This window comes from Bos mutus, chromosome 27 (assembly GCF_027580195.1).
Source record: "Bos mutus isolate GX-2022 chromosome 27, NWIPB_WYAK_1.1, whole genome shotgun sequence".
NCBI lineage: Eukaryota > Metazoa > Chordata > Mammalia > Artiodactyla > Bovidae > Bos > Bos mutus.
This window is the reverse complement of record NC_091643.1, coordinates 25,047,984-25,120,072: the sequence shown is the minus strand read 5'-3', so window position 1 is coordinate 25,120,072 and position 72,089 is coordinate 25,047,984.

Below are 72,089 nucleotides of genomic sequence, written 5' to 3'. Positions count from 1 at the left end.
CTTTGCATCAGGTAGCCAAAGTGTTGGAGTTTCAGCTTCAACATCAGTGCTTCCAATGAACACCCAGGACTGATCTCCTTTAGGATGGACTGGTTGGACCTCCTTGCAATCCAAGGGACTCTCAAGAGTCTTATCCAACACCACAGTTCAAAAGCATCCATTCTTCTGTGCTCAGCTTTCTTTATAGTCCAACTCTCATATCTATCCATGACCACTGGAAAAACCATAGCCTTGACTAGACAGACCTTTGTTGACAAAGTAATGTCTCTGTTTTTTAATATGCTGTCTAGGTTGGTCAAAACTTTCCTTCCAAGGAGGTAAGTGTCTTTTAATTTCATGGCTGCAATCACCATCTGTGGTGATTTTGGAGCCCCCCAAAATAAAAAGACAGCTACTGTTTCCACTGTTTCTCCATCTATTTGCCATGAAGTGATGGGACCAGATGCCATGGTTTAGTTTTTGTTTTGTTTTTTTTTTTTTTTTTACATCTCAGAGAGGGGAAATGAAGGAATCTTAAAACTTACATAGAATAAGGGACTGTTGTGATACTTATTCAGTTGCCTGACAAAAGTTCAAAGTCAACTTGCTCAGGGAAATAATTGATGGCATTTTCCTAACTCTATCATCATACATTCGTTTTGTATTTTATTGTCTCCTTTTTAATGCCAGGGTATAGATAGTCAAACTAATGTTGAGCTTTAAGCCAACTTTTTCACTCTCCTCTTTGATCAAGAGGCTCTTTAGTTCTTCACATTTTGCCATAAGGGTGGTGTCATCTGCATATCTGAGGTTATTGATATTTCTCCCAGCAATCTTGATTCCAGCTCGTGCTTCTTCCAGCCCAGTGTTTCTCATGATGTACTCTGCATATAAGTTAAATAAACAGGGTGACAATATACAGCCTTGATGTACTCCTTTTCCTATTTGGAACCAGTCTGTCGTTCCATGTCCAGTTCTAACTATTGCTTCCTTCCCTGCATACAGGTATCTCAGGAGGCAGGTCAGGTGGTCTGGTATTCCCATCTCTTGAAGAATTTTCCACAGTTTATTGTGATCCACACAATCAAAGCCTTTGGCATAGTCAATAAAGCAGAAATAGATGTTTTCTGGAACTCTCTTGCTTTTTTGATGATCCAGCAGATGTTGGCAATTTGATCTCTGATTCCTCTGCCTTTTCTAAAACCAGCTTGAACATCTGGAAGTTCACGGTTCACGTATTGCTGAAGCCTGGCCTGGAGAATTTTGAGCATTACTTTACTAGTGTGTGAGATGAGTGCAATTGTGCGGTAGTTTGAGCATTCTTTGGCATTGCCTTTCTTTGGGATTGGAATTAAAACTGACCTTTCCAAGTCCTGTGGCCACTGCTGAGTTTTCCAAATTTGTTGACATATTGAGTGTAGCACTTTCATTATAGGGGACTGGAATGTATATTCTTGCCTCCTTGGTAATAGACTAGGTGGCCATAGGTAAGAGGTAACTCTTGAATGATGCTATCAAGCTTGGTTCTTCCCTTCTCCAGTGTGGGGAGGATTTAAATCATGATTTTAACTAATGAAGAGCATAAAAGTTATCTTTTTCATCTTTAACATATTCCAGCTCTAGTTGGAAGAAATTTTTATTTGTTACCCCCACTCAAAAGAAGCTCTGCATAAGGATTATGAGTGAGTTTTAAGAAAACTGTTATTCCTAGATTCTACCAATCCCAAAGAAAGGCAGTGCCAAAGAATGTTCAGACTACTGCACAATTGCATTCATGTCACACACTAGCAAAGTAATGCTCAAAATTCTCCAAGCCGGGCTTCAACAGTACATGAACTGTGAACTTCCTGATGTTTCAGCTGGATTTAGACAAGGCAGAGGAACCAGAGATCAAATTGCCAAAAAGCAAGAGAGTTCCAGAAAAACATCTACTTATGCTTTATTGACTACACCAAAGTGTTTGACTGTATGGGTCACAACAAACTGTGGAAAACTCTTACAGAGATGGGAATATCAAACCACCTTACCTGCCTCCTGAGAAATCTGTATGCAAGTCAAGAAGCAACAGTTAGAACTGGACAGGGAACAACAGACTGGTTCCAAAGTGGGAAAGGAGTATATCAAGGCTGTATATTGTATACCCTGCTTATTTAACTTCTATGCAGAGTACATCATGCAAAATGCCGGGCTGGATGAATCACAAGCTAGAATAAAGATTGCCGGGAGAAATATCAATAACCTCAGATACGCAGATGACACCACCCTTATAGCAGAAAGCAAAGAAGAACTAAAGAGCCTTTTGATGAAACTGAAAGAGGAGAGTGAAAAAGTTTGCTTAAAACTCAACATTCAGAAAACTAAGTTCATGGCATCTGGTCCCATCACTTCATGGCAAATAGATGGGGAAACAATGGAAACAGTGAGAGACTTTGTTATTTTGGGATTATCCAAAATCTCTGCAAATGGTGACTGTGGTCATGAAATTAAAAGACACTTCCTCCTTGGAAGAAAAGCTATGACCAATCTAGAGAGCATATTAGAAGGCAGAGACATTACTTTGCTAACAAAAGTCCCATCAAGTTAAAGCTATGGTTTTTCCTGTAGTCATCTATGAATGTGAGAGTTGGACTATAAAGTTGAGTGACAAAGAACTGATGCTTTTGAACTGTGGTGTTGAAGAAGACTCTTGGGAGTCCCTTGGACTGCAAGGAGATCCAACCAGTCCATCCTAAAGGAAATTAATCCTGAATATTCATTGGGAGGACTGATGCTGAAACTCCAATACTTTGGCCACCTGATGCGAAAAGCTGACATACTGGAAAAGACCCCGATGCTGGGAAAGATTGTATGTAGGCAGGAGAAGAAAGGGATGACAGACGATGAGATGGTTGGATGGCATCACCAACTCGATGGACATGAGTTTGAGCAAGCTCCTGGAGTTGGTGAAGGACAGGGAAGCCTGGTGTGCGGCTGTCCATGGGGTCACAAAGATTTGGACATGACTGAGTGACTGAACTCAACTGAACATATTCTTTTCATGGTTGAATAGAACATTACAACTTTTTGTTAATGGGCTTATTGACAAACTTTTTCTTTAAGCTGACCTTGTCCTGACTGTCCCCTTCTCATGGTGACATTAGTTATTATGTCATTATGACATTAGTTACTATCTATATGCATTAAAAGAATTTGCCTGCCCATTATCTCCACTTACAATGCAGTGTCTCAGTCATTGTTGCTTGATGAGATAGATTCTTTCCATCTTTTCTTTGCGGAGTGGGGGTAGTAGTATTTAGCTGAATGCTTTCTTCATGAGTCTGTTTTTGATCCTCTTGGTGAAAGACTTTCTCCTCCAGGCCACTCTAGCATTTCATTACACTCTCATAATCTTTTTTTTTTAGGGCTTCCCTAATGGGTCAGTTGGTAAAGAATCTGCCTGCCATGCAGGAGACCCCAGTTCAATTCCTGGGTCAGGAAGATCTACTGGAAAGGGATAGGCTACCCACTCCGGTATTCTTGGGCTTCTTTTTTTTAAGCAACCAATATTGGGTAAAATGGTTATATTAAGAAATATGCATTTTTTCCAAACAGTTCCCTTTTTTGAGAGGAAAATTCATATACAGATTTTAAAATGAAATACCTTTTCTTGTATATTTTATGCATTGTCATTGAAAATAATAAAATCACAGAACATCAGAACTATTACAAAAAAAATTCAGAATTTATTGGTACCATAATTCTAGAAGCTATTTCATTCTATTTTGACTTATATTTATTTATATCTCGTTTTATCTCCTCTCTAGGGTTGGAGTATAAGATCCTTGAGAGCAGAAAAAATACTGACACAAATTTGTAACTTCTGTGAAACACCCAGAAGAGTGACTGACACAAAATAATAGGTAAAAGATTTGTTCTCTCTTCTTTTGGTTTTTGAACTTAAAGAGGCAATGTTTAATTTTACTTCTGAAGCACAGTGATGGTTAATACCACACAACTATTAGGATTCTGTTTCGTTGCATCTTGGTATCAGAATGCTTTTGATTCCAAATGAATTAACAAATATGTAATTTTTGTGGTTGTATTGTATAATTTATAATAATATGCAATATGAAGCCAGGGTTATCTGTGGAGGAGATTATCTTTCTGTTTGAAGATCTTTCACTTCTCCATTTCATCATGCTCTTTCTAACATTTCCCCAACTAAATCTTGCTCCTTCTCACCATAGTACCTATCCCGCTGTCCATAGACTACCCAAGGATCCTGCTGGGGATCTGACTTCATCCTGGTAGCCATTCCATCCTCCAGCCAAATCTTTCTACCATTAGCTCAGTAAACATTGATGGTTTTTATGTGCTGAGCTTTATGTTGGTCCTGGTGCTGGTGTTACAGCAGCCAACAGATTACTGTTCCTGCCTTCAAAACCCATTTTAAAAATGACCTTCAAAAAGGAATCACAGATGATCAACTGAAATAGAGAAAAATTGAGAACTGCTATTTTACATTTTAGGAAAGTTTTAATTTCTGTTTTTGTGAATGTTTAGATGGGACATAATGTATTAGTTACCAGAACATGTGTTTGATTTATAAGTTTAAAATCCACAGATATTAAGAGTACTTGCTCATACTACTTATTGATAGAGGTTTTAGTCAAAAATGTCTTCAGGCTTCTCGTTTAGTACATTAGTGGTACTATTATGTGGTTTATGGGAAGTTTTAAGCCCTCCACCCCCGCAGTATTTGTTATCTCCTCTAAATGTATACTGAAAAAGAGCAACCATAAGTAAAATCAGAGCACTTACACACTAAATTTATCCTACCCTCAAATCACTTTTCTATTTCCTTTCCATCCTAACCGCAAATCACTTTTATGCTGTTATATGCATTATATGTAGGAAATTTCTGGCACCAGCATAATCTGATGGTTAATTCAGGTTAAAAATTAAGAACTGCAGTGCCACATGGATGGGGTGGGCGTTGGTGGCACATGGAGGAGCATGCTAGCTGATTCTCAGGGTTGGAAAAAGCTTTCTGTGGATGTAGCATCTAGCCTGAAACTAGAATGCTGTGTAGAAATTTGGTAGCAGAGAAATGTACAAAGAGACTTTCGGGAAGATACGAGAGCAAAAGGTTATTCTAGGATCAAGGGAGAGTATATAAATAGGGGGGAATACAACGTGTGGCAGAAGCATGGGATGGTAAAGGGGTGAGAGGTGGGGCAGGACAGCCATTGGGGCCAGACCATGACAAGCCTTTTGGGAGGTTTGTTCATTGTTCAGAAGGCAGTGGGGGAGCCATGAATACCATTTAAGCAAACACGTGACATGGTGAGGGATGTGCTTTAGAAAGATGTCTAACTGCAGCCTGATAGTATGATTGCCTGTCCTGTTTTTCCAGAATAGATCCAGTGTTTGCTTGTTATCCTGCTGTCAATACGAATAGTGCCCTCTTTCAATTGTAAAATTTGATTTTGATGATAAATTAAATGTTTTTTTCCAAGAGTGGGCAAAGAAGACCATGTAGCAGTAAAGTCTTGGTTGCAGTTGGTTGCAGTATTCTAAGGGCGAGAGATTATGCCTTGCATTGTTAGTGATAGAGAGGGTAGACAGCAGTAAACCCCACTCCAGTACTCCAGGAGTACATCCTGGAAAATCCCATGGATGGAGGAGCCTGGAAGGCTGCAGTCCATGGGGTCACTGAGGGTCGGACACGACTGAGCAACTTCACTTTCATTTTTCACTTTCATGCATTGGACAAGGAAATGGCAACCCACTCCAGTGTTCTTGCCTAGAGAATCCCAGGGACGGGGGAGCCTGGTGGGCTTCCGTCTATGGGGTCGCACAGAGTCGGACACGACTGAAGTGACTTAGCAGCAGCAGCAGTAGTAGTATTTAAGAGAAGAACATGTGGTACTTCTCTGGTGGTCCAGTGGCTAAGACTGCCCACTCCCATTGCAGGGGGCCCAGTGTCAATCCCTGGTCAGGGAGCTAGAGCCCACGTGCTGCAACTAAGAGTTTGCATGCCACAACGAAAAATCCTGCATGCTGCAACTAAGACCCAGCACAGCCATATAAATAAGTAAATAAAAATAGTAAAAGAGGTAGAACCTGCAGAAGGTGGTGGCTCATTGCATGTGGGGAATGGGGAATAGTGACAAGGGCTATAACACCCTAGGTTTCTCCTTTGGCAGCTGGGTAGATGCTGGACCATTTTTGGAGAACATCGTAAGATGAACATGTTTTGGGGATGGAGAATAACAGCTGTATTTTGGAAATTGTGGAATTTAAGATGCCTGCAGAGTGTCTGAGAGATTTGGGAGACATTTTGATCTATGGATCTGAAACTCTCGATAGATTTCTGAGCTGAAGGTAGAAACTTCAGCCAGTCTGTGTAAATACAGCAACTGAAACTACACAAGTGGCCGAGATGACCCCAACTGTATGTAGAGAGAAGAGAAAAGGCCTGGGACAGAGCCCTCAGGAACTTCAACACATGATGGGTAGTAAAAGAGGGGTAGTTCACAGAAGAAACTGTGAGAAGGAGGCAGAGAAATAAGAAATGAGGAGAGTATGATGCCCTGGTACCAAGAAAAGAGGGTGTTTCAGGTGGAGGAAGCTGTCAATGGTGTCAACTGCTGGAGAGACTAGGATAAAGCCTGTAAAAAAACTGCGGGGTGCGGGGCATTTAACGACAAGGTCACCTTGGCAAGAGGGTCTTAGTGAAAGGATGAGGACATATATAGGGAGTGAAAAAGGAGAGTGGGAAGAAACTCTTTCCAGAAATTTTAACACTTAGATAAGTGTCTCTGTTAATTGAAAAGAGATGGTAGTAAATGAATTAATTCCTTCTTTTTAGTTAATATGTCCCATTTCCTAGAAGATAAATCAGTTGATCCACTTAAGATACAGGTTTCCTCGAGACTTCCCTGGTGGTCCAGTAGTCAAGACTCTGCACTTCCACTGCAGGGGGTGGGTGTGATCCTTGGTTGGGGAACTAAAGATCCCACATACCTCATGGCTTGGCCAAAAAAAAAAAAAAAAAAAATGCCCTACAAAAAAATATACAAGTGTCCTTTAAAAAACCTGTAAGAAGGTTAAGGGTAAGAATGTCTGGGTCTATAAATGACTGCCAGAAGGATCTTTAATACCTGTGTAAAGAAAGATTTAAGGTCTCTTTAAATGTCATGACATAGTCAATAGTCTACTTTTCCTATAGGGAAGCCTAGAACTTGCTGTGAATTTTGCTTTTCCTTTTTCTTAGAGCCTGAAAGCAATCAATTACCTGCTGTCATTTGCCCTGCACTATTTTTAGTACCTGCTTTTTCAGAATTATCAGTATACATCAAATGCCCTGAACATTAACTGATAGGAAGCCAGACGGAAGAAACAAAATACCTGGGGTGTGATCTCAGAAGGGGCCTAAGAGCTGGGGCCCTGAGATCAAAAAGACCTGATTCAGCACCAGGCCTCCGTTACCCGGTCTGTGAACTGTGGGTATCAATAGTAACCTCATGTTGTCATAAGGATTAAGTGACGCATGATGTAGATAATAAAGCACTTAGTTGCCTGGTCCACAGTAAACACCCAAATAAAAGTTCATCAATAGACAAATTATTGTTTCACTTTTTTTCTAGTACAGTGTCATTTCAAAAAGGCTTGTGTGTGGAGAAGCTATTTCAAGGTCAGGATTAAAGTCAGTATCAGTGTTGTAAGAATAAAATTGATAGTGCATTTATCTACCGTATTCATTTGCCTGCTATATTGAAAAACTAGGAATAATCTTCTTAGTGTCAGTCAACCCTCTTCTGCTTCTGCCTTCCATTAGCAAAAACTTAGCTGTCTTTTCCTACTTTATGTTGTTAATTTACAATTGCTGCTATCCCTGCTTCCTACAGAGGAATTGTGACCTTTTTGAGTATCACTTAAATATTATTTATATAAGATTTAGCTGAACCTGCCAAAGAGATAGCATGTCACTGAGCACAAGAGTTCCTAATTGTGTGATGCTGTTTGTAGCATCTTCAGCCAGAGTTGTCAGAGGCTGAGGGTATATCCTCTGTATTAACCATGTTGAAAGATTAGCTCATGGTGCTTTGAAGATTCTTAGATACATTTGTTTCAGGACTATTAACTTTATGAATTTGTCAGCCACCAGCAAATGAACAAAGTCACCAGAGCGCAAGAAGAGAGGGAAGCATACTTTTCTCAACTGCTAACCAAAGAGAACAGTGAGAGAAAGTAAACATGCATTAGTATATTTTCAGTGTGCCAAAACATGCACATTTCTGCAGACTGAAATGTATTCCACACCAGGACTGTGGAAGGATCTGACAAAAATGAAAACATTCATGCTTTAAGTAGTACTGGCCTGATTCTAGCACCTCTTGCTAACTTATGAATGACTAGAAACTTAGGTGGAAGGAAGAACGATGACTCAAGGGATTTGGGGATATTGCCAAAGTATGAACAAAGTGATAGATGATAGAATCTGGATAATTCATATAGAAAGTGAAGGCAGGATGGGTTTGAAAAGGTTCCAAGGAAGAGGGGGAGACAGTGGACCTAGAAGGTAAAAGACGTGGTCTTGTGGGGATTAAATGTATCAAGGTCTGACCAGCTGTAGGTCATCAGAGACAAGACTTGAGCCCCTGGTATTGTCCGTTTGTCCCATTTTTGCTTATCTGCAGTCTTGCTGTCATAACTGCTGCTTTTGAGATAATGTGGGCCAGAAGTAAGTTAAATTTATAGTATTTAAAAAATGTAGCCGGATGCTAATTCACCTTTGGGGGAATGAGTCATTTTCCCTTGTATAGAGAAGAGATGCCAATCTGTCTTCATACATTTTCATACTCATTTAACTTGTTTTCTGATGTACTCTGGGATCATTTGGATTCAGAGAATAGTGTACATGAGTCAGTATTCTGCGATAATATTTTCTAATTTAGATGTTTTACTTTTCTGAATGTAGTTTTCAGAATTACCTAAAGAGAGTGGCTCAGAATCTGCTCTACAAAACCTGTGTATTAAAAAAAAAAAAAAATCATTGCATGCACAATTGCACAGTAATTCTTGAAATTTTTAATGGCTGGAGTTTGTGAGCTGTAGACTGAAAAAATGATCGAAGCGCTATTAGAACTAACCTTACTTCTATTAACAGTCATCATAATGGCCCCCAGCCCTGACTACTTCTGTTATTCAACTTCAGTCATCCTGAACCCATCACCAAGCTGTCCACAGATTGGCTTATTCTCTTGAAGTTTCACTGATGAATGTTTTCCCCTGTTTGGTGCCTGCCTTTGGAAAGATAGCTGCAAGCAAGGAACACTCATTAACTCAGTTACACATGGGGGAAGCACTAAAGAAGGCAGACTTCTCTTACTGATGTGAAGTCATTTGGGGATCTATTAAACCTCTAGAGGAGAAAATGATTTTGCAATGCATATTCTTGCCTAGTAGAGTCTGGCATGAACACAGCCCCTGACTTTTAAAGATACTACTTAAAAAAAAAAAAACGCAGTTATCATCTTTAAATGTGGCCCCAACATGATGCCCAGCAGGTGTTGCTGAAAAACACCTCAAGTGTGTCAAAGTCGAGCAGTTTCCCGCGAGCTCTTCAGAGAGAGTGAACTGAACCTTTCCTCCCAGCCGGCAGGAGGGAGAGGGCAGGCAGGAAGAGAGGTGAGAATGTAGATTCTTCATGTAGGTGTGTGGATGAGACAATGATGTTAGTTAATTTGGGCTCTGCTGACTTATTTATCTGTTCCTGGCACTTTTCTCTGTACAAACACAGGAAGCTGCCTCTTTGGTGAGGTTTTTAACAAAACAATTTACTTGAAATAATAATAATAATAATAAAGAGTTTCCCATGCTGCTTGGATTTCAATGCGAGGCCTTCCTCTGCAGCTTAGGTCTTTGTAATTGATTAGAACCACTGGGATGAAAATATCCTACCTCTCTTTGGGAAAGCCAGGTAATTCCCTGTGTGGTTTTACAAGCACATCCAAGCAGTTTGGATGGTTTTACTCCTTCACTTAAAATGTGACCCTGATAAGCTTTCAGAAGGTTAACGTATATATTATATTTACAAAAAAGAAAAGAAATTTTAACACACCAGAGAAAAATAACATTAGTCTTTTAAAACTGTGACCAATATTCTTCCCCAAAGGTGTTATAATTCCTTTAAAACTGATTTATAATTCAAACCTTAAAATGGTTGTCTATTGACTTTTTGTAGCATTCAGATTGTGCTGTTCTGTAGAGTGTGGACCCAGAGAAGGGAACACTCTATGTGGGGAGTGTTCTGCTTAGTGCAGGTAATTTGTGAGTATAAGTGTTAACTAACGTTCTTGACTCCAGAGGGGCTTATGTGTAGGGTTGTATTTTTGAACACTGAGTTTATTTAAATATCCAGAAGGATATTCTTCATTTTTCTGATGACTTGTACCACCCTCTGATAATCTCCAGTGTTAAGAAATCCTTCATTATATTTAAATATAATTATAGACTCACAAAACTCCTCTTTAAGAAGTTATTTCTTGGTGCCCAGGCAGCCCTTTGGGAGCCCACTACAACATTTAAAAACCTAGAATTCTTCAGATGCAACACAGCAGATTTCCTTTAGATTACATTCCAGTGTCAAATAACTTTTACAGCTGAGAACTTTTTCCTGCCAAAACTAAATTCCTCCCCTTAAATTTTAAGCCTATATATCAGAACCCAGAACCAGGCCCTGTTTACCCACCTTATACAAAGCTATCATTCTCTTTTTCTCCTACAAGGATGGGATTGAAAAAAAGCTTTTGGTTTCACACAAGGGGCCAGTTTTTCACCTTGACAAACTCATGAGATAATAGTATTTCCTGACATAGTTCCATGACCAAATTCGAGTCATCTGTTTGGAGATTTTACCACTTTTGACTGGAAGGGGAAAAGAAAGTTATATGGAGCTATTGTTCCAAGGGCATCAAATACCTGGAGAACAAAAACTTTGGGATGATCACTTCACCCAGCAGGCTCTAGAATACTAGCAGATTTCTAGGTGATTAAAATTTCAAAGGACACAGATTTAAATGTAATGGGGCTATAGATGAAAGTGTGCAGGGTTGTTTGGTTAATTCTTTAGGATCTAGCCCAGACTAGCTGCAGCTAAGGTTCAGTAATGGGACAATGCCCTTTATTAGCCTAAAGCTTTTTCTCAATTTACATTTCCAATGCAAATCTACCTATCACAAACATACTAAACTATTGTGGAGGAGTAGAGCAAACAGGAGGGTATAATTGTTGTGTATTAACCCTTGGTTCTGGTATATAGACAGTACCTTGTTGGAGATCAAAAGGTATGTAAGATAGTGTTCTTGCCTTTAAAGAATGAATGCTCTAGAAGGGACAAAGGTAAATACGAAAGTATATTTTTCACAATGTGAGAAAATTAAAGATGTAGGAATAGAAGGAAAACAGCAATTCTTAGGGAAAGACTAGTAAATCCTGTTATAACTATTGAACAAAGTGCTAAGCAGCAGGATTGGGGAGGGAGCATGCAGAATTGAAGAAGGAAAGATATTATTCGTATTAGAGAGCTAACATTTCAAAGCAGCGGGAGCTGAGCAAATAACTCTTAAAGTGAGGTGAATGAGGAGACAGAGCCAGATTTTTATAAAAAATATTCCAAGTCTGTCCTTGAATTTATAATGACCAGTTTTATTGCTTCAAGATTTAGGACTACTGCCATATTGAATAAAATGAGAACAAAAACTTTTCAGTATTTCCAGAAAATTTTCTGGAAGGAGAAAAAGAAGCAATAAGTGAAGATGACAAATAAATGAGTCAAGGTGGTAACAGGATTTTATCCTATTATTTTAAAGTTAAGGCTGGTTTACAGCTTTTGAATTGCCTGGTTGTCTTAAGAATAAATCATTTAATTTACTCCTCAACTAAAGAAGAAATGAAGATCCAAGATCCAAATGTGTATTTTTATAGTATGCCTCTTTGAAACTTTAAATTTTCGTAACCTCAGTGAGATGAAAACAGGTAAACCATGGACACAGAAGGGAAGAACTGTGCCTTCTCATTGGGAGACTTGTTGGAAGTCCTGTCTAATCACTCTGAGGCTGTTTCCTCATCTGTAATATTTATGCAGTTAGTTTTGATAGGGGAAGATATAGTCCAGGGATCCTGGTTGCCGAGGAATAGCTCTGATACAAAGGATAGTATAGGCATATATGCCTGCTACTTCTCCCTTGGGACTCTGTCATATCATGTTTTGGTGGTTTTCTTACTTTCGGTCCTATGTTCTCATCTCTCTGATGGCAAGAGTGAAATGTTAATCGCTTAGTCATGTCCAGCTCTTTGTGACCCCAAGGACTGTAGCCTGCCAGACTCCTCTGCCCATGTAATTTTCCAGGCAAGAATACTGGAGTGGGTAGCCATTTCCTTCTCCAGGGGATCTTCCCTAACCGGGGATAGAACCTGGGTCTCCTGCACTGCAGGCAGTTCTTTACCACCTGAACCACCAGGGAAGCCCCTGATGCAAGGGAAGAACCATAAAGATGAATGCAAGATGAATATTTCTTTCTTCAGCTGTTAGAGAAGACTTGGCTTAAGCCATCCAAATCACGGTTCTTTTGGACTCTACCACATTCTGGTAGATCTCCTGAGGGTCTTACCTCCTCCAGAAGGAGGTGGTCCAAGTTACAGGGGAAGGAAGAGAGGGCCATGAAATCAGCACACACATGTACTCATAAACAAAAACAGATAAACAGTTGTGCTGTCCAAGTAATGTAGGCTAAAGAGGGAGAATAATTGAAGAATGGTAGTCCAGATAGGTCATTTCAGGCAGATGGTCAGCTGGTTGATTTGGTTGGTTGATTTGTGTGTTCACCGAAATCTTACAGTGGTCTCTTCCACATTCAGACACTTCTTAGGGATAAGACAAAGACCCTTCATTCATGGAGCTTACATTTGAGGGATGAGAGAAACAATAAGCAAGTAAAACTAGCTGGATAACCTTATTTATTATTATGGTAAGAATTATGAAGAAAATAAAATATGGTGCTGTGATAGTAAAAGAGGGAGGCTGAGTGAAGTCAGATTGGGTCTTCTTGGGAGGCTTTACCATTCAGTGAATGTAGAATTGTTGACTATAGGGTGCTGGGCATTGGCTCCCATTAATCACTGCCTGTTTTGCACAAAGCCCTTGCCTGCTGACTTCCATTTTTGTGACGCCACCTGAGGGACCATCCTCCTCATCCCCCATCTACAGACTGCTTGTGACTGCTGGGTCCAGAGAGATCACTTCTTCCTTTTTCTCCTCCTCCTCTTTCTCTGCCTCCTTCTTACAAAAAGGCAAATTTAAGGTCAGGATTTCTGTAATGGAGCCATTTTCCTTTGTGCTTTATTAGATTGAGATTTCAAATATTTGCAAAGGAAACACTCATATTTATTTAGAGACATTTTCACCCAACGTTCCTATACCTTTCATATTTGTTTTATTCTTAATTAAGCTTGGTTACTAAGTGAAGTGAGGCCCCTATTTCAACTTGATCATTCAGTGTTTTATATTTCAAGGCCTTGGGTTTATTTCAAGATTTTATTTATAAAGAATTTGTCCATTTTTGGACTTATTTATTGTACTATAAGCAGGCATGAACCTATCTCTTCCACGTGCCTTATAGTTTAATCCGCTACCTCAAAACAGCCAGATTGGACTATTTATCTTTCCTATTTTTTAATGTATTTCAGCAGGCTAAGGAATATTGGTTGAAGATACAGAAACATACATCTTATGAGAAAATGGGTTGGCTTAACGTGTTCTACTTTGAGTTGGGCACACTGCCCAAAACATTCCCATCAATAAAATTATTCCATAACTTACAATGATTAATGAGAAAAAGGTGCCTCTTTACCTCAGCTAAATTCTGCAAATGACAGAATAAATAGAAGAGAAGAAATGAAAGTTGTTCATGTTTTTTTCATGACTCCAATAGTGGTTAGAATAACCAGAAACTGATGGGCCATAGAACGTCCACTTTCTACGTGAAGGTGAAAGATCCTCATGCCATTATCAACTTGAAAACTGCCTGTGGGCATATGAACAGCACTCAAGATAGTCTGATATTCAGGGAGAAGGTGTATTCCAGCTTTTAGCATTTACTCCATGATCCTCACTCATGATTTCTACAGCAGAAATGTCTTACTGTTGCTACTGCTACTGCTAAGTCGCTTCATTTGTGTCCGACTCTGTGGGATGTAAAATTAACACTGCACTTTAAGATTACCTTGAAAAATGTTTTGCTCACTTAATCATAAGAAAACATAGTGTTTCAAATTTAAAAAGAGAAACAGAATAGGACCTAAAAATGTCAGATGCAATAGTAAAGCCAAAAAAATTTTTGTAATGAGAAGAAAATTATTTTGTCTTGCATTGATTGAAATACTCGGTATTTTTCACAATTAGAACAATGCTGTACAGTATTATGAAATTCTCCCTAATCCACCTATTTTTCTTAAAAATTTTTTTCTATTATAGTTTATAGCAAGATATTGAATATAGTTCCTGGTGCTATACAGTACGGAGAAGGCAATGGCACCCTACTCCAGTACTCTTGCCTGGAAAATCCTATGGACGGAGGAGCCTGGTGGGCTGCAGTCCATGAGGTCACTAAGAGTCGGACACGACTGAGCGACTTCACTTTCACTTTTCACTTTCATGCATTGGCGGAGGAAATGGCAACCCACTTCAGTGTTCTTGCCTGGAGAATCCTAGGGACGGGGGAGCCTGGTGGGCTGCTGTCTATGGGGTCGCACAGGGTCAGACACGACTGAAGTGACTTAGCAGCAGCAGCAGCTATACAGTAGGACATTCTTGTTTATTTTATATAGAGTAGCTTGCATCTGCCAATCCCAAACTACTGATTTATCCCTACCCCCCCACCCCAACCCCCCACTTTCCATTTTGGTAACCATAAGTTTGTTCTCTTATGTCTGTGAGTCTGTTTCTGTTTTATAAGTTTGTATCAGGGTTTAAATTCCAAATATAAGTGATAGCATATGGTATTTGTCTTTCTGTCTCTGACTTAGTTCACTTAGTATGATAATCTCTAGGTTCATTCATGTTACTGCAAATGACATTATTTGCTCTTTTTTATGGCCGAGTCATATTCTACATGTACCACTTCTTTATCTGTTCATCTGTTGATAGACATTTAGGTTGCTTCCCTGTCCTAGCTTTGTAAATAGTGAGGCTATAAACACTGGAGTGCATGTATCTTTTCAAATTGGAGTATTCCCTAGATATATGCCCAAGAGTGGGATGCTGGATCTTATGGTAGCTCTATTTTTAGTTGTTAAAAGAATTTCCATACTGCTTTCTGTAGTGACTGAACCAATTTACATCCCCACCAAGAGTATAGGTTCCCTTTTCACCACACCCTCTCTAGCATTTCTTAATTCTAGACTTTTTAATGATGGCCATCTGACTGCTGTGAACTGATGCCTCACTGTAGTTTTGATTTGCATTTTTCTAATAATTTGCGAAGTCGAGCATCTTTTCATGTGCTTATTGGCCATCTGTATGTCTTCTTTGGAGAAATGTCTACTTAGTTCTTCTGCCCAGTTTTTGATTGGGTTTTGTTGTTGTTATTGAGTTGTATCCTAATCTGTATGTTTAAAATAGGTGACACTTCTGTGGTAATTTGAGACTGAGAGAAGAGATGCTATCTGGAGATCATCAGGGGATCAGGCGCTTTCAGATTTAGGATATGAGGCAGCACAGCCCCTAGACCAGGACAGACGGTGCCTGAACAAGAGTGTAGTGGGAGGGACTGGAGTAGTAGTCACCAAACATAGGAAAAGGATGAACAAAACAGATAACTCATCTTTTATTTAATATAGTGGTGCCTGTTTCGTAGTGTCTTTTTTTGAGAAATGGCATTTTCTAATCCCATATGTCAAAGTATGCTGCTGTGTGTCGCTTCTGCCTCCTGAGCTTGTCTAGAACAATCAGGCAGGCGCAAATTTTTATTTTCTTTTTGCCATCTAATCTATTTTTTATTATTCACAGATTGTTTGACCAGACAGTGAGCCTCTGACAGGCAGGTATATGATTACCAAAGATTATGTTGTAGCTACCGTAGCATTGGTTTGCTGCTATGATAATCACTATATTGAAAGGGTACAGATTATGACCAAGGGGTGAGTTGTTGTTGAATGACTTAGAAATGACTCAATCTGAGGTTCTACAAATTTTAATTCATGAACTGCTGGTTTTAAATTTGAATTTTGATTTTTTTTTTCTTGTGGGTGTTTTAAGTGCATTTCTCATACTCATGGACAATAATTAACCCTTGCCAGGCAAAGATGGAAAATTCTGTAAGCCCAAGAGACTGAGCTCTCTCAACTTACTTTAACATCCAGCTGGAGAAAGTCAGGATTCAGTAGAGAAACATCTGGGCTGCTACAGGGATTAGCACTAGAGGGTTTCCTCCTAAGGACTAAAATGCTGCTTGCTCTAAAGATATCTGTTATACCAGGGTTAAGAGTAATAGAAAAATATGGGTAAGGAGTCAATTCTGGGCAGACAGAATCTTACTTATTCTACCGGGACATGAAGTTCTTGGGAATCACTGTGTGAAACATGACAAGTATTTTCTCCATTGTGCCCCATTATAATTATATATGAGGGAAAGAATTGCATATTCCTTCAAGGATATTGGGTTCCAGATAGAGATGTGCCTACCATCTGGCTTCCCTAGTGGCTCAGTGGTAAAGAATTCCCCTGCCAAACAAGACATGGGTTCAATCACTTGGTCAGGAAGATCCCCCTGGAGAAGGAAATGGCAACCCACTCCAGTATTCTTGCCTGGGAAATCCCATGGACAGAGGAGCCTGGCGGGCTCCAATCCACGGCGTCACAAAAGAGTCAGGCGGGACTTAGCAACTAAGCAACAGCAATGACCATCTCACCATTCAGAACATGCTGCTAAGCCCAAATCATTGTCATGAGAATGTAGTAAAAGGTTAACATAAAGGGAAGTTTCCATTTTTTTTCTTTTCCCTCCATTTTCTGGTTTACTGGTATAATAGGGTTGAAGTATTTTAGTCAAAGCTGTTTGACAGAATTTTCTCTGATAGTGGAAATGTCCCATATCCTCACTGTTCAGTATGGTAGCTACTCTGCATGTGTGGCTGTTATGAACTTGAAATATGGCTAATGTTGCTGGTAAATGAATTTGAAGTTTTATTTAATTTTAGCTAATTTAAATTTAAATAGCTGCACGTTGCTAATGGCTACCACATTGACAGGGCAATCTAATAAATGGAATGAAATCATAAATAATGCACTCATTTATCTTTGCTGACCGGAATTCTTAGATGCTACAATTAGAATTATTAAAATGTCACATAGTGTTGTAACTTCACAAAAATGAATTTACTTTGATCTATACTTTTTAAACCAAGGGAGGAACATATATTTTCAGACAGGCTAAGCAGTTCAGTGAATATGCTTTCATAAATCACATTGCTTCCCCTGTTTTGTATAGGAAACTGATCTCTGTATCATGTAAAGGGAAGTATCTGCACTGGAGAAGACATATCATGACACACTAGTGTTTGAACATGAATTGTCTGGATGTTGCCACGTGTCAGCTTTGTTCAGGATTTATTTTGCTTTCTTCAGCAGGCCGGGAGAATGTCACAGTGAAGGGTATATTAGCTTGAGTTTTCAGGTATGGCCACTTTCTTCTGTTACAGTTGTATTTGTGTCATAGGTCAAATAATAGGCCTTTATTGTTATTTCACTTAATATTTATTATTCCATTGGGTTCTGTTATGTGATCTTTTGTGTTCATGTGTCAACTGTATTATGGTAAACCACGCTAGAGCCGTACAAATGAATCCCTTTAGGGAGTTCATGATGGCATTTAACAACACATAGAAACAAATATGTCACCTTTCCAGTACTAAAACTTAGGTAAAGTTTATTGCATTATATGCAAGATTTAAATGCTCCTTAGGCATAATTCACTACTGCCTACAATTCTAGTCTCAATTCTGGTCCCAGATTTTTCTACAGTTGTACTTTCCCTCATTTTCACAAACTGCAATGTCCTCTTGACTCATGGAATGAAAAGAGGGTGAAACTGGGAAAATTGACGGAGTCTAGAAAAGTTAATGGATGGATTGTGAATTTCTGAAATTTTCACTCTCTCTGTTCTATTCTCTTCTTGTTAGTTCCCTCCTACATATGTTTTACTCAGGTATAAAGGTCATTTAATTTCAATACACAGAATATGTAAAACATTGTCAACTAAAGAATTTTCCTCTAATAACACTAATTTTGGAAATGTGTTCACAAAAGTGGAATTGCACTCAAGATGTCTAAGAGTGAGTTGTTCCAACACATTTGACTAAGGTAACTTACTCAACTTTTTCCTTCTCCTTTCCTCATTTTGAACTTAGTACCAGAGTTCTCCTTTTTAGGGTAAGGGAGTTAGAGAAGGTGAGGTTCAGAAAAAAGAGACCGGCACTATAGGAACAGATCACCTTTAATGAGGCGAGAGGGGGTAGCAATCAGATTAGTGAGCTGCTGCCCTAACCCAAGAAAAGAATAAGTATATATAGGCATATATGTGGAAATATGTCTTAAGGGGACCTGTTCTTCTCCAAGGTTGTTTGAATTATATATCTCTTAAACGGCTTGGGCAAGGAATTCTGGAGATCAGCCAGAGTCTGGGACCGGCTGGGAGCTGAGTATAATCAGCCTTAATGTCCATCTTTTTCTTCTGGTGAGAGAGTTCTTTGTTTTGCATAGAATGGTGGGGAGGAGCTGGAGGGGAGTTTTAACTCCTGGCTATTTTGAGCCATGTAACTTTCCTTCATCCGTCTCTTAATTAAATGAAAAATATTAAACATATTTTCCAGAATATTTGGAGAATTTCAGATAAAATTACTTACCTTTCCTAAATACCTGTAGATATTTCAGAACAGTCGCCCTGTGCTGATCATAGAGACCTTCCCAATGTACTTCAAAACTTTCCATTATGACTTCTACAGTGGTGGAAAATCACATAGGTCAACAGGTTTGGGGCTGAGGGCATCCAGGGAGATGCATTGCCATATTTTGAAAGCAGATTGTTTTATGAGAGAGACTAAGAATGTTGGCAGCAATGAAATAAATTCTCCTTGGAAGGCTATTTATTTATTTATTTATTTTTGGCAACAAAAATTCTTTTTTTTTTTTTTTTTTTTAAATTTTTTCCGGCACACCAAACTGGCAGCTGTGATGAGCTGGATGGCATAGCATAGCGAGGTCTCCAGCCCGATGCGGGTCAGAACCGTGTAGGTGTCCTCACTCATCTCCACGTCTTCTTCCTCACACCGGATGCGAAGGATCTGCTTTGTGTCTTTCTCGCTGTAGGGGGAGGTGGAGACGATAAGCAGACGGTCCAGCAGGTCAATGGGGATGCCGTGGGGGCTCTGGTAGCTGGTGCCCCGGATCCATGTACTGAACCACTGCCCCGTGGAGGAAACAGTAACACATGGCTAGGCTCTTGGCAGCCTCTGTCATGATTTTTGGCCACCAGATAGCCTGGTTTCAGGTGTTTCCAAAAGTTCTTCAGGTGAAGATCATCTCATAGCAAAATAATAATCTTACAATTCTGATTCCCTCATATGGGTAAGCAGGGTTAGAGATAAATAAGAGTTCAACTTCCCTTTTCAAGTAGATATGAAGACATTTCAGAAAGCAATCCACCTTTTAGAAAAGATGGCAACAGTTAAAAACCGTCTAACTTCAAGTAAAAGCCAAGTAATAACAAGTTATTCTGAAGTGCTTTGTTCAGAGCACCTATTAAGAGACTGAAGGAAAGACAGAAAGAAAGAAAAAAAAAAAAAAAACTGAGTGAAACTTACAAGGCTTACAACTGAAGCTGCTCCATAGAGCAAAAACCCAACCAATGCATGCTTACAAAACACTTCATTGTGCTCAGTTTGATTCTAGACAGAATGACTTCGGAAGGATTAAAGTGATAGCTAATTTTTTACACAACCACTTCTCAGCCTAATATCTAAATAGTGGAGTCACAAATTCCTGTGCCCAGCTCCTCTTTGGCTAAGTTTTTAAATTCTATAAGCCTTCAGTTCAGTTCAGTTCAGTTCAGTCACTCAGTCATGTCCGACTCTTTGCGACCCCATGAATCGCAGCACTCCAGGCTTCCCTGTCCATTACCATCTCCTGGAGTTCACTCAAACTCAGTGTCCATCGAGTTGGTGATGCCATCCAGCCATCTCATCCTCTGTCATCCCCTTCTCCTCCTGCCCTCAATCCCTCCCAGCATCAGAGTCTTTTCCAATGAGTCAACTCTTTGCATGAGGTGGCCAAAATACTGGAGTTTCAGCTTCAGCATCACTCCTTCCAAAGAACACCCAGGGCTGATCTCCTCTAGAATGGACTGGTTGGATCTCCTTGCTTAGTTTCTTTACATATATAATTAGGATAACCATCATACTTATTTTGGTGTTTGTTGTTATTATTGTTGTTAATAATAATTTTTGTTTTTACCTCCAAGTCATGTTTTGATTTAACTTACTGATCTCCATGTCTGTTGCCATTATCTTAACCCATCTGCCCATCATCTCTTGCTTGGGAAATCTGCCTTAATTTCCTATTGGTCTTCTTTTCCCTTCTTGATTTTCTCCCTTTCCTGTCTTATCACATAGTAACCAAAGTGTATAATAATAACAAAAGAACCAAAGGACAGCTGGATCAGATTGCTACCCTCTCTCTTAAAATCATTCACCATTTTCCTTTGGCTCTAAAAATAAAATCTAAACTCCTTTCCGTGACTTGGAAGGATTTAAAAGATTTTGTTCCTCTTCTATTTCCACTTCTCTGGGCTTTTACACTGCCCATGCCTCCTGCTTGGGATGGTTTTTCCCAGTTGGTGGTATGAGTGGCTCTTTGTCATCCCTTCTGTCCATCTCAAGTGATCCCTCTACTGATAGCCCTTCTTTCCTCCCTTGTCTCAGTCTTTCCCTCTCTATTATTAATCTAATCATCGTATTTATTTTCTTAGTCATAATATAAAGTCATCTTTTTAAGATTTATTATTTTCTTGGTTATTTTTTTCCCTCCATAGGAAGATATGCTTTGTTGAGGTAAGGAATCTTGGATAGGTTATTCACCATCGTGTCACCAGGGCCCAGTAATCATGTGATGTGTAGTTGTCATGTGCAATAACAGCTACTTTCTTTTAAAAATTGTTTTATTGAAGTCTAGTTGATTCACAGTCTTGTGTTCATTTTTGCTGTACAGCAAAGTGATTCACTTATACATACACATTTTTTAAAATATTCTTTTCCATTATGGTTTACTACAGGGTATTGAATGTAACTCCCTGTGCTATACAGTAGGACCTTTTGTTTATCCATTCTATACATAAGAGTTTGCATCTGCTGTGCTCCACCTGCCAATGCAGGAGACTTGGGTTCGATCCCTGAGTGGGAAGATCCCTTGGAGAAGGAAATGGCTATCCACTGCAGTATTCTTACCTGGAGAATTTCATGGACAGAGGAGCTGGTGGATTACAGTCCATGGGGTCACAAAGAGTAGGACATGACTGAAAACTAACCAACAGCAAGAAAAACAATCCCAAACTGTCACTCCATTGCTCTCCCACCTCTCCTCCCCCATACAGCTGCCTCTTTTGAGAGCTGTGATAGGTACCCTTGCAAGTACTCTATACACACACAGTTCTCACAGCCTGTGAGACAGGTGTTATTTTTAGCCAAGTATACAGATGAGAGTTTAAATATTTCTGCCCTAAGTCGTTCAGCTAAAAGTGGTTGACTTGAGGAAGGAAGACTAACTGCAGAGTCTAACTCTATAATCATTTTTCTTAATCTTGATGAATATTTGAATAAATGAATATGCATATATGTGCCTAGGATCTAGCACGTGTTAAAAATAAAGCTGTCATTAATATTCTTATTATTTATAAGGGAACAATTTTATTTACTTATTGGTTGTTTTCTCACTGTTAGAGCGGTTAGTATGTTGAACGTGTGACTGACTAGTCTGCGAAACTTCTCCAGAGTTAGCTGTCTGTCTGTAATAATTTTGTGGCAGACATGCCTTGAGTCAAATCAGCTGATTTGGCTTAAGGCTATCTCAAACAGCCTTGTGGAATAAGAATCTTCATTTTAAATTTGAAGATCTAATGCTACTCGATGTTCCACAATTCTTACTTACAATCAGTGTTACACTTCTATGGAAGCTATAAAATATATTTCAGTGACTGGAAGCCATTGAAAAGATTATCTAGAGATTTACTCCTTTTAAATTGGAAGCCGAATAAGTGCAGCAGCTAAGCAACAGAGGGGCAATCCAGGGGTAAGGCTTCATCTAATCCTCACCACTATCTTCTGTTGGTCTTTGCTCATTTCAATCAAATTTGACCTTTAATAAAAGATTTATAGTAATAAAAGGAGGTGAATACTCATTTAAAGTTAATGATTGTACTGATCTATACTAACAACACATCACCTCCAAATCCTCGGTAATGTGCTAGGAAATTTAAAGCATATCTGGACAAAATGCTGTTCACAAATAGTGGGTTCCCCTGTTTACCCTATGGTTAGATGGAGGGGGATCTCCTTTATCTTAACTCATAGCAGTATTGTGAAGATTTGAAAATAGTGATACATGTAAAACACTTGTACAGTGCTAAACACATTATCAGATCAGATCAGTCGCTCAGTCATGTCCGACTCTTTGCGACCCCATGAATCACAGCACTCCAGGCCTCCCTGTCCATCACCATCTCCCGGAGTTCACTCAAACTCACGTCCACTGAGTCGGTGATGCCATCCAGCCATCTCATCCTCTGTCGTCCCCTTCTCCTCCTGCCCCCAATCCCTCCCAGCAACAGAGTCTTTTCCAATGAGTCAACTCTTTGCATGAGGTGGCCAAAGTCCTGGAGTTTCAGCTTCAGCATCATTCCTTCCAAAGAAATCCCAGGGCTGATCTCCTTCAGAATGGACTGGTTGGATCTCCTTGCAGTCCAAGGGACTCTCAAGAGTCTTCTCCAACACCACAGTTCAGAAGCATCAATTCTTTGGCCCTCAGCCTTCTTCACAGTCCAACTCTCACATCCATACATAACCACAGGAAAAACCATAGCCCTGACTAGATGAACCTTTGTTGGCAAAGTAATGTCTCTGCTTTTGAAAATGCTATCTAGGTTGGTCATAACTTTCCTTCCAAGGAGCAAGCGTCTTCTAATTTCATGGCTGCAGTCACCATCTGCAGTGATTTTGCAGCCCAGAAAATAAAGTCTGACACTATTTCCACTGTTTCCCCATCTATTTCCCATGAAGTGATGGGACCAGATGCTATGATCTTTGTTTTCTGAATGTTGAGCTTTAAGCCAACCTTTTCACTCTCCACTTTCATTTTCATCAAGAGGCTCTTTAGTTCCTCTTCACTTTCTGCCATAAGGGTGGTGTCATCTGCATATCTGAGGTTATTGATATTTCTCCTGGCAATCTTGATTCCAGCTTGTGTTTCTTCCAGTCCAGCGTTTCTCATGATGTACTCTGCATATAAGTTAAATAAACAGGGTGACAATATATAGCCTTGACGTACTCCTTTTCCTATTTGGAACCAGTCTGTTGTTCCATGTCTGGTTCTAACTATTGCTTCCTGACCTGCATACAAATTTCTCAAGAGGCAGATCAGGTGGTCTGGTATTCCCATCTCTTTCAGAATTTTCCACAGTTTATTGGGATCCATACAGTCAAAAGCTTTGGCATAGTCAATAAAGCAGAAATAGATGTTTTTTTCTGGAACTCTCTTGCTTTTTCCATGATCCAGCGGATGTTGGCAATTTGATCTCTGGTTCCTCTGCCTTTTCTAAAACCAGCTTGAACATCTGGAAGTTCACGGTTCACATATTGCTGAAGCCTGGCTTGGAGAATTTTGAGCATTACTTTACTAGCGTGTGAGATGAGTGCAATTGTGTGGTAGTTTGAGCATTCTTTGGCATTGCCTTTCTTTGGGATTGAGTGAAAACTGACCTTTTCCAGTCCTGTGGCCACTGCTGAGTTTTCCAAATTTGCTGGCATATTGAGTGCAGCACTTTCACAGCATCATCTTTCAGGATTTGGAATAGCTCAACTGGAATTCTATCACTTCCACTAACACATTATAAATGCTATTATTTTTACTAATCTTATTATTAATATAAAATATCTTGAGAGCTTTTATTTTTTATTGGCGATGACTGAGACTTAAAGGAATGTGTTGAGAATGACCAAATCTCTCTTTTTTTCGATTTTAATTCTTTCCAGAGCTGTGTTAGTTTCTGCTGTACAACAATGTGAATCAGCCATAACTGTACGTATATCCCCTCCTTTTGGAGCCTCCCTCCCCACCCCGCCCCTCTTGGTCATCACAGAGCACCAGACTGGGCCCCTCGTGTTACACAGCAACTGCTTTTACACATGACAGTGTATATATGCTGATGCCACTGTCTCCATTTGTCCCACTTTATCCAGTGGAATATCACTCAGCCATAAAGAAGAAGGAATTTGAGTCAATTCTAGTGAAATGATGAACTTAGCGCCTGATATACAGAGTTAAGAAAGTTAGAAAGAGAAGAACAAATGTCATATGTATAGGGACTCATGTTCCATCCCTGGGTTGGGAAGATCCCCTGGAGAAAGGAATGGCAACCCATTCCAGTATTCCTGCCTGGAGAATCCCACAGACAGAGAAGCCTGGTGGGCTACAGTCCATGGGGTTGCAAAGAGTCAGACATGACTAGTGACTAACGCGCACACACACACACACACACACATACACATATTTTTAATTGGAGAATAATTGCTTTAGAATATTGTGTTGTTTTCTGCCTATATCAACATGAATTAGCCACAGGCACACATATATCCCTTCCCTGTTGAACCTCTCTCCTACCTCCCACCCCTCTAGGTTAGCACAGGGCAGTGGTTTGATCTCCCTGCATCGTATAGAAAATTCTCACAGGCTGTCCTCTTTGACATACGGTTATGTGTATGTTTCCATGCTACTTTCCCAGTTTGTTCCACCCTCTCCTCCCCCTACTATGTCCATAAGTCTGTTCTCTATGTCTCCATTGCTTCCCTGCAGATAGGTTCATTAGTACCATCTTTCTAGATTCCATATATATGCATTAATATATGATGTTTGTTTTTCTCTTTCTGACTTGTTTCACTCTGTATAATAGACTCTATGTTCATCCATCTCTTTAGAACTGACTCAATGGTGTTCCTTGTTATAGCTGCAAATGTTGTATATTAGTGCAGATATAACTCAATATGCCAACAAATTTGGAAAAGTCAGCAGTGGCCACAGGACTGGAAAAGGTCAGTTTTCATTCCAATCCCAAAGAAAGGCAATGCCAAAGAATGCTCAAACTACTGCACAATTGCACTCATCTCACATGCTAGTAAAGTAATGCTCAAAATTCTCCAAGCCAGGCTTCAGCAATACGTGAACTGTGAACTTCCTGATGTTCAAGCTGGTTTTAGAAAAGGCAGAGGAACCAGAGATCAAATTGCCAACATCTGCTGGATCATGGAAAAAGCAAGAGAGTTCCAGAAAAACATCTATTTCTGCTTTATTGACTATGCCAAAGCCTTTGACTGTATGGATCCCAATAAACTGTGGAAAATTCTGAAAGAGATGGGAATACCAGACCACCTGATCTGCTTCTTGAGAAATGTGTATGCAGGTCAGGAAGCAACAGTTAGAACTGGACATGGAACAACAGACTGGTTCCAAATAGGAAAAGGAGTACGTCAAGGCTGCATATTGTCACCCTGCTTATTTAACTTATATGCAGGGTACATCATGAGAAACGCTGGACTGGAAGAAACACAAGCTGGAATCAAGATTGCCAGGAGAAATATCAATAACCTCAGATATGCAGATGACACCACCCTTATGGCAGAAAGTGAAGAGGAACTAAAGAGCCTCTTGATGAAAATGAAAGTGGAGAGTGAAAAGGTTGGCTTAAAGCTCAACATTCAGAAAACGAAGATCATAGCATCTGGTCCCATCACTTCATGGGAAATAGTTGGGGAAACAGTGGAAACAGTGTCTTTTCTGGGCTGCAAAATCACTATAGATGGTGATTGCAGCCATGAAATTAGAAGACGCTTGCTCCTTGGAAGGAAAGTTATGACCAACCTACATAGCATTTTCAAAAGCAGAGACATTACTTTGCCAATAAAGGTTCGTCTAGTCAAGGCTATGGTTTTTCCTGTGGTGATGTATGGATGTGAGAGTTGGACTGTGAAGAAGGCTGAGGGCCGAAGAATTGATGCTTTTGAAGTGTGGTGTTGGAGAAGACTCTTGAGAGTCCCTTGGACTGCAAGGAGATCCAACCAGTCCATTCTGAAGGAGATCAGCCCTGGGATTTCTTTGGAGGGAATGATGCTCAAGCTGAAACTCCAGTACTTTGGCCACCTCATGGGAAGAGTTTTCTCATTGGAAACGTCTCTGATGTTGGGAGGGATTGGGGGCAGGAGGAGAAGGGGACGACAGAGGATGAGATGGCTGGATGGCATCACTGACTTGATGGACTCGAGGCTGGGTGAACTCCGAGAGTTGGTGATGAACAGGGAGGCCTGGTGTGCTGCGATTCATGGGGTCGCGAAGAGTCGGACACGACTGAGCAACTGAACTGAACTGAATGGAATCTAGAAAAATGGTACTGATGAATCTATTTGCAGAGAAGGAGTGGAGACACAGGTGTATGGGATGAACTTGGACATATCTTCTCTCTCTCTCTCTTTTTTTAAGGTGGGCATCTCTTCTTAAAAAGAGAACTATATACAAATTACCATTTGTTGTTGTTTAGTCATTCAGTTGTGTCCAAGTCTTTGCAACCCCATGGACTGCAGCACACCAGCCTTCGCTGTCCTTCACCATGTCTCGAAGCTTTTTCAAACTCATGTCTGTCGAGTCAGTGATGCCATTCAACCATCTGATCCTCTGTCATCCCATTCTCCTCCTGCCTTCAATCTTAACCAGCATCAGGGCCTTTTCAACTGAGTCAGCTGTTTGGATCAGGTGGCCACAGTATTGGAGCTTCAGCTTCAGCATCAGTCCTTCCAATGAATATCAGGATTGATTTCCTATAGGATTGGTTGGATTGGTTTTGCAATCCAAGGAACTCTCAAGAGTCTTCTCCAACACCACAATTCGAAAACATCAGTTCTTCTGTGCTCTTCTTTATGGTCCAATTCTCACATCTATATATGACTATGGGAAAAACCATAGCTTTGACTATATGGACCTTCATTGACAAAGTAATGTTTCTGCTTTTTAATATTCTGCCTAGGTTTGTCATAGCTTTTCTTCCAAGGAGCAAGCGTCTTTTAATTTCATGGCTGCAGTCACCATCTGCATTGATTTTAAAGCCAAAGAAAAGAAACTCTGTACCGTTTCCATTGTTTTCCCATCTATTTGTCATGAAGTGATGGGACTGGATGCCATGATATTAGGTTTTTGAGTGTTGAGTTTTAAGCCAGCCCTTTCACTCTATTCTTTCACTTTCATCAAGAGACTCTTTAGTTCCTCTTGGCTTTCTGCCATAAGGAAGGTGTCATCTCCATATCTGAGGTTATTGATATTTCTCCTGGCAATCTTGATTCTAGCTTGTGCTTCATACAGGCATTTTGCATGATGTACTCTGCATGTAAGTTAAATAAGCAGGGTGACAATATATAACCTTTTCATACTCCTTTCCAGTATGAAATGGATTTGGAAACAGTTCGTTGTTTCATGTCTGTGTCTAACTGTTGTTTATTGATCTATATATAGGTTTCTCAGGAGGCAAGTCAGGTGGTCTGGTACTCCCATCTCTTTAAGAATTGTCCAGTTTGTTTGGATCCACACAGTCAAAGCCTTTGGCATAGTCAATAAAGCAGAAGTAGATGTTTTTCTGGAACTCTCTTGCTCTTTCACTGATCCAATGGATGTTGGCAATTTGATCTCTGGTTCCTCTGCTTTCTCTAAATCCAGCTTGAACATCTGAAAGTTCATGTTTCACTTCTGTTGAAGCCTCACATGGAGAATTTTGAGCATCACTTTGCTAGTATGTGCTGCTGCTGCTGCTAAGTCGCGTCAGTTGTGTCCGACTCTGTGCGACCCTATAAACGGCAGCCCACCAGGCTCCCCCATCCCTGGGATTCTCCAGGCAAGAACACTGGAGTGGGTTGCTATTTCCTTCTCCAGCTAGCATGTGAGATGAACACAACTGTGCAGTAGTTTGAACATTCTTTGGCATTGCCTTTCTTTGGGACTGGAATGAAAACTCACCTTTTCCAGTCTTGTGGTCACTGCTGAGTTTTCCAAATTTGCTGGCATATTGAGTGCAGCACTTTCAAAGCATCATCTTTTAGGATTTGAAATAGCTCTACTCGAATTCCATCAACTCCACTAACTTTGTTCGTAGTGATGTTTCCTAAGGCCCACTTGACTTTGCATTCCAGGATGTCTGACTCTAGGTGAGTGATCGTACCATTGTAGTTATCTGGGATGTTAAGATCTTTTCTGTATAGTTCTTATGTGTATCCTGCCACCTCTTCTTAATATCTTCTGCTTCTGTTAGGTCCATACCATTTATGTCCTTTATTGTCCCCATCTTTGTATGAAATGTTCCCTTGGTATCTCTAATTTTCTTGAAGAGATCTCTAGTCTTTCCCATCCTATTTTTTCCCTCTATTTCTTTGCATTGATCACTTAGCAAGGCTATCTTATCTCTCCTTGCTAGTCTTTGGAACTCTGCCTTCAAATGGATATATCTTTCCTTTTCTCCTTTGCGTTTCACTTCTCTTCTTTTCTCAGCTATTTGTAAAACCTCCTCAGACAACCATTTTGCCTTTTTGCATTTCTGTTTCTTGGGGATGCTTTTGATCACTACCTCTTCTATAGTGCTACCAACCTCTGTCCATAGTTCTTCAGGCACTCTGTCTATCAGATCTAATCCCTTGAATCTATTTGTCACTTCTACTGTAAGGGATTTGATTTAAGTCATACCTGAATGCTCTAGTGGTTTTCCCTACTTTCTTCTTGCACATCTCTTCTTAAAAAAAGAACTATATAGAAATTACCATAGGATTGCTGATATGTTGCAATAAATGAAGGCTGTGTGTAGAAAGGAGGCGTTATTTTCTTGTTGCCAATCAATAAGAAACTGGTTATGTCTTTAACTTCTGTGGAGAAGGGAAGAGCCTCAAAAGCAAAACAGTGTGGTCCGAGTTCTGTCTTTTGTTACTGTGCAGTCTGATGTTCCCCGGAAGAACTGCTTATTGCATTGGTTCCTCTGTCACTGAGCATGGATTGTTCTGGTTCTTACTCTAATCTGGCAGTGACGTCTGCCTGCCTTGCATCCTTCGTATCTGCAGGTTTGCTGGGTTGTGCTGTTTTGTTTCTCAGTTTGGCAGTTACAGCTTGGAGGAGGTATCTTGTTGAGACAAACCTTTGATCTCTTCTTGGAGTCATACCGTGATTTTTTTTGGTACTGTGATACTTCCTTTTTCAGAATATTAAGTATAATACTGACACTGGCAATAAATAGTGAGAAGCTCAGAATTCTCTGGAGGAAATAATTTGGAAATAATTGCAAAATTTCTTTTTCATCAGTATTCATTGAGGTCCTTAGTTTACTCAGTATTCAATGCAGTAGGAAGGAAAGCCACGTTAAAAAAAAAGTCTTTCTGGAATTAAGTTTCTTAAAACTAAATCCATTAAGAAATTTAGACTGTGTGAATCTGAGGGAAGCATCAGAGGTGAGGATAAATAAATTCTGGAGACCTATTGTGCAATAATGTACAGTAATAATGTATTGTAGACTTGAAATATACTAGGAGAGTAAATCTTAAGAGTTCTAACCACTCACACAAAAAAAGATGACTGTGTGATATGATCAGTGTGTTAATTTTCTTGTTTGTGGCAGTTATTTTACAGTGTAAATGTGTATCAAAATATCCTGTTGTATACCTTAAATATGATTTTTATTTGTCAATCATACTTCAACTAAGCTGTTAAAAAATATAAATTTTTTAAAAATAAGAAAATGCCTTTGAGAGAAAAGTCAGGTGTGACAGAGTCCCCTGAGGAACGGTAATCAGGGAAGACAGTTGAGTAGATATCCATTGTGTAAAACTATTCTCCTGGATTGTGAGCAGAAGAGACAAGAAAAGCTTGAAATGTGCTTTAAACATCTAAATGGAGATTGTTTGAACTGTCATAATAAAATCTCACAGTCTCAGTGTATATACAAATTTATTTCTCACAGTTCTGGGGACTAGAAGAAATCCATTATCAAGGTCCTGGCAAATTTGGTTTCTGATAAAAGTCTTACTGGCCTTCCTTCTGGCTGCATCCCATCATGGCCTCTCCTCTGTGCTTTGTGGAGAAAGAGAGCGAGTTCTCTGGTGTCTCTTCTTAGTAGGACAATAATCCTGTTGGATCAAGGCCCCACTTTTGTGATATCACTTAACCTTAATTACTTTTTTAGAGGCTCATCTCCAAATACAGCCATGCTGGGAGTTAGAGTTTCAAACATAAATTCTAGAGGGACACAAACATTCAGTCCTCAGAAGAGAGACTTTGATTAAGTAGTGGAAAAATAAATCTTGGATTTGGGAGAGATATTTGGACTAGAAGTATAAAGAATATATTTAAGACTTGGCTGCATGTAGATGAGATTTCTAAACACAAGACTGATGAAATCATTAAGGAAGGAACTGCAGATAGAGAAGAGAATTAGACCAAAGACTGTATCCTGAGTTTTTAGAGTGACTTTAAGAGAAAAATTGGAGGCCTGATATAAAAGCAATTCTTTTGAGAACTTCATTGACAAAGAAAGAAAGAGATGTTGTGCTCTCTGGAGAAAATAATCATACCAATTTTTTTTCTTTAAAGATGGTGCCTTAATAGAACACGTTTTTGTATTTAGTTGTTTAGTCGTGTCCAGCTCTTTGAGACCCTTAGGATAGTAGCCTGCCAGATTTCTCTGTCCATGGGATTTTTCAGGCAAGAATACTGGAGTGGGTTGCCATTTTCTCTTTCAGGGATCTTCCTTACCCAGGGATCAAACCTGAGTCTACTGTGTCTCCTGCATTGCAGGTGAATTCTTCACCCACTGAGCCATTGAGGAAGGCCTTAATATAACATAAACTGATATAAGTAATCCAGTGGAAAGGAGAAAATTGATGATGTAGCAAAGAGAAGAATCACCTGAGTGAGATATCCTTGAATATATTAAAAGGAGGTGGGTTATAGTATACAAGTCAAATACGTATGTTTATAAAAGAGATAGACTAATTTATCTCTGGTGAAAGTAGGAGAGGCAACATGACTAAAGGTGCTGGTCGGAGGGTTGATTTTAATGTGGAGGTCTGTGGGAATTCTTGTTTGACTCTTTGAATAAAGTAGCAAGTCAGATTATCTGCTGAGAATGAAGATGAGAGGAAGGGTTGAAGGCTTGAGGACGGAGAGGAGGAAATGGGAAATACTCATCTAAGAAAGAACCGTGGATGGATTAGAGAAAGTATGCTATGATTTCCAGAAAGTATTAAGGCTTGGTTCATGGTCCCTAGTAGCTCAGTTGGTAAAGAATCCGCCTGCAATGCAGGAGACCCCGGTTCAATTCCTGGATCGTGAAGATCCCTGGAGAAGGAATAGGTTATCCACTCCAGTATTCTTGAGCTTCCCTTGAAGCTCAGCTGGTAAAGAATCCGCCTGCAATGCGGGAGACCTGGACTTGATCCCTGAGTTGGGAAGATCCCCTGGAGAAGGGAAAGGCTACCCACTCCAGTGTTCTGGCCTGGAGAATTCCATGTGTTGTATAGTTCATGGGGTCACAAAGAGTTGGACATGACTGAGCGACTTTCACTTATGGTCATGAGTGTAAAGTAAGGAAGACCAGCTGACCTGATTTTGGATTTTCCTTCATCTAGATTCACTTGCTCAGGTTTAGGTGAGAGAGTAGGCAGAGAGTTGGACTGAAGCAGTATAGAATTTCAATAGCATAGAGAGAGAAGTCAGATGTAGGGGGTGTTCAAAAGTAGAAGGTGGTGGTGATAATGGATTGGAGATTCTGCTGGGATCTAAGGGTTGTTTGAATCAGAATGCCAAAGGAAGTGACTTAGACACAAGATGATGTTCAAGGAATAGGAATCTTGACATTGAAATTATGAATAAAATGCTGTTATTGTTAGTGACAGAGTCTAGTTATGGCCATAATAATGATTGCAAATTCCTAAGTTCTCTGTGTGTGTGTGTGTTTTAATATACTTTGTGGAAGCAAAAAAATAGTACTATAACACCATATCAGGAAGTATTTGAACTGTATAGAATTTTTAGGGAGTAGGTAACAAGAAAAATAGTATCACCATGGCTAGTGATAGCAGTTCTGCTTCTATAAAAATGCAGAACTTTTCAAAGTATCTTACACACACACATACACACTTTTCCCCCAAAGTTTTGAAATATGTGGTCACTGTATAGAACACTGCCCACCTGGAAACTACTCAATTCATAGACATTTTCAATCTGGTTTCTAGGCAGTTCTCCTAGCAATAAAGCAGTACCTCCATGAATACAAAATGATTTATGGATAAACTGGAGCTGCAGTGCTCCTGCTGTTCTTCTGACCTTTGAGAGTCAGATGCAAAATCCAATATCACAGATGACAAATTTTTATAGGATCAAGACATGACCTGGAATTAGTTTCAATGCACTTTAGTAGTTGCACTTTGATCTAGAAAATCAAGGTTTGTTGAGATCAATGAGTTTCCATTATTTCTTCCTTGATATTAACTCGCTTAAGTTCTAATTTAAATACATCTTATTTGTTAGAAGATGTTGATTTTCAATGTATGCTGATGATGTTTAATAGCTTTTCATTTCACTGAAATATATTTATAGTATTCATATTATTCAAACCAGAGAATATGTCTAAGATAAAATTTGATTGAGTTATGCCCAATCTCTTGATGGCATTACAATAAAGAAATTTATCTGTGTATTTATGTATGTGTTTATCTATTTATCTATCTACTTACATTCTTCTGAGTCTATAAAACCACAGAACTTGAAAACTGTCTTGACAAACCATATTACAGCAAAAGAATTAAAACAACATGTGAAAGTATAGACTAACTTTGTCATGGAAACTTCTTTGCCTTCTTTGCACTAAATCCTCTAACAGTGTTATTTATCACATAGAATAAGACAGCCTTCTTTACAACTTAATTGTTCTTCCAAATATCATACTTAACTTCCTTAGACTTTTGAGAGATGATCTGGGCCCGTCTCTCCTTTTGGTCCCCAGTTCCAGTGTCAACCAGGTTAAGCTTGGCAACAGTGCTCCACAGGTTAAGTGGCATAGGATTTATTTTCAATTATGCCATCATGTGATATGTGAGGCTAAACATAAATAAGGAATGAGAAATTTAGGTAAGTCAAGTGATACAAAAATTCAGTAGAGAATTAGGACCCAGAAAGAATGTTTCTTTGCATTTATTTGTTTTGAGAGGATATTGAATTTTCAGTCTTTTCTGAAAAACAGTAGAAATGATCAGAGGGTAGAAATTGTTTATATTTGGAAACTTTCAGTGTGCTTCTTGATAACAGTTGTAATGCCTTTGCAACTTTTGACCAAATTTCTGCTTTTGGTCTCAAAAAGTAGATAGAGAGGGAAGGGCATGATAGAATAAAGAAAAAAATTAACTTTTTTTTTTTAGAAGGATTAGTGTTGGCTATCTGCATGATGTGATTTCAGACTCAAGTATCTGAAATATTGAATACTTTCTCTGCTAACTTCTTGTTGTCTGATATTTTCCCATTATCTTTATTTTTCTATGAAGATATAGAAGACCTTCTAGAACTAACACCAAAAAAAGATGTCCTTTTCATCATAAGGAATGGGAATGCAAAAGTTGGACGTCAAGGATACCTTGAAAACAGGCAAATTTGGCCTTGGAGTACAAAATGAAGCAGGGCAAAGGCTAACAGAGTTTTGCCAAGAGAACACATTGGTCATAGCAAAGACCCTCTTCCAACAACACAAAAAATGACTCTACACATGGACATCACCAGATGGTGAATACTGAAATCAGATTGATTATATTCTTTGCAGCAGAAGATGGAGAAGCTCTATACAGTCAGCAAAAACAAGACCGGGAGTTGACTATGGATCAGATTATGAACTCCTTATTGCAAAATTCAGACTTAAATTGAAGAAAGTAGGGAAAACCACTAGACTGTTCAGGTACGACCTAAATCAAACCCCTTATGATTTTATAGTGGAAGTGATGAATAGTTTCAAGGGATTAGTTCTGATAGAGTGCCTGAAGAACTATGGACAGAGATTCATAGAATTATACAGGAAGCAGTGATCAAAATCATCCCCCAAAAAAAGAAAAGCAAAAGGGCAAAATGGCTGTCTGAGGAGGCTTTACAAATAGCTAAGAAAAGAAGAGAAGTGAAACGCAAAGGAGAAAAGGAAAGATATATCCATTTGAAGGCAGAGTTCCAAGAACACCACAGAGAGATAAGAAAACCTTCCTCAGTGATCAATGCAAAGAAATAGAGGAAAACAACAGAATGGGAAAGACTAGAGATCTCAAGAAAATTAGAGATACCAAGGGAACATTTCATGCAAAGACGGGCTCAATAAAGGACAGAAATGGTATGGACCTAACAGAAGCAGAAGATATTAAGAAGAGGTGGCAGGATACATAGAAGAGCTGTACAAAAAGATCTAATTGACCCAGATAACCATGATGGTGTGTGATCACTCACCTAAGAGTCAGACATCCTTGAATGCGAAGTCAAGTGGGCTTTAGGAAGCATCACTATGAACAACTCTAGTGGAGGTGATGGAATACCAGCTGAACTATTTCAAATCCTAAAAGATGATGCTGTAAAAGTGCTGCACTCAATATGCCAGCACATTTGGAAAACTCATCAGTGGCCACAGGACTGGAAAAGGTCAGTTTTCATTCCAATCCCAAAGAAAGGGAAAGTCAAAGAATATTCACCATACATTTGCACTCATCTCACATGCAAGCAAAGTGATGCTCAAAATTCTCAATGTGAGGCTTCAACAGTACGTGAAATATGAACTTCCAGATATTCAAGCTGGATTTAGAGAAAGCAGAGGAACCAGAGATCAAATTGCCAACATCCGTTGGATCATTGAAAAAGTAAGAGTTCCAGAAAAACATCTACTTCTGCTTTATTGACTATGCCAAGTCTTTGACTGTGTGGATCCAAACAAACTGTGGAAAATTCTGAAAGAGATGGGAATACCAGACCTCCTGAGAAATCTGTATGTATGTCAAGAAGCAGCAGTTAGAACTGGACATGGAACAACAGACTAGTTCCAAATTGGGAAAGGAGTACGTCAAGGCTGTATGTTGTCACCCTGCTTATTTAGCTTCTATGCAGAGTAATCATGCAAAATGCCAGGCTAGATAAAGCACAAGCCGAAATCCAGATTGCCGGGAGAAATATCAATAACGTCAGATATGCAGATGACACCACCCTTGCAGAAAACGAAGAACTAAAAAACCTCTTGATGAAAGTGAAAGAGGAGAGTGCAAAAGTTGACTCAAAACTCAACATTCAAAAAATGAAGATCATGGTATCTGGTCCCATCACTTCATGGCAAATAGATGGGGAAACAGTAGAAACAGTGACTGAACTGAGAAAACTTTATTTTGGGGGGCTCCAAAATCAATGCCTGTGGTGACTGAAGCCATGAAATTAAAAGATGCTTGCTCCTTGGAAGAAAAGCTTTGATCAACCTGCTGCTGCTGCTAAGTTGTTTCAGTCGTGTCCAACTCTGTGCGACCCCATAGACGGCAGCCCACCAGGCTCCACCATCCCTGGGATTCTCCAGGAAAGAACACTGGAGTGGGCTGCTATTTCCTTCTCCAACCTAGACAGCATATTAAAAAGCAGAGACATTACTTTGCTGACAAAGTTCTGTCTAGTCAAAGCTATGGTTTTCCAGTAGTCATATATGGATGTAAGAGTTGGACTATAAAGAAATCTGAGCACTGAAGGATTGGTGGTTTTCAACTGTGGTGTTGAAGAAGACTCTTGAGAGTCTTTTGGACTGCAAGGAGATCAAAGCAGTCAATCCCAAAGGAAATCAATCCTGAATATTCTTTGGAAGGACTGATACTGAAGCTGAAACTCCAATACTTTGTCCACCTGTTGTGAAGAACTGACTAATTGGCAAAGACCCTGATGCTGGGAAAGACTGAAGGCAGGAGAAGGGGATGGCAGATGATGAGATGTTTGGATGGCATCACCAACTTGATGAGCATGAGTTTCAGTAAGCTCCGGGAGCTGGTGATGGACAGGGCAGCATGTCATGCTACAGTCCATGGGCTGCAAAGAGTTGAAAATGACTGAGTGACTGAACTGAACTGATCTTTCTTTTTTAATGATTTAAAACTTTATTCACAGTTAAAGTAAAAATGCCTATATGTCACCCAACTAAATTTTGGGGGGAAATGTGATAAACTTTGAAAGTCCCTGCCCTCAGGTCAAGTTTTGAAGGAGAGATAGTAGAGAGTGGAATAGTGGAAATCATCACTCTTATGTTCTTCCATTGAAACTTTTTCCTCAGCTATACAAGGAGTATTCCCACCTGATTTACTCCCTTCCCACACCTCCTCTCCCATCCCTCCATCTTTTTTGCTTTTTTTGAGTATATTCTTCTTGGACTGATTTTTAATTTATAAAGTCCAAGAAAATTTCCACTATATGTCTCAGTTTTGATGCCTCTTTTTATTTTTTTAAATTTCCCGAGCTCTGTATACTTCTTTAATCTACAAATTCATTTTTTTCCTCTTGCATCTCATGGACATTTTCTTCAATATATAAATGAACCTTTTCTCTTTCTTCCAGTTATAGGACAGAATACAAGATTCCCATGAAATAAAGTACAGTTTATTTTCCTTTCCTGGATCAGCATTATTTGTCTGATATATCTATTAACTTTCTTCTAAGAAATTTGTAATCTCTTTGTCTTTCGTCTCTCTGCTCATTTGGCCTTTATTTCAGTATGGCCTCATATATTCTGTCTGTGCCGTTTCACATGTATTTATTATTTTTATGATAGTGATGTTTTGATCTCCACTTTGTCTTTTTTGCTTTTCAATTCACCCTTCACTTTATTCTGTTGTCTTATCCTTTTGAAAGGTTATTGTTGAACCATGCAAAGACACCGGGATTCTGGCCTCCAGAGGAAAAGAATTCAATCCAGGGCCAGAGACGAGGCTTGATTGCTCAGAGCTATTGTGTAATAAAGTTTTATTAAAGTATAAAGGAGATAAAGAAAGCTTCTGACATAGACATCAGAAAGAGTACTCCCTTGCTAGTGTTAGCAATGGAGTTACATACTCTCCAATGAATCCAAAGAATGTCTGGAGGTTGTAAAGACCTTACCAGACCTACTCCCATAATTCACATTTTAAGATAACAGGATTAGCCAGAGGTTTAATCCAGAGACTGTCCTCAGGCGGGATACAATATTGTTATATAATCCTAAGGAATGTAGAGAGAAAAAGTTTGTCCTTTCTTACTCCTTGAGAATTCCAGACTCCTCTCTCCTTGGGGACCCCTAGATTTATCAGCAAATTTGGAAAACTCAGCAGTGGCCACAGGACTGGAAAAGGTCAGTTTTCATTCCAATCCCAAAGAAAGGCAATGCCAAAGAATGCTCAAACTACTGCACAATTGGACTCATCTCACACGCTAGTAAAGTAATGCTCAAAATTCTCCAAGCCAGGGTTCAGCAATATGTGAACTGTGAACTTCCAGATGTTCAACCTGCTTTTAGAAAAGGCAGAGGAACCAGAGATCAAATTGCCAACATCTGCTGGATCATCGAAAAAGCAAGAGAGTTCCAGAAGAATGTCTATTTCTGCTTTATTGACTATGCCAAAGCCTTTGTGTGGATCACAATAAACTGTGGAAAATTCTGAAAGAGATGGGAATACCAGACCACCTGACCTGTCTCTTGAGAAACCTATATGCAGGTCAGGAAGCAACAGTTAGAACTGGACATGGAACAGCAGACTGGTTCCAAATAGGAAAAGGAGTACGTCAAGACTGTATATTGTCACCCTGCTTATTTAACTTCTATGCAGAGTACATCATGAGAAACGCTGGGCTGGAAGAAGCACAAGCTGGAATCAAGATTGCTGGGAGAAATATCAATAACCTCAGATATGCAGATGACACCACCCTTCTGGCAGAAAGTGAAGGGGAACTAAAAAGCCTGTTGATGAAAGTGAAAGAGGAGAGTGAAAAAGTTGGCTTAAAGCTCAACATTCAGAAAACGAAGATCATGGCATCTGGTCCCATCACTTCATGGGAAATAGATGGGGAAACAGTGGAAACAGTGTCAGACTTTATTTTTGGGGGCTCCAAAATTACTGTAGATGGTGATTGCAGCCATGAAATTAAAAGACGCTTACTCCTTGGAAGGAAAGTTATGACCAACCTAGATAGCATATTGAAAAGCAGAGACATTACTTTGCCAACAAAGGTCCATCTAGTCAAGGCTCTGGTTTGTCCAGTGGTCATGTATGGGTATAAAAGTTGGACTGTGAAGAAAGCTGAGTACAGAAGAATTGATGCTTTTGAACTGTGGTGTTGGAGAAAACTCTTGAGAGTCCCTTGGACTGCAAGGAGATCCCACCAGTCCATTCTAAAGGAGATCAGCCCTGGGTGTTCTTTGGAAGGAATGATGCTAAAGCTGAAACTCCAGTACTTTGGCCACTTCATGCGAAGAGTTGACTCATTGGAAAAGACCCTGATGCTGGGAGGGATTGGGGGCAGGAGGAGAAGGGGATGACAGAGGATGAGATGGCTGGCTGGTATCACTGACTGGATGGACCTGAGTTTGAGTGAACTCCGGGAGATGGTGATGGACAGGGATGCCTGGCGTGCTGCGATTCACAGGGTCGCAAGGCGTCGGACACGACTGAGCGACTGAACTGGACTGAACTGAACTGAGACTTATCAACCTACCTAGGAAATGACTCTCTTTCATCTTGGATGTCTGGTTTTATTGATTTCATGTTGTCCATGATTTCTTCTAAAGAGCAAACGATTCATTGTGGTATTTTTCCCCCTGTTTTTGTGGTACTATTTAAGTCCATAATTGATTCTTTTTTGTTCTTTGTTTCTGTGTTTTTAAAAAAAATTTCATTGAACCTGTCCTCCTTATTTTGTTTGAAATTTAAATTAAGAAAATATTCACATGTTTCTCGTAATCAGAAAAAACTATAGAGGTATATAAAAACTTTTTGCTACACTCCTCCCAACCCCACCCCCTTAGGTTATTATTGCTAATGATCTTGTGTGTATATGTTCATATTTTTTCTGTTATTAATACATAGATCAGATCAGATCAGTCACTCAGTCGTGTCCGACTCTCTGCGACCCCATGAATCGCAGCACGCCAGGCCTCCCTTTCCCTCACCAACTCCCGGAGTTCACCCAGACTCACGTCCATCGAGTCAGTGATGCCATCCAGCCATCTCATCCTCTGTCGTCTCCTTCTCCTCTTGCCCCCAATCCCTCCCAGCATCAGAGTCTTTTCCAATGAGTCAACTCTTCACATGAGGTGGCCAAAGTTCTGGAGTTTCAGCTTTAGCATCATTCCTTCCAAAGAAATCCCAGGGCTGATCTCCTTCAGAATGGACTGGTTGGATCTCCTTGCAGTCCAAGGGACTCTCAAGAGTCTTCTCCAATACCACACTTCAAAAGCATCAATTATTCGGCACTCAGCCTTCTTCACAGTCCAACTCTCACATCCATACATGACCACAGGAAAACCCATAGCCTTGACTAGACGAACATTTGTTGACAAAATAATGTCTCTGCTTTTCAATATGTTATCTAGGTTGGTCATAACTTTGCTTCCAATGAGTAAGCGTCTTTTAATTTCATGGCTGCAGTCACCATCTGTAGTGATTTTGGAGCCAATAAAAATAAAGTCTGAGACTGTTTCCACTGTTCCCCATATTTCCCATGAAGTGATGGGACCAGATGCCATGATATTCGTTTTCTGAATGTTGAGCTTTAAGCCAACTTTTTCACTCTCCTCTTTCACTTTCATCAAGAGGCTTTTGAGTTCCTCTTCACTTTCTGCCATAAGGGTGGTATCATCTGCATATCTGAGGTTATTGATATTTCTCCCGGCAATCTTGATTCCAGATTGCGTTTCTTCCAGTCCAACATTTCTCATGATGTACTCTGCATATAAGTTAAATAAAGAGGGTGACAATGTACAGCCTTGACGAACTCCTTTTCCTATTTGGAACCAGTCTGTTGTTCCATGTCCAGTTCTAACTGTTGCTTCCTGACCTGCATACAAATTTCTCAGGAGGCAGATCAGGTGGTCTGGTATTCCCATCTCTTTCAGAATTTTCCACAGTTTATTGTGATCCACACAGTCAAAGGCTTTGGCATAGTCAATAATGCAGAAATAGATGTTTTTCTGGAACTCTCTTGCTTTTTCAATGAGCCAGCGGATGTTGGCAATTTGATCTCTGATTCCTTTGCCTTTTCTAAAACCAGCTTGAACATCTGGAAGTTCACGGTACACATATTGCTGAAGCCTGGCTTGGAGAATTTTGAGCATTACTTTACTAGCGTGTGAGATGAGTGCAATTGTGCAGTAGTTTGAGCATTCTTTGGCATTGCCTTTCTTTGGGATTGGAATGAAAACTGACCTTTTCCAGTCCTGTGGCCACTGCTGACTTTTCCAAATTTGCTGGCATATTGAGTGTAGCACTTTCACAGCATCATCTTTCAGGATTTGGAATAGCTCAACTGGAATTCCATCACCTCCACTAGCTTTGTTCATAGTGATGCCTTCTAAGGCCCACTTGACTTCACATTCCAGGATGTCTGGCTCTAGGTCAGTGATCACACCATCGTGATTATCTGGGTGGTGAAGATCTTTTTGTACAGTTCTTCTGTGTATTCTTGCCATCTCTTCTTAATATCTTCTGCTTCTATTAGGTCCTTACCATTTCTGTCCTTTATCGAGCTCATCTTTGCATGAAATGTTCCTTTGGTATCTCTGACTTTCTTCAAGAGATCCCTAGTCTTTCCCATTCTGTTGTTTTCCTCTGTTTCTTTGCATTGATTGCTGAAGAACGCTTTCTAATCTCTTCTTGCTATTCTTTGGAACTCTGCATTCAGATGTTTATATCTTTCCTTTTCTCCTTTGCTTTTCGCTTCTCTTCTTTTCACAGCTATTTGTAAGGCCTCCCCAGATAGCCATTTTGCTTTTTTGCATTTGTTTTCCATGGGGATGGTCTTGATCCCTGTCTTCTGTACAATGTCACGAACCTCATTTCATAGTTCATCAGGCACTCTATCTATCAGATCTAGGCCCTTAAATCTATTTCTCACTTCTACTGTATAATCATAAAGGATTTGATTTAGGTCATACCTGAATGGTCTAGTGGTTTTCCCTACTTTCTTCAATTTAAGTCTGAATTTGGCAATAAGGAGTTCATGGTCTGAGCCACAGTCAGCTCCTGGTCTTGTTTTTGCTGACTGTATAGAGCTTCTCCATCTTGGCTGCAAAGAATATAATCAATCTGATTTCGATGTTGACCATCTGGTGATGTCCATGTATAGAGTCTTCTCTTGTGTTGTTGGAAGAGGGTGTTCGTTATGACCAGTGCATTTTCTTGACAAAACTCTGGCTTAGTCTTTGCCCTGCTTCATTCCGTATTCCAAGGCCAAATTTTCCTGTTACTCCAGGTGTTTCTTGACTTCCTACTTTTGCATTCCAGTCCCCTATAATGAAAAGGACATCTTTTTTGGGTGTTAGTTCTAAAAGGTCTTGTAGGTCTTCATAGAACCGTTCAACTTTAGCTTCTTCAGCGTTACTGGTTGGGGCATAGACTTGGATTACTGTGATATTGAATGGTTTGCCTTGGAAACGAACAGAGATCATTCTGTCGCTTTTGAGATTGCATCCAAGTACTGCATTTCGGACTCTTTTGTTGACCATGATGGCCACTCCATTTCTTCTGAGGGATTCCTGCCTGCACATATATGCCTGTACATATGATTTTCTTTTTCTTTAAGAATAAGGTCTAATTTCACCTATGTTTTTGAAATTTTTTTAAAAAAATTTGCTTTTTCAAAATTTAATATCACTGTTGAGGATTTTTTTTGGTTACTGTAAACAATACTGCAGTAGATACTTCTATATGTAATATATATTCTTATATACTAATGCTTTTATATTGAATTGATTTCATTCAATAAAATGCTTTTATTGAATTGAGTTCAAAAGGGGAATTACGGGTCTGTGCATTTCGTTATTGATAGACACTGGTGGATTACTTTGCTGAATGCTTGTAACAGTTCAGGCTTGGATCAGGATTGTATTGAGTAAATATTTACCCATTTGCTAATATGAAAATGATACTTCATAGGTAGCTTGATTTGCACTTAGGCTATAAATGAAAAGGAGCAACTTTTCAAATGTTTGTTGGCATTTCCTCTTCCATGAATTGCTTACTATATTTTGCTTTTTTTTTTTTTGGTATTGAATTACTTGTAATTTACATGTAAAATTATGTTTTATGTATAAACTCTTTGTCATAATTTTTGCACATATTTTTCCCTAGTCTCTTATATGTTTGGACTTTAAGTAGTGCTTCATCTTAATGAAATTTTAAAGCATGATAATTAGAAATTCTAGAGGAAAATTAACAAAATAAATTGCTGTATAGGAGACAACATACATTCATGACACAGTATTTTGTTCTGCAGAGAACAAGACCCATAAAGTTATAATATTGCAAACAAATATGAAGTTAAATGACTCCCTTCTAGAGTTTCCTCTTTTGTGTTTATCTTGGACTAATTTATTGAGTTGATTTATTTCACTCTGTGGAACCCTTGTCTTTTTATTTCTGATCCTACTGTTCCTGATGCTGTTTGGTTTTTGCTCCTCATTATGCTGGACGGTATCCTTTCTTCAGAGAAGGCAATGGCACCCCACTCCAGTACTCTTGCCTGGAAAATCCCATGGGCAGAGGAGCCTGGTAGGCTGCAGTCCATGGGGTTGCGAAGAGTCAGACACGACTGAGTGACTTCACTTTCACTTTTCCCTTTCATGCATTGAAGAAGGAAATGACAACCCACTCCAGTGTTCTTGCCTGGGGAATCCCAGGGACGGGGGAGCCTGGTGGGCTGCCATCTATGGGGTTGCACAGAGTTGGACACAACTGAAGCGACTTAGCAATCCTTTCTTAACTTCATAAGGAAGGTATGTGGAATGTAAAGTTTAAATGTCCTTGTATGCTTGAAAGTGAAACTGCATTTTACCTACATTGTTAATAATTAAAGCTGGTGAGAGAACATTAGGTTGAAACTGATTTTGCATCTCCATTGTCTGCTAAGACCTCGTGATGCTTATTAAAAGTTTAATGCAAGTATAATTCTTGTTTCTTTGTAGACATCTTTTTCCCCTGTTTAATGCCTTATGGATGCACATATACTGCTTACTCTGTTCTTAAATTTTACCATGATGTGTGAAACTAAAAAAAATTAACTTCCTAGTATTCACTGAATTCTTAAAGTTTTAAGATTTATATCATCTTTTAGCTTTTGCAATATTTCTTGCATGGATTAAAAAATTATTTACTGCCTGTTATGGACTGAATTGTGTCTCCTACTTTCCCTCACATTCATGTATTGAAGCCTTAATCCCCAGTGTGAGGATAGAGCCTTTAAGGAGGTAATTTAGGTTAAGTGAGGTCATGAAGGCAGGATCCTAATCTGATAAGTCTGGTATTATGATAAGAAGAGAGAGAAACATCAGAGATCTCTCTATTTGCCATTTGCGGGTTTAGCAAGAAGGTGGCTGTCTGTAAGCCAGGAAGAGACGTATTCAGAGGAAGAAATTGAGGGCCTTCCTCAGATACTGTGCTATCGGTCAATAAAAATACAGCATTTGGATTTTGTGTTTATATAATTTAATTCTTTTTCAGCATATAATATTTGTTTTGGGGATTTGAAAATATCATAAAACTGGTATTGGAATATATTAATAGGTTTGAGAGGTCCCAGCCTATCAGTGATGTTTGAAACAGCAGGGTTAATTTTTGTCTACATCAAGGGATGATTTATGTACATAGAAAGCCTAACATAGTTCTGGGTACATGAACAGAGGTCGTGTGATGTAAGGCTTTTTTCTAAGGAGAACAGAAGGGGAGCTGGTTTTAATTCTAGAACCCAAACGCCAGAATGCTAAGGGCCTTACTCTGAGCTCAACACTTTTGTTAGCTGGACTAGTTCTTTGGCAGGTAGTTCATTCTAGTATAGTATTATTACCTTTTAAATTTTCTCTGGAGTGTACATGTTTGGCTGTTGGCACCCTGTGTGCAATAGCTAGAAGGGTGTATGGGTTAAAAATTTCATGTAAGACCTTTAAGCCATCTCCTTCTGCTCAGTTTCTTACTGTCAGGCTCTGTGAGACCATGCGATGGGCCGATCGCTCTGAAATCCTGATGAGCAGGTGGCCGCTCTCCACAGCTGTGGGACCCTTCTGCTTCCTTCACTATGTACTGTCATTATTATAGAATGTTTTGGATAGACCCCGTTCACTGTTGGCTTCCACCATTTATCTTTGTTGTTGATGGGCTGTAACTTTGTTATGCTCTTATTGTTATTTTCGCAAGACCTCAAAAGGAGAAGAGAAATGCAGCTATGTAGTCTGGCATTCTGAAGTGGAAAATTCTAATTTTTATGTAGATAAACATGTTTGTCCCCTACAGAGTTGACCCGTCATCTTTTTTAAACACACTGTATTTATCTGTCTTTATTACTGGTAGTATTTTTGCATATTTTCCATCTCACTTTATATAACTGTATTAGCATTTAATTGGCATTTATAGGACTTCTATGTAATATGTTTCAATTCTGTTAGACTCTTTCCCCATCTTCCCCGAGACATGCTAGTCTTACTTTCTTAAATGATGTCTTTTGTTTTTTGTTCCTCTGTTTTTTTTGCAAAATAAAAATTTTGTGGCCCTGCAAAGTTTTACTTCATTTAGAGGTTAGGATCACCAAGTATAAAGTTCTGAAGGTAGAGTTCATTTTTTATCCATCCCTGCATTCCTGAAGGATCTGTGTAGAGATTCAAGAAGCCTTGATGAAATGAGTAGCTGCAAGGAAACATTTCTGTCACTCACTTCTATTACTTGTTTACTCATCCATTCAGCAAACATTTATTGATGAGCCACTGTGTTTCAACCATCGAGCACTACTACACACTGGGGATCCAGAGCCAAACAAGGCTGCTGTACCTTCTAGAAATTCAGAAATGTAGCACTTATCATTTATCTTGCTCTGTGCTCTGTGAAGTCTGTGAAAGTCTTTTGTCCCAAATAGAAAGGTGGTTGAGGGTGAAAGCTATTTCATATATTTCTTTGGAGCTCATTCCCTTCCCACTCCAGAAAAATACCTGGGTGGGTCCACGGTCCCCTCAGGTCTGTGTTCTGGTGTCATCGAGAACTTTAAGATGCTGTCTGTGAGTGGGCATGTTCTTCCCATGGCTCTTTCTTAAAAACACTTTATTGTTCTTATTTATATGCATCTTCAACACTTTCAATATAGTAAGTGTACAAAAACTTTAATCATGTAAATATCATGGTAAGGATGGTAGAAGTTGTATTAGGTAGTGTATGGAATAGGAAATTCATTTTCACTGGAGCAGTGTCAAGACAGAGTAAGGCTAGTACACATTTCAAGGAGATGGTATCCAGGGATGGCAGGAATGAAGATTTGGGTTTTGGGAGTGATGAGTCAGAGGGTTTGAGTAGCTCTTTCCGTTTCCTTAAGTGAAAGCACAGGAGACTAAGACAAGAACACACAGAGTGGGTGGCAGAAAGTACCTAGCTCCTATTACCAGTTGAGTTGTCTTTGTTGGGGTTTTGCTGCATGCTAGATTTTTTTTTTTCTTAGTAGGATTCATATAAAATCCATTTATTAGCTCACTGTTTCTTTGGACTTTTTCTCACTCCTGAGAATTTGAGTCTGTCATTATATCTTTAATTTTTATATATATTTTTCTTAATTTAAAAATATATGTAGTAGTAAGTGTGGGAACAGGACTTGAAATAATTGTTGTATGGATTACTTCACTGTAGTATGTATGCCAGTTATATATAAATATATACAATATGTTACAGCATAGTATAGCATAGCACAGCAAAATGTACAAAATCCTTTCTACCTATTAGTTTAGGTGGAGCTCAGATTTAGTTCTGCCACAAAGTCTTCCTTGAAAAAGTGTCTAGAAGTCATCTTGCCCACTTATCTAGAATATGTATTTAGCACTTAGCTAGCATTACAAGGAAGTTTAGATATATGTTTAAATATTAGGAGCAATATAAGTAATATTAGGTAGCCTGTAGTATGTGTTAATTATATACTAGGCACAGTGGTAGCCAAACCCAGGTAAAAACTCCCAATAAGTAAGAATAATGTGTTTGAGGTCATCATACCTCTATTATATAATGATATCTGCTAAAAATAACATTGAACAAAATAATCTAATTATTGGCTGATTTTGTAATTTTTTTCCCATCTTTAAATCAAGAACTTTAGAAATATTATCAGGTTATTAGTTTTCTATAGTATTTGAAATTGTCTAAAACATTGGATTTCATTTGTTAGATATTCAGAACTTCAGTATGATCAGGATTTATATATCTTTGTAATAGAATAATAGTAATTGATGACATCTATTGATTGCTTATTATGTGTCAGATGCTATCATAATCATTTTAAAAGATTAGGTCTATTGAGTCTTTGTAATAACTACCCTTATTATCCCCAATTTCAGAGGAAGAAATTGAGGGCTTTCCCCAAATGCTATGCTGCCTGTCAATAAAAGTATAGCATTTGGGTTTTGGGTTTATGTAATGTAATTCTTTTTCAGTATTTGTTGTTTTTTTTCAATCATATGACTTAAAGAAGACTATATTATAAGAAACTGTAGGACAAATTGGAGAAGGAAATGGCAACCCACTCCTGCATTCTTGCCTGGGAAATCCCATGGACAGAGAAGCCTAGTGGGCTACAGTCCTGTGGGGATCACAAAGAGTCGGACATGACTTAATGACTGAACAACTACAACTTAGGACAAAAATGTGGGAGAAGATACATTCTCCATAGTATCTGACCTTTTTTTAAGGACAGTTCAGTTCAGTTTAGTCGCTCAGTTGTGTCCGACTCTGCGACCCCATGAATCGCAGCACGCCAGGCCTCCTTGTCCATCACCAACTCTCGGAGTTCCCTCAGACTCATGTCCATTGAGTCGGTGATGCCATCTAGCCATCTCATCTTCTGCGTCCCCTCCTTCTCCTGCCCCCAATCCCTCCCAGCATCAGAGTCTTTTCCAGTGAGTCAACTCTTCGCATGAGGTGGCCAAAGTACTGGAGTTTCAGCTTTAGCATCAGCCCTTTCAATGAACACCCAGGACTGATCTCCTTTAGGATGGACTGGTTGAATCTCCTTGCAGTCCAAGGGACTCTCAAGACTCTTCTCCAACACCACAGTTCAAAAGCATCAGTTCTTCGGCGCTCAGCTTTCTTCACAGTCCAACCTTCACATCCATACATGACCACTGGAAAAACCATAGCCTTGACTAGACAGAACTTTGTTGGCAAAGTAATATCTCTGCTTTTGAATATGCTATGTAGGTTGGTCATAACTTTCCTTCCAAGGAGTAAGCGTCTTTTAATTTCATGGTTGCAATCAACATCTGCAGTGATTTTGGAGTCCCCCAAAATAAAGTCTGACACTGTTTCCACTGTTTCCCCATCTATTTCCCATGAAGTGATGGGACCAGATGCCATGATCTTCGTTTTCTGAATGTTGAGCTTTAAGCCAACTTTTTCACTCTCCTCTTTCACTTTCATCGGCTTTTGAGTTCCTCTTCACTTTCTGCCATAAGGGTGGTGTCATCTGCATATCTGAGGTTATTGATATTTCTCCCGACAATCTGGATTCCAGCTTGTGCTTCCTCCAGCCCAGCGTTTCTCATGATGTACTCTGCATAGAAATTAAATAAGCAGGGTGACAATATGCAGCCTTGACGTACTCCTTTTCCTATTTGGAACCAGTCTGTTGTTCCATGTCCAGTTCTAACTGTTGCTTCCTGACCTGCATATAGGTTTCTCAAGAGGCAGCTCAAGTAGTCTGGTATTCCCATCTCTTTCAGAATTTTCCACAGTTTATTGTGATCCACACAGTCAAAGGCTTTTGCATAGTCAATAAAGCAGAAATAGATGTTTTTCTGGAACTCTCTTGCTTTTTCCATGATCCAGCGGATGCTGGCAATTTGATCTCTGGTTCCTCTGCCTTTTCTAAAACCAGCTTGAACATCGGGAATTTCACGGTTCATGTTTTGCTGAAGCCTGGCTTGGAGAATTTTGAGCATTACTTTACTAGCGTTTGAGATGAGTACAATTGTGTGGTAGTTTGAGCATTCTTTGGCATTGCCTTTCTTTGGGATTGGAATGAAAACTGACCTTTTCCAGTCCTGTGGCCACTGCTGAGTTTTCCAAATTTGCTGGTTAAAAATCTGTATCAGTATAACCACTAATGGGGTGGCTACTGTGGAAGAAAAGAAGGCTATTGAAGATAAGGTTACAGAGATACATGCAGTTGATTTGCTTCCTCGTTCAAACTTAAGTAACTACAGCAAAAAAAAAACAAAAAACAAACAAACAGAACTGATGATGGAAGAACCACAAAATAATGTAAATGTTAGTGTGGTAAATTTTATAAAAATAAAAAAAACTGTTAAATCTGATCAAAGAATGAAAGCTTATCCATAGATGAGATAATCTTTTCTGTGTTAAGTTCCAGTAGGGATTTGTTGATCTAGAAAATTAACATGTGGTTCTAGTTATTGGTACCCTTTCCTCCTTAAATTATTTCCTCCTCATTTTTGCAGGGTAATTGGGCATAGGGATGTCATGATAGCTAGGAATTTAAAGAGTTTATTTGAATAAACTGAGATCTGTAAGCATAGCTATGTTTCTTCTCAGCTTCAAGATAATTTACTAGTTAACCATCGCAGCATCCTAGAGAGTTGGGATCAAAATATGCTTTTCACTTTGCAGGTTGCTTTACGCAAAGACCAGATAAGCGCCTTATATAAGCTCGATGGCAAGCCAGGGGCAGAGCAGGAATTAGAATGTCACGCTCTGGATGCTTTATCTTGGGTTTGGTTGAAGAATTCTCACTACTTCCCCTGCAGACACCATGGCAAGTGGGGAAGCAAAGGTGAGGTGGGGAAGCAGTGCTACCTGGGTCTGCCTGAGGCTGTCATTGTTAATTTCTGTGTTTCTACAGGGAGTTAAGAACCCAGGAGCCAGTAAACTAACCTGCAGATAATAACATCAACAATCCATTTTTTCAAGTTCATATATTTCTTTGAACTGACAGCCTCATCTCCCTAGTTCACTGCCAAAGGCTAATACTATGCTGAGCTTTACCATGAAAATCTTTTTCACTCTAGAAAACAGCTGAGAGGAAATAACATGACATTTTTCTCTTCAATTAAACCTATAGCTCTGTTTATTCCAGAAAAGTGCAATGCTTACTAAAAAAAGCTTTATGATCCTACATTTGTTCTTTAAAAACAAATCTGTATTAAGTATATAAAAGTATCAATCAGCTGAGTGAAATTTAGCAAAATTGAAAATGCAGAGTGATAGTATAAATGGAAAAGCTGGAGACAAACTTACCGTTCCAAAATATTTATGGCTTCATACTGAAAACAAAAAGTACCCCAGAATAGGTCTGCATATTGAAAACATATGCTTAGATTCTGGAGTTTCACAGTTTTTAAACAAAGTTATTGAAACATAACTTGCCCAGTATTTTCTTGTCCTAGGCAAAATCACAAATTTGATTTATGAAGATAGTTGTGATAAAACAGATCAGACCATAGTCATTTTAGTTAATAAGTGACATGATTTTAATTCTTATCTAAACTTCAAACATTACTGAAAGTGATAGAAAGAAGCCTCCAAAACCACAAGGAAGACACTAGAACTAAATTGCTCCAAATATACCCAAAAGTAAGATGGGGAGAGGTGATTAAAAATAGGATTTATTTTTAATTTATTAGAGAAAATGTAGAAAAAAATTGAAGAAAAAATCTGCAAATCTTAAACCAGAGTAAGAATTTTGTTCTGTTTTCAATATTTTTCTAACCAATTGCACATATTATTGAAATAATTACTATCATTCTGTACATGCACTTTGTAATTGGTACTTCATTTCTCAATATATTTTAGTGGTTGCTCATATTTTTCACTGTTTTTGAATATGTGATTTAAAAGTAAAATATCTTAGTCTGTCATTTGTGGTACAAAAATTCTTTTAACCAGTTTTGCAAATCTAGTCATTTGGATGTTTCTAATTTTTACATATTATAAATAATAGCTAAAAGCTTTCAAAGCCTTGCAGACTTAAGCCTTTCTGTTATAGGAAGATATTGCACTATTATATTAAATTGTATAATTATGCTGTAATATATAGTCCTATTATAACTCAGCTTTATTAAGTTTTTCTTCAGATGGTTTCTTCTTTAAGAACAGAAGTGATTGTGGCTAACACATCATTTTTCCATTAACTGCTTCTGCCTTTTCTTCTCTCATGATTTTAATCTCTGATAGTTTCTTACATATTGGAGACAGCTGCTTTGTTCTACACACTAGTGTTCAGTTTTCACCAGTGTTGGCTTTGTTCTTCAGTGAATCCCATCTTGAGTGATCCTAATCTCATGAATATATTACTTTGGCCATTTTACTTTTAATTTATATCCTTTTAATTTTAACTCACCTCCTAGCTAAATTCCTTTTTCTTATCAGTATGTTATCTTACCCTCTCAGCTCTTATTTCAAAGGTCTATGCTTTGAATTCTATGAACAGAAGACAGTTTTCTAAAGTCACATTTTCTGAAGTATCCTTTAAAGGATTCCATTCTTAAAGCTATGTTTTTTCAAGTTCAAGAAAATTTCCTGATCCTCACACCTTATTTGCATTTATTATTCTTTCTTTGAACAGGAAGTTAATTAAGCCTACTTATCACCTCTAAACTGGGATATTACTTTAGTTAAAATTGCTTTAGGCTAAGGTAAGAGAAAGCACAGTGTCTTAACCAGATAGAGCCTTTTATTCTCAGGTGATCAGAAGTCTAGAGGTAAGCAGTCTAGAGCCAACAGGGCCAGTCAAAGAAGTAACTGATGACTCAGGCTGGTTCTGGTTTCTCAGCCTTCAACCTTAGGGTGACTTTTATTGTTACGGTCACAAAATGGCTATACCAGTTCTAGACATCGTTTTTCTCTCTCTCTAATAGATAGATGTGTGTATGTACATGTATATAAATGTATGTATATATATATATATGTATTATATATATAATTCAGTTCAGTTCAGCCACTCAGTCATGTCTGATTCTTTGTGACCCTGTGGACTGCATCACACCAGGCTTCCCTGTCCATCACCAATTCCTGGAGCTTACTCAAATTCATGTCCCTCAAGTTGGTGATGCCATCCAATCATCTCTGTCGTCCCCTTCTCCTCCCGCCTTCAGTCTTTCCCAGCATCAGGGGCTTTTCAAATGAGTCAGTTCTTCTCATCAGGTGGCCAAAGTATTGGAGTTTCAGCTTCAGCATCAGTCCTTCAAATGAATATTCAGGATTGATTTCCTTTAGGATTGACTGGTTTGATCTTCTTACAGTCCAAGGGACTCTCAAGAGTCTTCTCCAACACCACAATTCAAAAGCATCAATTCTTTGGTGCTCAGCTTTCTTTATAGTCCAACTCTCACATCCATACATGACTACTGGAAAACCATAGCTTTGACTAGATGGACCTTTGTTGGCAAAGTAATGTCTCTGCTTTTTAATATTCTGTCTAGGTTGTTCATAGCTTTTCTTCCAAGGAGCGAGTGTCTTTTAATTTCATGGCTGCACTCACCATCTGCAGTGATTTTGAAGCCCCCCAAAACACAGTCTCTCACTGTCTCCATTGTTTCCCCAGCTATTTGCCATGAAGTGATGGGACCGGATGCCGTAATCTTTGTTTTCTGAATGTTGAGCTTTAAGCCAACTTTTTCACTCTCCACTTTCACTTTCATCAAGAGGCTCTTTAGTTCTTCTTCACTTTCTGCTGTGAGGGTGGTGTCATCTGTGTATCTGAGGTTATTGATATTTCTCCTGGCAATCTTGAATCCAGTCCTGTCCTTGATCTCAGTCGTGTCCGACTCTTTATAGTCCATGGAAATCTCCAGGCCAGAATACTGGAGTGGGTAGCCTTTCCCTCCTCCAGGGGATCTTCCCAGCCCAGGGATCAAACCCAAGTCTCCCACATTGCCGGAGGATTCTTTAACAGCTGAGCCACAAGGAAAGCCCATATATATAATAGGTATGTATTTTTTTTGTTCTTTGAATTTTTGTTGAAGTATAATTGATTTACTGTAGATGTGTATATTGAAGAGGGGAAGGACAGGAGAAGAAGGTATAAGTGTCCATTAAAAAAAAAAATCATTATTAGGAAAATAGTCTACTTGGGAAAGCTCCTCTCAGACGTTTCTATTTCTTTGCTAAGAACAATGTGACATAGTCACCTTTAGCTACAGTGGAGTTTGAGGACATGAGTATATTTAGCTGGTGCAGCTTTTTTTTTAAAACAAAAAACTAGGGATGAAGACCAATATTACAAGTGCAAAAGCCTTTTAATATTTGAATTTCTGTCATTACATGTAAAAAGAGAGCTACACATGCAGGAATGTCTCTGGCTAGCTGGGAAAGCAGCTCTGAATGAAGAGGAGCACCTCTCTCTTCTTCTCTGAAACAGGACAAGCATTGCCTAGTGTGGTGAGACATTTCTAAGTGCTAGAAAACAGTCAAAGATGAGATCTATTGATACTGCCTCTTTTATTATAAGAAAGTGAAAGTCCCTTGATCATGTCCAACTCTTTGGGACCCCACTGACTATACAGTTCATGGAATTCTCCAGGCCAGAATACTGGAGTGGTTAGCTGTTCCGTTCTCCAGGGTATCTTCCCAACCCAGGGATCAAACCCGGGTCTTCTGCATTACAGGCAGATTCTTTACCATCTGAGCCACCAGGTATGTAATTCTAGATTATAAATCCTTTGAGGACGTTGCATATGCTGTGTTTATCTTTTCTCCGAACTTGTGTATTGCCTCAATAATAGAGGTAAATAGTCAACAACAATTTGCTAAATTAGCATTATGTAATTAAATAGTGTAGATAAATTCAGGTATAGAGATACATATACTGTGCTCTGGGGCACAGAGTGTAGACAGATGTCAGACTGGCTAATTTGTGGATGTGGTGGCCATTGTGCCAGGCCTTATTATTAGGTAAGTGGGGCTTAGGAAGAAGGAGATGCTGAACGACAGGGAAGCATCCAAGACCAGGGACTAGCATGAACAGGAGGGAGTCAATGAAGGAAACAATGAGAGATAAGGAAAACCCGGTCTGCATCATAGGAGCTTTTGTGTGTGTTAGTCACTCAGTCGTGCCTGACTCTTTGCCACCCCATGGACCAGGCTCCTCTGTCCATGGAATTCTCTAGACAAGAATACTGGAGTGCGTTGCCACGCCCTCCTCCAGGGGATCTTCCCAACCCAGGGATTGAACCCAGATCTCCTGCATTGCAGGCAGATTCTTTACCATCTCAGCCACCTGGGAAGTGCTCAGAGTTGGGAATATTGTAACCTTTATTACATGACACACTCATTTCATTTTCCAGGTGTGGCTTGATTTCACTCATTCATATATTCATTTATTTTTGTGTAAAATAACTTAATAAGCATTGTGACTTATAAAGTGACACTAAACAAATGGAACCCACAACCATCTGGTACCCTTACTTCTTTCCTGCTTCTTTGGTAGCCATTTTTTTCTTTCCTTTTTTATATGATTTTGTTGCATTTATATGTATCCCTTCAAAAGCGTGTTTTTCTTTTTTCTTTTTTTAGTTGTATTTAACTTTCTGAAAAGGTATACTACGTGTAATATTTTGGGAGAATGTCCCTTAATGTAATATTATTTTCTAGGATCTATGCTCTATTTCTTTTCTCACTTATAATTATTTTTTCTTCTAGGTGTGATGAATTTAATTAAATCAATTTATTTTCCTAGTTTAATTTGTTGTCACTGGGACAAATTTATGAAGAGGCTAGGCCTAACCCTAGTTTTATTTGTCATGGCCATGAAATAGTGAAATTCAATCTTAAATTCAACTTTAACTTAATTGAATCTTTGCTACCATCAAGTAAATATCAATAGTAAAATATAATTGAAGTTTTTTTGGCTTTGCACTATAGGACCTTTCCTCAGATGGACCTTAGCGAGATGATTTTAGCCAAACAGGATAGATGCCGCAATTTGTAGTTTGCATCCTCCAGTCAGAATGTACGTGAAATATGTGTTAAAGTAGTAGATACTGGATATGTCAGTTACAGCTGCATGTGAAGATAACTGAGTGATGCTGTATCTCTCAGATCAAGCAAAGTTAAGTACAGGAAGTTTGTCATATTTGACCACTCAAACTTTTTTAAAGTTATTCTCAAGTTATAGGAAAAATTTGGCACCTGATTAAGTGTATAATATTTGTGCCCAGTTTCACAAGAAAGTATACAATTCCAGCATTTTTCTAGCCTTAAATCAAAGGCTTTCTTGAGCACCTAGAATTGTGTATAGTTAGAACACCTCATGTATCAGTAATGTATGCTCTTTTAGTGATGAATTTGAGATATATTAGATTCTCATTTAAATTTTAATATAAGGTATGTACTATTTAAAATTTATATTTTATAGTATATATGAAAAAGCTAAAGTATGAATATTTTATATCCATGTTTTTTATCTAACTGAATTATATAATATTTATAAAGTAATTCTGTTTAAGTATATATATAGTAATTGGAATAGAAACACAGTCTCATTATGCTTTAATGAAGAAATGAGAATGATTTATGATTAATATTTCAGTTGTTTGTATGCCATGCATGAAAACAATTTATTCTAGCAATATTTAGATTTAAAGAGCTTCCTCTGTTAATTTTATTTCTCTAAAAGAGGGTTTAGCAAAACTTTCTTATAGAGAGGGAATAGAGTGTAGTAGTTTCAAGCATGTCTTTTGGAATCAAAACTCATGGTTACAAAACAAAGCCTACCTCCTTCATATACTAACTGTATGATCTTGGGCAAGTTGCTTAACCATATGAAGACAGTTTCTTGATCTGTAAAATGGTATAAAAATTAGTTCTTTCCTAATAGGTAGTTATGGCTTCCCTTGTGGCTCAGCGGTAGAGAATCCACTTGCCAGTGCAGGAGCCCTGGGTTCCATCTGTGGGTTGGGAAGATCCCCTGGTGAAGGAAGTCGCAACCAGTTCAGTATTCTTGTCTGGAAAATCCCATGGGCAGCTAAGCCTGGTAGACTACACTGCACAGATTCAGAAAGTCGGATCAAACCCAGGTATCCTGCATTTCAGGCAGATTCTTTACCATCTGAGCCACCAGGGAAGCCCAGACAATAACAACAATAGGTAATTAAAAGAGTCCATGAAATAATATAGTCAAGGTGTTATGGTACCTAATATGTAGGAGGTTTTCAATATTTGGGCTTCAGGCAGCTACAAGGTAGGCCAAACCCAGACTCATGCTGGAGCAGCATCAGCTTTACTTATGTTCTATAGTGGGAATCACAGTTTAAAATTAGCACTTGTGTGTGTGTGTCTGATATCTTTTTCATTGGGGAATTCCAGTATGTATTTGAGAAAGGAATTCTAATGTCTCTGGCCCAATCTCAGTTTTTCAGTTCTGATTAAGTCTCTGTTGTAGGATGGTGTTTTGTATTTCTGAAGTTGTGTACTGACATTACAAAGGGTGGCTTTAGTCCTACCTGGACATGTTTGCTCCAGTTGAATTCTGTTTTAAGTCTCTGCTTGCTCCTGCATGGTTCCTGCCATCCAGCACAATGAGTCTGTTGATTGCAAAGTACTTTTCTTCTTCAGGAGCCAATCTTCCTATCAATATTGTTTCTCTAAATTACACTTTATGGATTTTAGGCACCACTTTCATCTATTTGGAATCTGAAGTGTGTTATCCCAGTACTTTAATATACAGTAGTTTATTCACCGAAATATATTCTGACAATATTTATTTCATGTTTGAATAACCTTGCCTCTCCTTGATGTTTGTTTCCAAAATGTGGAGCCATTATAGTAGCCTGCACGTCTTCTGTGACCATTGTTGTCTCTTCAAATTGAAGTACACAGTCCTAGCAAACTCAGTAAGAGGTCCAGCCAGGGAACAATTTTCTAATTTTAGACTGTCACTGCATATCGTTTAGTTTCCCCTCAGATTTCTGATTGAGATTGTTACAAGGGTATTGTAAAAGGAAAAGGAAGAGGGAAGCTTTCTCTGAATATGATATCATGAAGTATATAAACTTGACTTACAGTGGGAAAATTTTGTGTATTTTCTCCAATATGAAATGCTATTTGGCACAGTATATGTTTCCCAGTGTCATGTTGCTATAGAATAGTTGCCTATTTGTCAGAAGCTATTTGTCAGTTTTCTCAGTATCTGCAGGTGGTAAGTATGCTTCAGAATTCAGAGAAGGAAAATTGTGTGCTCCCAGGGATTCATGCAAGTGCTTGACAAAAATATGACCTTATTTCTGAATATTTGCACAACGTGAATGTGTGTAGTCAGAATATTGGCTAGTTTTTTTTGCTGGCAGGGACAGTTTAATCCATCTTAATGAGTTGTGGCAGTCATCATAACAATTTAGACATAAAGATTTTTCCAAATATATTTTATTTGTTAATTATTGTATTTTCATTTATATCAATATAATTTACATAAGAAAGAAAGTGAAAAGACCCAAGTACCTGTGAGGAGAAGTTCTGTTAATGTAAATATCCTTGTCTGGAGGTTTCCATGGACAGAGGAGCTTGGCGGGCTACAGTCCATAGGATCGCAAAGAGTTGGACACCCGACTGAGTGACTAATACTTTCACTTTCACTTTCTCAGGTACGGTAGCATGTACATACTTAGGACAATGGCCTTGAAGAATGGGGAGCAAATCAGCTAAGGGGTATAAATTAAGGTACTTTGGCTGCAAGTGATTGTGTAGTATATTAAATGGCATTTTGGTAACAGAGCCTTGTAATGTCACATAAAAAGAAGTTCAGAGACAGGAAGTTCCAGGGCTGATTTACTGCTTAGTGGTGTCAGAGCTCTGTATCTTTCTTTTTTTGCGGGGGGGGGGAGAATATTTAAGTCAAAAGCTCCTAGCAGACTTCACCTGCCTGCTCAGAAGTGAATAACATGCCTGTGTGCAGACCACTTTCTGACTGGGGTCCGGGGAGGGGGGTAGAACTGTGAGGGGCTGGGAAAAATCATGATTCATTTCCTGGGACTGCACTCTGCCCTGAGAATGTTGCCATCTCAACATTGGAGTTGAATTGACAAGGAAGAATGGGATGGGATGGCAAGGCCGCTGAGCATAACAAATACTTTTGCTGCATAAGCCCGTCAAGAGCATGGATGGGAACAGCGTGGATGGGAACTCTGACCATGAAGTAGATCTAGTTAATCACAAAGCATGGAGAAAACCAGCAAAATGGTCATCTCTGAGTATTTTGCATTTTTCTTTGCAAATCCAAAGTCACAGTTAATAAACATCATACTAGTAAATTGGATAGAAGTAGCTTTAAATAATTATTTTCTGCTATATTTGTGATGAAAGTATGGAGCCTTTCCTGGTTTGAAGCACTGACTTCTCTTAGGGCATCTTTATCTGGTAACATCAGGTGAAATGTATCTTCTTGGGTAAAATTGTTTTGCAGCTGCTTGGTATACATACCAGTTATATGATGTGAATACAAATAAGGCTCAGAGGAATTTTTGGTAGCACTTGCGTAATCATGTAAGCTGAAATTGGCTTATCTTTGATGCATTAATTATCTCATGTTATGGGAAATTAAGAGAATTCTCTGACTCTTTAAGAGGACCAGGCTGCCGAATAAGCTCTCAAAACACTTTTCACTCATAGAACACTCCATAAAATTTTCTATTTGAGTCATAAGACTTTCAAAAACTCATGGCATGTATAGTCAGAAACATGCATTACTTACATTTTGCAATTGGGAGGCATTGCATATTTTATTTTAAAAATAAAATCTCAGAGTGGTAACATTGAATAGTCACTAAGAGCACAGACTTTGAAGTCAGACTATCTGGGTTTGAATCCTTGCTCAGCCACTTACCAGTTATTAGGCTTTGAGGACTTTGTGCCTCTGCTGTCTCATCCATAAAATGGACATGAAGTTATTATGAAGATTATGTTGTTATTTTTATGTTCTTCAAATAGCATCTGGTCCACAGTACTGTGTGCTTCCCTGGTGGCTCAGATGGTAAAGAATCTGCTTGCAATGCGGGAGTCTTGAGTTTGATCCCTGGGTCGGGAAGATCCCCTGGAGTAGGAAATGGCAAACCACTCCAATATTCTTGTCTGGAGAATTCCATGACCAGGGGAGCCTGGCAAACTACAGTCCATGGGGTTGCAAAGAGTTGAATATGACTGAGCAACTAACACTTTCACTTTCCACAGTACCTAATGTTTGAGTGTCAAAAATACAGATAGACATTGAGTCACAGGTACTTGTTTTATAAAAATTTAAATATAAATTAAAAGCATTTTTCAGTAAAAAGTAATTCATTCTCAAAACAGTATTCCTGTAATCTGTAACATATTTTGTTGTTTTTTTCTCACTCATGCAAGCATCTACAGGAGCAATTATTCAACACATTTTTAATGAGCGTCTATATTGTAGTGTTCTTTCTGGATGTGAGCTTATTGAGAGCAACAGTAATTTAACAGTCTGGCAAATAATGTACCACTGTGTGAAGCTTTTGGTAGGCCATCACTAATGTTCTGTTATCTGAATGGAGCAGTCTATATTGTCACATTTATTGTCAACATCAACACGTGTTGACAAATGAAAACCAACTGTAGCTGGCAAATTTAGTGACTAAAGAAATACACTTTTTAACATATATATATATATGTATGTGTGTATGTATATATATTTCTATTGGAGTATGATTTATATACCCTGCATTGTAAGGAATTAAAAATGAGCTGCTTTTGATGATCATTCTTGTGTGGACCTGAAATAATGCCAAGGAGAGGGGGAGAGACATATGAAAGTGAGAGATGTGTTATACACACCAGCCCTAAATTGGGAGGCAGGACACACTATAAAAAAGAGCATATGGGAGAAGCGCCAAGGGTGGGCTCAACCAAGGCAAGTGGGGAGCTGAGGGAGAGGGAGGACCCATGGGAGGGTGCCTTTGCTGGCTGTCAGAGTGCAGTGTTATGAGTGTATTTTGAATGTCACTAGCTCACTGTGTGGGGGTTGGGGAGGGGAAGAAGAGGAACTTGTGGCAGGCGCCAACCTTATCACACTGAGGCACCTAGGCCCCAGAGAGGGGTGCCCACAGCCAGTTTGCAAGGATGTTGAGGCATCAGGAAAAAAGTTTTAAGAATTATAGTACATGCTCTAACACATGCACTAACTGCTCACTAGCACTTTGCTATAATAGATTAGCTTTTAAAAATTAAAGATGGTAAGCTTTGTCTTCCAAGGCCATAGGTCTTATGGCAAAAATAAACAAGTAAAAATGATCATAAAATAAATAAAACTCAAGGAAGTAAAAGTGAAAACTATGAAAACACCTATGGGAATGGGTGAAGAATTGGGATCTGGAGGGTGAGAGAATTTTCCATGGAGTTGAGTCAGGTCCTAAAGGCCAGATTTGGCTGAGTGGGATGCAGTGGGTGCCAGGTGAGGAGGACGTCCCCTGGAATGAGGGAAGCCTAGCCACAGTGCCACAGAGGGCTTGTCATTGTCCTGATGATTGCTGACATGGGCACTGTTACTAAAGGAACAGGCCTGATTAAAGCTGGATTTTCCTGTCAATACTTATGGTCCAGTGAGAAGTAAATTTGAATATGTTTGCTGAGGGTAAATCCTTGGAGGCTCTGAAAGTCAGGGAGAATGTTTTAGTAATCATAGGTGTTTCCAGGTAAAATGATGCTTGAGGAGGCTGTCTGAAAATTAATTAAAGAGGAGGAAACCCTGAAGTCTGCAAGGAGAGAGAGAGGAAGCTTTGTAGCAAGACTGTTTTACAAGGTGGTGGGAAACGCAGGGAGCAGTGACAGCCAAACAGAATGAAAAGAATGGTATGAAAGATACTGCAAAGGATGTCTTAAGACTGATCAGTGTGTGTCTGAATGGATATATGTGCGTGTGTTATTCACCATCTCACATTTTAGTGTCCCCCTTCATTAACACAGACAATGAAAGCTTCTTGATTTGGGTCCTAATTCGTATTTCAATCTCGAGATATCTAACTACTTTAATCATATTTGTTCATGGTGGGAGACTTAGGTTTGATCCTTGGGTTGGAAAGATCCACTGGAGAAGGGAAAGGCTATCCACTCAAGTATTCTGGCCTGGAGAATTCCATGGACTGTATAAGTCCATGGGGTCGCAAAGAGTCGGACACGACTGAGCAACTTTCACTTAAAACAGTGACTCAAAATTATGGCTTTTATTTTATGGAGAAAGTAAACTATTGGTGGAATACAGGGCACTTTCCCTTCCAATTTTAGAGACTGAGCATATAGTTCAACTTTTCTTCCCATTATATGTAATCATGCTTTACTATAAGAAGAGTATTCGGAGAGTTCCATAAACTAGCCTGTGTCCTTTTGTTCTTGTTCCTTGAAGGAGTATGCTTAAAAACAAAAACAACAAGTAGAAATTTGCTTGGGTTTGGATGGTCATGATGTTCTTCTCAAAGTTGTGAATTGTGTGGGATTAGATTCTTCTGTCTTCATTGCCTTTCACAGTGAGGTAATGATGACAATTATGTTTACTTATGTTATATATTACTCATAAGGCAAGGTATGTTCAACTGTTGATCAAAGATTAAAACAAAGAGTTATGTAGAACTAGCCCCTCACTTTCTATAGCATTCTCTTGGAAGATATTTTGTGTGTTTGTTGCTTGATGAACTTTGTGTATAAAACTGCAAGGCATTCCACTGAAAGTAGGAATGGGAGAAACTTCTATCTTTTAAAGAATTGTAATGATTTCCTTTAAAATATAAGAATCCCAATGTACTGTTTATTTCTGTTGCACTTGTTCCATATGTTTTTTTAAAGAGAGAATTTGGGTCTACTTTCAGACATATGTGAGGTATGAGGGAAGAAGTAATCACATTATGATGTAAAACTAAATGGACAATTAGGGGATGAAAGCATACAGAAAGTCATTTTTATGTATGAGAGGGGGTTAAAACTTTGGCTTGAACTCTCCCTATCTAGAATAAACAGAGAAATATAAGGGTTGGAAGAATCATTGTGTCTGTAAAGTAAAAGTAAAACTTTGCTCTGGTACTGAAATCACAGAGGAATTTTTCTCATGGGTACTCATAGAGGGGTTCTGCATGTTTTCATGGATGGTGTAATCAGTAACATGCTGATAATGTTTGTCATATCATGTTCTCATATTCATTGTCCCATTTCTCATTATTATCCTTTTGAGATCATAACATTGTAGAGAAATTTCTTCAAATCATTTTGTAAGGGGAAAAAAATCAGTCTAGATTGGACCCAATAATATCAAACTAATCTCTGAATTATAGCCTCAGTCTCTCCTATTTCTTCCCCATTGATTCAACTTATGTGTCTAAAACTTGCATACATTTAGTTGCATATTTATAGTAATTGGTGATGATGTGAATTTAATAAAGATAGCTCTTTGGATTTTTATTTATGTTTCCTTTGAGGGGAAAACAAGAGATGGCAATGTCAAAGCAAAACATTCCTGGGAAGGGAAATGATGGTTTTATGTGCTTGTAATACATCTATTTCTACTTTCTTGACTATGCCAAAGCCTTTGACTGTGTGGATCACAATAAACTGTGGAAAATTCTTCAAGAGATGGGAATACCAGACCACCTGACCTGCCTCTTGAGAAACCTATATGCAGGTCAGGAAGCAACAGTTAGAACTGGACATGGAACAACAGACTGGTTCCAAATAGGACAAGGAGTATGTCAAGGATGTATATTGTCACCCTGCTTATTTAACTTCTATGCAGAGTACATCATGAGAAACGCTGGGCTGGAGGAAGCACAAGCTGGAATCCAGATTGCTGGGAGAAATACCAATCACCTCAGATATGCAGATGACACCACCCTTTTGGCAGAAAGTGAAGAGGAACTAAAAAAAAAGCCTCTTGATGAAGGTGAAAGAGGAGAGTGAAAAAGTTGGCTTAAAGTCCAACGTTCAGAAAACTAAGATCATGGCATCTGGTCCCATCACTTCATGGGAAATAGATGGAGAAACAGTGGAAACAGTGTCAGACTTTATTTTTTTTGGCTCCAAAATCACTGCAGATGGTGATTGCTGCCATGAAATTAAAAGATGCTTACTCCTTGGAAGGAAAGTCATGACCAACCTAGATAGCATATTGAAAAGCAGAGACATTACTTTGCCGACAAAGGTCCGTCTAGTCAAGGCTATGGTTTTTCCAGTGGTCATGTATGGATGTGAGAGTTGGACTGTGAAGAAAGCTGAGAGCTGAAGAATTGACGCTTTTGAACTGTGGTGTTGGAGAAGGCTCTTGAGAGTCCCTTGGACTGCAAGTAGATCCAACCAGTCCATTCTGAAGGAGATCAGCCCTGGGTGTTCATTGGAAGGAAAGATGCTAAAGCTGAAACTCCAGTACTTTGGCCACCTCATGCAAAGAGTTGACTCATTGGAAAAGACTCTGATGCTGGGAGGGATTGGGGGCAGGAGGAGGAGGGGACGATAGAGGATGAGATGGCTGGATGGCATCACTGACTCGATGGATATGAGTCTGAGTGAACTCTGTGAGTTGGTGATGGACAGGGAGGCCTGGCATGCTGCGATTCATAGGGTCGCAAAGAGTTGGACACGACTGAGTGACTGAACTGAACTGAATACATTTAAGACACGTGCTTCCTTCTAGACTTGGTGAAAGTGTTATACTCCTCAAGCTACATTTTTCCTCCAACTGCTGGACCTGATGCTGGGAGTAGCAGCAATTCTTGTGCCGTGTGGAAGGAAGGAAATCAAATTCTTTTAGCCACTAAGGCATCAAGTTATAGCCTAATGTTCAGTAATGTTTTAAGAGTGAGCCTTATTATTATAGTATTAATGCATTTGAATTTGATATTGTACCATTTTTCTGAACTTCTCCTACTACTAGAATAAAGAAAGTAAGAGTCTTTGAAGAATTTTCTATAGTTTCCTTTTTTTTTTTTTAGGAAGATGATGTTATTGAGTGTTAAAAAGCAACTTGCCAAAATACCTGCTACTTTATTTGTCTCTCCTTAATTAGAAAGTTGCTTGAGCTGAGACGTCTTGGAGAAGCAGAAGGAGTATAAGAAAAGAACTGTTCAAATATTACAACTGTGTGAGGTTCGTTGCATTTAGTAGAAAACAAAATGCTAAATTAGGTGATCACAGGAAACTATGATTCGTTTTTTTAACTGCTGGGTGGATGTTAATGGAGTCATGATGTAATTATTGCAAAATACACATTTTAATAATAATAATATTTTAAATCAGTACACAGATAAAATGTAAAAAATTACACACTTTTTCTCTTATCTCTCAAATACATACCAAACACAGAATATACCTTCAGATATATTCTTCAGAGGGTGGGAGAATCATTTTTTGAGGAAATAGCATATGACCTTTGAGGTGGAGAAAGAGTTATATGCAATTTAAAAAATGCCATTAATAACACCTTTGTTGAAATTCATATTATAGGAGTCAAATTTTCTGAAAAGAAATAATTTTGATATCAATCAGCAGTCATTGATATACCATTGAAATGTGTCTTTAGCACCTACTTGTATGTTAACCACATAGCATTTCATGTTATCAGGGGCAGTTTTGCAAGCAATAACAATGCATATACTTGCAATGATAAATCTAATCCAGGCAGTGAGAGGGAAGATAAATGCAGATGCCTGTTTAGTTATTTGTGAATTATGGATACATGTACTTAGTTCATTGACTTCATAGTGTCATTCAGTTGCTGGCATATGATGTTCCCTTGGAAAATGGAGAGTATTTCACCTGTATTTGATTGAAGAGTATTTTATTGCCTTTTGTTCAGGTCTTCTTTTTCACCTCATTGACTTCACATTTTCTACTCACTCTTTCATTCTCTCTCCTCTTTGGATATCCCTGGTGTAGCAGTTTGTCTCACTCTTAAGTAGCTCCAATTGTTCCAGTACATACTTCAGTGAGTCAAGCTGATCAGGCATTAACATTGCTGGTGATTAAAAAAAAAAAAAAGTGGTATTTAGATGAGAGATATTCCTGAAGGGACATTAAAAAGTATTATAGTAGAACTGTGACTTCATGTGATGCTATCAGCATAGCTAAAACTGGATTTAGTTTTTAAGCTGCCCCATCTCAATATTGATCCCACTGAGTTTACAGTTAAATCTCCCACTTATTATTTTTTCAAGTAAATTTTGGCTATGTTTCATATTTTCTCCTTCTATACTTATGAAATTAATTGTTTGCATATAAATATAGGGCTTTGAAATTATTTTTTGAGTTTGAGACCAACCTTTCCTAGTGAATGATATTTAATCTTGCTTTTATTATAGCACTCTGTTTTTTACAGCTCTGTGAAATCTTCATATTTGATGAGAATAAATTTTATAATTATAGCAAAGAGCCAGACGTGACTGATCAAGTAAGCAAAGCACAAAATAGTTGTATTAATTGATAAGCGTAAGTGTATTAAGTATGAAAAGTACATTACTTAATTTTCCTAGTATGGGTAATGGGCAAAGCCAAAACAACTACTACAAGAAAAGAGATAACTTTGAAACTTAAACATTGTTTAAGACAATTAAATGTCTACCAAGTTTGAAAGGTCAGGGAAAACAGATTGGACTGAAAAAAATTTGAGCAATAATTTGCAAAGGGCTTAAAAGCAAACTCTGGGTGATCCTTAAATAGTCAAGAAATGAGGCTAGGTAGAGAATCAATGGGACCTCTTGTTCATTTTGGGGTTTAGCAATGAAAAAGAGTAGATAAATAGATTAACTGATTTTTTTTGTTGTTGTCCTCTGAGGAAATGATTGTCTAAAATTGTGTGTGTTAGTTGCTCAGTCATGTCCGACTCTTTGTGACACTATGGACTGTAGCTGGTCAGGCTCCTCTGTTCATGGGATTCTCCAGGCAAGAATAATGGAGTGGTTAGCCATTCCCTTTTCCAGGGGATCTTCCCAACCCAGGGATTGAACTCAGGTCTTCTGCATTGCAGGTGAATTCTTTACCATCTGAGCCACCAGGGAAGCCCTAAGATTACATGATGTATTTCCTTAGAGACAGTGAGGAGCAAAAAAGAGCATAAAATGCTAGCTTTCACTACATGAGTCTATTAGGTATTTATTTATTCTTTCATTAATGTTATTAATTTAGTATCTTCTCTTTGAAGATGAGTGGTGCCATCCTCAAGCATTTCAGTGTCTGGTAGTGTTCACATCTCTCCTACAGCTAGAGTTCTGTGTGATTCCCTGTTTTGACCTAGCCTCATCTCCCCAGCAAATGTGTCTGTTACTCCAGTGATCTAATTCGAAGCACAATCTTGATGTATATTGTGAAAAAAGGCTGTATTGGATGCTCTGATATTCCCAAAGCACCATCAATATGCAAATAATTGGGCAATGCAGTTATTGGGTAAACCTAGCATCTACTTTCAAAGGTGCAGTGAGGAATTCCTTACTACCAGTGAGGAATTACATCATAGGAATGACACTATTTTGGTCAATCTATATTTCATTAAAACATTTCAATGGCTATTAAGCTCCTTGGCCTAGAATGCAACGTATGGACAGAAAGATGGTTTGTTTAACAAGTCATTGTTAAAATTGAGAGAAAAGGTTGAATATATTATTTTGGGAAATTTCTTATTTATTAGAAAGTATGATTTTTATTTATTTATTTATTTTTATTTTTGGTATCCCACAATTAGAATTTAAGCATCATAAAAATAAGATTTTGTTTGTTGTGTTCATTGCTCTATTCCCAGGGCCTGGGTACAGAGCAGGTACCCTCAACATTTTTTTCCCACTGATGAAATAGAAATTAAAATTCTCTTTAGCTGAAATTAAAGCAAATCTAAACAACCTTCTCATACATACATTAAACGGTTGATTTAGAAACCACATAAAGATAAAGAAGGGCAAGGAACTACATAAACACTTGGGCATTTTGCAGTTCTATTTTGTGAAGAAGAGATATTTGGAGGGCAGAGAGGGTATCCTTTCTTGTTGGATACACAAATGAGGCCCAAGTAGATGAGCTGAATGTTGTTGTCATTACATCATCCCCCAAGTTAAGGTCAGGCTTTCAGTAAACTTAAGCATTGTCACGTATGCCTGAGAAACCAGTGTCTGTCTCTTAACGGCAAGCCTGAAACAGGAGTTTGTGTGCCTGTGATTTATTCAGAAATGCATTTTGGAGAAAACCTTGAAGTTACAAGGTGAAGCAGGAAAAGGCAGGAAGGAAGGGAGAAAGAACCCAGAAGGATGAGATCTGGTCTTGGTCCAGTCCATGGAGATCGGATGTGTAGGTCGGAGCTCAGGGAGTGGGGACTCTGGAGTATTAACTGCATCAAAGGTGAGGTAGTTGCCCTTTTGAACCTCAGAATCACTTAGTCATTAGCTGGGGGCTGTGACTGAGGAGGAGGGGAAGGACAAGGCAGTGCCTACCTCCCGAGAGCAGTTTCTGGAAAAGGGGGCAACTGTGAGCTCTTCACTGCCCGCACAATGGGGTTCTACCTTCAGGCCCAGGGTAGGGTCAAGATGAGGTATTTTGAATTAGTAATGGTCTTTTCAAATCTCAGGACCAAAAGAGTTTGCTAGAGCACTGTTAAGAATATAGACATTACAGGAATTCTAGCTGCAGTTTCTGACTTTGCTTTTCGTTTGACACAGGTTGTATTTTCTGTAAGACAATAAAGTTATAAATGATTTAACGGGATATAGAGATGGGATTTCTCTACTGATTTATATCAAAACTCCTGGCACCTCATACTTTATCATCAGTTGCCTTATCTCTGATTATAGCTCTGTCAGGTCACAGCTCATCACGTGCCCGAGGTTGGAATGCCGGGAAGTGACAGCTCTATGATAAGAACTTCCTCTAAATCAAACGCAGGATCAAGTTCAGTTTTTCTGACAATGGGCTCTTGAAATACTCTGGAGTAGAATAGTTGCAGGGGATAAGGTTCTCTGGCCTTGTGGATATTCCTCCCAGCAAGTAACACCAAATTTTCATAGAAGTGTCTGTGTGCATTTTTACCACATCCAAAAGAGTGTGTTTTAGCTTGATTGCTTTAGTTGGAATATAACTAGTCTCTGGGTGACTCTGTCATTTTAGATTGCTAGTAAGATTTGGTTCATTTGAATGAATATTTGTCACATGTAAAATTCTGATAATGCCAACAGTCAATCAATCAGTGGTTAACTACTCCACTTTTTTATTTTTTATTTATTTATATATTTTTTTAAAATTTTATTTTATTTTTAAACTTTACAATATTGTATTAGTTTTGCCAAATATCGAAATGAATCCGCCACAGGTATACATGTGTTCCCCATCCTGAACCCTCCTCCCTCCTCCCTCTCCATACCATCCCTCTGGGTCGTCCCAGTGCACCAGCCCCAAGTATCCAGTATCGTCCATCGAACCTGGACGGGCGACTCGTTTCATACATGATATTATACATGTTTCAATGCCATTCTCCCAAATCTTCCCACCCTCTCCCTCTCCCACAGAGTCCATAAGACTGTTCTATACATCAGTGTCTCTTTTGCTGTCTCGTACACTGGGTTATTGTTACCATCTTTCTAAATTCCATATATATGCGTTAGTATACTGTATTGGTGTTTTTCTTTCTGGCTTACTTCACTCTGTATAATAGGCTCCAGTTTCATCCACCTCATTAGAACTGATTCAAATGTATTCTTTTTAATGGCTGAGTAATACTCCATTGTGTATATGTACCACAGCTTTCTTATCCATTCATCTGCTGATGGACATCTAGGTTGCTTCCATGTCCTGGCTATTATAAACAGTGCTGCGATGAACATTGAGGTACACGTGTCTCTTTCCCTTCTGGTTTCCTCAGTGTGTATGCCCAGCAGTGGGATTGCTGGATCATAAGGCAGTTCTATTTCCAGTTTTTTAAGGAATCTCCACACTGTTCTCCATAGTGGCTGTACTAGTTTGCATTCCCACCAACAGTGTAAGAGGGTTCCCTTTTCTCCACACCCTCTCCAGCATTTATTGCTTGTAGACTTTTGGATCGCAGCCATTCTGACTGGTGTGAAATGGTACCTCATAGTGGTTTTGATTTGCATTTCTCTGATAATGAGTGATGTTGAGCATCTTTTCATGTGTTTGTTAGCCATCTGTATGTCTTCTTTGGAGAAATATCTGTTTAGTTCTTTGGCCCACTTTTTGATTGGGTCATTTATTTTTCTGGAGTTGAGCTGTAGGAGTTGCTTGTATATTTTTGAGATTAGTTGTTTGTCTGTTGCTTCATTTGCTATTATTTTCTCCCATTCTGAAGGCTGCCTTTTCACCTTGCTAATAGTTTCCTTAGTTGTGCAGAAGCTTTTAAGTTTAATTAGGTCCCATTTGTTTATTTTTGCTTTTATTTCCAATATTCTGGGAGGTGGGTCATAGAGGATCCTGCTGTGATGTATGTCGGAGAGTGTTTTGCCTATGTTCACCTCTAGGAGTTTTATAGTTTCTGGTGTTACGTTTAGATCTTTAATCCATTTTGAGTTTATTTTTGTGTGTGGTGTTAGAAAGTGTTCTAGTTTCATTCTTTTACAAGTGGTTGACCAGTTTCCCCAGCACCACTTGTTAAAGAGATTGTCTTTAATCCATTGTATATTCTTGCCTCCTTTGTCAAAGATAAGGTGTCCGTATGTGCGTGGATTTATCTCTGGGCTTTCTATTTTGTTCCATTGATCTATATTTCTGTCTTTGTGCCAGTACCATACTGTCTTGATAACTGTGGCTTTGTAGTAGAGCCTGAAGTCAGGTAGGTTGATTCCTCCAGTTCCATTCTTATTTCTCAAGATAGCTTTGGCTATTCGATGTTTTTTGTATTTCCATACAAATTGTGAAATTATTTGTTCTAGCTCTGTGAAGAATACCATTGGTAGCTTGATAGGGATTCCATTAAATCTATAAATTGCTTTGGGTAGTATACTCATTTTCACTATATTGATTCTTCCAATCCATGAACATGGTATATTTCTCCATCTATTAATGTCCTCTTTGATTTCTTTCACCAGTGTTTTATAGTTTTCTATATATAGGTCTTTAGTTTCTTTAGGTAGATATATTCCTAAGTATTTTATCCTTTCCATTGCAATGGTGAATGGAATTGTTTCCTTAATTTCTCTTACTGTTTTCTCATTATTAGTGTATAGGAATGCAAGGGATTTCTGTGTGTTGATTTTATATCCTGCAACTTTACTATAATCATTGATTAGTTCTAGTAATTTTCTGGTGGAGTCTTTAGGGTTTTCTAAGAGAAGTTTGCTTGGAAATTGCCTCCATTTTAAGTCTCCAGTTTAAAAAATTATTTTTCAATGTACCGAATTAAAAAAATAATTGTAATATGCATTTAATAAGACTCATTGGTCATCATGTAATTTGCTTAAAGGCTGGAAAGTATGACATTATTTGACACATAAATCACAAAGGTCATTCATTTATATTTTTTGCATAATGATTAGACATAAATTATATTTAAAATACTTAAAAAAATAGAACTATTACAAAATGTTTAAACTTTAGGAAAAAAAATCATTTATAATCTTACTGTCCATATCATTTTGTTGTTTTATTTCCTTCCAAACTTATGTGTTCCTCATAGTTGTGTAGAATTTATACCACTTTATAACCTGCTTCAGCACTTAGATCATAAACATGGCCCATGTTATATATTATCTACAACCACCACCTAAAAATATCTTTTTTTTTTCCTAAATAGAAACATCTCTTGTGGTCTTTGGAGAACATGAGAAAGAATAAAAGGTTAATCCTAGTCCCACTCAGTCCCCCATTCTCCCTGCCCTGGCCCACCACTTCATGGTCTGGCCCTTCCCTTTGAGCATGGCTGCCAAATTGTATTGTCCTACTGACTGTCTTTGACTCTGGTTAGGCTGAAGTCAGGTCTTAGACACCTCTCTGGTGAAACCATTGGGTTTGGTCTCCTAATAGCATCTGAAGACATATACTTCAGCAGCTCTACCTCCAGACTACTTATGTGGGGACTTTGAAAGTGAAAGTGAAACTTGGTCCTTGTCAGAACAGGCTGATTTTTTTTTTTTTTTTTTTTTGGCTTGGTCTATTTTTGTCCTGTCTATGACATGACACTGAGTTTCTCATTGGAGTATTTCCGTAGAATTATCAAGTAAAGAAATGGACAGTCTAATTGGCTCAATTGTTTTTACCAAATCAAATATTCTTCTGCCCCAATCTTCTTGATAAGTACACAATGATCACGAATTCACTATATATTTGAAAATAATATACTCAGTTTGTAACCTAACCATAGTCATTTCAACTGTTATCTCTCTTTCTATAAAAGGAGAAAATAACTTACAAATATATAGGTAATATTTGGTTCTACTTTTCTTATATTCCAAGTTGAGATGAAGATGAAAGAGTTATCATCTCCTTTCAGTCTCTTAAACAAATGTTAATGTGATTCTTTGAAGATTTGCTTTGCATTTTTAGCTGTGTGGTCCAGTAGCTGAAATTGGGCCTTCCAAACAAATGGACTTTATTTCAGCATAGCTTGTTCTCTGTATCCAGGGATGCTTCTTTGGCAGAGGTCAGCTTTTAATGTCTAATTCTTGACTTAAATTTCACTCTAGCTGTATGTACCTTGCAGAAGGTGGGCATAACACCTGTTTCCTTGTGGTACAACTGACCACTGTGTCAGGGAAACTCTCCTCCATGGGTCCTCTTTTTCCTCATGTGTCTGTATGTGCCCCTGAGTGTTGTGGCTGTCAGAAATGTTTGCCAGGTATTTCCTATCTGTTCTATATTTGTCCCATGCTCCTGGCATTCATGCTTTAAATTTGAGGTGTTCCAAGAATTTACTGGAACTTTTGGACTTGAAATGACACTTTCTCAAAGCTTGCAGCATGGGAATGTCATCTTGCCTTGGTGTTCAGTGTTGCTGCAGTTCCTTCTCCATTGTATTTGTCTTTAATTATTTCAATAGAAATTTGAGGAAATGGTTAGATACTGGTGCTAATACCATAGCCTAGAAGTACCTAACTACCATTTTTAATAGCTACATACTGTTATCACTTGATGGCCTTAGCATTTCAATGTTTTTGTACCTTTAGATTGAGTTTACTCTTGTACAAATCATTTTTTTCTAATGTGTGAGATTTTAACATTTTTTTTTCTTTGTTGAACTTTTTTCTTGTGGGTGCCTGATAATTCGGCTTCCCTTGTGGCTTAGATGGTAAAGAATCTGCCTGCAATGCAAGAGACCTGGGTTCGATCCCTGGGTCGGGATGATCCCCTGGAGAAAGCAATGGCAACCCACTCCTGTATTCTTGTCTGGAGAATCCCATAGGCAGAGAAGCCTGGTGGGCTACAGTCCTTAGGGTCACAAAGAGTTGGACATGACTGAGTGACTAAGTACAAACCTGGTAACTGCTTGTTTCCTGTTATCTCCTTAGACGGGAAACTTTTTGAGAAACGAGATTTCATGATTTCTTAGTACAATATCATACATTCCA